The 72,089-nt window shown below is 46.3% G+C and overlaps 2 protein-coding genes across 3 annotated transcripts; both read right to left on the bottom strand.

Annotated features, from left to right (window-relative positions):
- Window positions 1-36,201: 36,201 nt before the first annotated feature.
- LOC131935528 (testis-specific gene A8 protein-like) lies at window positions 36,202-37,723 on the bottom strand. The gene is made up of 2 exons (XM_059291958.1): window positions 37,648-37,723; window positions 36,202-36,563 (listed from the first exon to the last, which is right to left on the bottom strand). Exons 1-2 carry the CDS (start codon window positions 37,721-37,723, stop codon window positions 36,202-36,204), a joined length of 438 nt encoding a protein of 145 aa, XP_059147941.1.
- A 283-nt stretch (window positions 37,724-38,006) lies between these two features.
- On the bottom strand, window positions 38,007-67,521 carry LOC131935569 (leucine-rich repeat-containing protein 74B). Of its 2 annotated transcripts, none has more exons than XM_059292044.1 (11): window positions 67,374-67,521; window positions 60,515-60,665; window positions 53,886-54,067; window positions 53,377-53,484; window positions 52,732-52,825; window positions 51,112-51,161; window positions 50,774-50,855; window positions 49,912-49,997; window positions 41,874-42,080; window positions 40,474-40,569; window positions 38,007-39,136 (listed from the first exon to the last, which is right to left on the bottom strand). In XM_059292044.1, the coding sequence occupies exons 1-11, from the start codon at window positions 67,395-67,397 to the stop codon at window positions 38,372-38,374; spliced, it is 1,845 nt and encodes a 614-aa protein (XP_059148027.1). In that variant the 5' UTR covers window positions 67,398-67,521; the 3' UTR covers window positions 38,007-38,371. The 2 variants fall into 2 exon arrangements, with proteins under 2 accessions (XP_059148027.1, XP_059148028.1); XM_059292045.1 differs by having other exon boundaries at window positions 53,886-54,064.
- Window positions 67,522-72,089: the final 4,568 nt, after the last annotated feature.

The raw sequence follows: 72,089 nt of genomic DNA, 5'->3' as shown, positions 1-72,089 counted from the left end.
GGCGTAGGGGTGATAAACATTCACTGTAGGGGTGGTGTAGGGGTGGTGTAGGGGTGGTGTAGGGTTGGTGTAGGGGTGGTGTAGAGGTGGTGTAGGGGTGGTGTAGGGGTGGTGTAGGGGTGGGGTAGGGGTGGTGTAGGGGTTGTGTAGGGGTGGTGTAGAGGTGGTGTAGGGGTGGTGTAGGGGTGGTGTAGGGGTGGGGTAGGGGTGGTGTATGGGTGGTGTAGGGGTTGGTCTAGGGGTGGTGTAGGGGTGATAAACACTCACTGTAGGGGCGGAATTCTTTCACTTGAATCTTTCATTTATTGATTTCTGCAACTTGTTATTTCTGTTGCTGTCCACGTACGTAAGATCGAATTAAACAATCTGTAGGATTGTACTTAACAATCTGTAAGACTGTATTAAACAATCTGTAAGATTGTATGAAACAATCTGTAACTTCCCTGTAATTGACTTAGTGCCGCGGGCTGGATGAAACAACCAACTCTGATTGAAATGAATGCAGCCATCAATCACCTCCCCCCTCCCAGAAATCAAATATCCCCAGCCATCTTTCACAGCCGCCAAGTCCGCTAACGTCTCAAGTTCTAATGGACCAGGGCGGAGGGAGGGGGATGGGGGCGGAGGGACACGAAGATGACAAATGTCCATAAACTAACGGCAATAATGAAGCAAAAATCAAGGGAAATCCCCTTCAATGAGTTTCGAATCCTTACCGCACAATGCAGCTCTTTTATCCGGTGTCGCGTGTCGCTGGCATTGCCAGGAGTTTTCCTGCAGTTGACGGAATTTCAGAAGACTTCTCAGTGTGTGTGTGGGGGGGGGGGGGGCTCAGATATCTTGTGCATTGGGGGTGTGTCTCACAGAAAATCTGGCAATAAAGGTGTGGCCAGACAACTTTGTCATAGTATTTGTGGCCCGTATAATTTGACAGTGGCCTTTTGATTTACATTAGACAGTGGCCTTTTGATTTACATTTGCCTTGTAGTACCGCCATGGACCACGATAGGTTGCATTTGAATCTAACTTTCCAAGTCGCCACATGAAGTAAGGCTCAAATAAAATGGGAAAATGTTGATCTTTGATTTGTCAACAGCTTTAAACACTGACTTAAAAATCTTGACTTTGTTGGACTGTTTGTAGGGCAGATACAGATAATGCACAGATGTTTCAGAGTTCAAAGATCCTAATGATGTAGATCTTGACGATGAATTATTCAATGAAATACACATACATTTTTTTTTAATATCATCAGTCTTGCCATTTAAAGGCGGTATCAGCTATTAAATAGAAACATCAATAGTGTGACTAATTAGAGCCACCAGTGATTAATTAGGTCACTTGTGATTAATTACGTCAACCTTTATTAATGTGCGATATTTCGGTGGTTGATTTGGTTAACGTGACGATCGTTCACGTGATGGAATATTATTCAAATATCGATACTTTTAAATATCGATACTTTTCAAATATCGATAATTTTGTGTTTATTTTCTTCGAGATTCGGTAACGATAAAAAATAAACCGGGAGTGATCTCCCCAAAACTTTCTCGAATATTCTTATATAACACTACGGGGGATAGCAACTCGGGATCTAGACATGATTTTTAATCCATTTTTACTTTCTTGTATACGAAGTAAACAGAAAGTATTGTAATCGTGCAAAAAAATAAATAGAGAAAAATCGAACTACAAATTTGATATAATACTTATATATGAAATTTCATCAACCTAGCTCTAACGGTACTCAAGTTATCGTGTTCACAGACACACATACAGACACACAAACACACATACTGACAAGATTGCAAAACTGTTTTTCCTACTCAGGGAGGTGTAAAACGTCGAGATTTGCAAAAATCTCGATTTTTTTTTTTACTTTCTCGTATATACGAAGTATAGAGAAAGTATTGTTATCGTGCAAAAAAAATCGAGATTTTTACAAATCTCGACGTTTTACACCTCACTGATACGGAAAAACATAATTTTGCAATCTTGTCCGTATGTCTGTGTGTGTGTCTGTCTGCCTGTCTGTCTGTCCGTGTGTAAACACGATTACTTGAGTACCGTTACAGCTAGGTTGATGAAATTTCATATATAAGTATTTAATCAAAATCGTAGATCCGTATCAACTTTTGAGCGATTTCCGATAACCGGAAGTGGTACTTTTCCTACTTTGAAATTTTCAAAAGCCTATAACTTGAGTACTATTTCAGATAGATAAATGAAATTTCACATGTAAGTAAAAGATCTAATTCTCTACCTTCTGTTAAATTTTGATTAATTTCCGTTGACCGGAAATAGTAATTTACGCTACTTCCGATTTCTCAAAAAACTAACGTAAATTTTTAAAGTACTTATAATATTGCGCACTATTATGTACTTTTTTATTTGGCGTTCACTTGGTGTGCAATTCTTTTGTCTACGAGATTTTATTCTATTTTTAAAACTTTAAGTATTTAAAATGGATTAAAAATCATGTCTATAGCCCGAGTTCCCATCCCCTGTTATTTTATATAAGAATATTCGAGAAAGTTTTGGGGAGATCACTCCCGGTTTATTTTTTGCACGATTACAATATTTTCTCTATATTTAGTAGACGAGAAAGTAAAAACACAGATTTGTCTTAGCTCTTATCAAACATTATTTAGTGGCCTAAAATAAAATATCGCCACTATAGCACTAACCACGCCTAATCTGGACAAAGCGTTGCAAAGCACAGAATCGAATTTCTATAATTACAAGTGTTTTAATAAGACAACAAAACTTTTTTCAAAAACCGCTCGCTGGGATTTCAAGACTTTTGTCATAGCCCTTCACGCAGTGTTGGTAGAGTCGTTGATATTGAAATCAACTTTTTGATGGTAATTGTGATGGTGATGTTGGTTTTTCTCTCGACATGAAACCCACGCGCTGCAGTGAGTGATTAAAGCCTAAGCGATTACTCATTAGGTGACTTTCGTGAGAAAAGGACATCGCAGGCCGTGAGTGTGGGGGTGTGGGGGGTGTGTGTGCCGGCTGAGTGGCCGTGTCGCCGCCATTACCGGCTTCTAAACGCCGGCTTTTATTAGCACTCTACACTGGTACGGCTCTTAAACAGCTGCCGGCTAGATTTCCTGGCTATTCAGAGCCGGCTAGAAAACTACACCGACGTAAAACTACATCCGGTTGCCTTGACGAAGTGGTATTGATGTGGGTGGGGGTGTGGCGTGGCGTGAGTACCCCACTATAGCAGGCTCCTTCAGTCAAATAGCGGAAATTGGAAAATAAGATGGCGATATTTGGCCTTGAAATTTCGGGCTGTTTAGTGGCGTCATTGTTTTCTGGAGTCTTTGTAATTGTTTTCTGAAGTCATTGTGAGTAGATATTTGAGGTGAAATTTTCTGCTTGCTGGTGTTCTGCGAGTCTTTATTGAGTTGAGTCGGTGTTATGGGTTAGGTGGGGGTGGTATTATGGATTAGTGGAGTCAGTGTTTTATTTTAGTGGAGTCAGTGTTATGGTTTAGAGGAGTCAGTGTTATGCTTAAAAGGAGTCAGTGTTAGGGTTTAGAGGAGTCAGTGTTAGGGTTTAGAGGAGTCAGTGTTAGGGTTTAGAGGAGTCAGTGTTAGGGTTTAGATGAGTCAGTGTTAGGGTTTAGATGAGTCAGTGTTAGGGTTTAGAGGAGTCAGTGTTATGCTTAAAAGGAGTCAGTGTTAGGGTTTAGATGAGTCAGTGTTATGGTTTAAAGGAGTCAGTTTTATGGTTTAGAGGAGTAAGTGTTATGGTTTAGAGGAGTCAGTGTTATGGTTTAGAGGAGTCAGTGTTAGGGTTTAGAGGAGTCAGTGTTATGCTTAAAAGGAGTCAGTGTTATGGTTTAGATGAGTCAGTGTTAGGGTTTAGAGGAGTCAGTGTTAGGGTTTAGAGGAGTCAGTGTTAGGGTTTAGAGGAGTCAGTGTTAGGGTTAAAAGGAGTCAGTGTTAGGGTTTAGAGGAGTCAGTGTTACAAAGGAATGTGTCACCACAGGACACAGAGGAATGTGTCACCACAGGACACAGAGGAATGTGTCACCACAGGAACACAGAGGAATGTGTCACCACAGGAACACAGAGGAATGTGTCACCACAGAACACAGAGGAATGTGTCACCACAGGAACACAGAGGAATGTGTCACCACAGGAACACAGAGGAATGTGTCACCACAGAACACAGAGGAATGTGTCACCACAAAGAGGAATGTGTCACCACACAGAGGAATGTGTCACCACAGGAACACAGAGGAATGTGTCACCACAGGACACAGAGGAATGTGTCACCACACAGAGGAATGTGTCACCACAAAGAGGAATGTGTCACCACAAAGAGGAATGTGTCACCACAAAGAGGAATGTGTCACCACACAGAGGAATGTGTCACCACACAGAGGAATGTGTCACCACAGGAACACAGAGGAATGTGTCACCACAGAACACAGAGGAATGTGTCACCACACAGAGGAATGTGTCACCACAGGAACACAGAGGAATGTGTCACCACAGGAACACAGAGGAATGTGTCACCACAGAACACAGAGGAATGTGTCACCACAGGACACAGAGGAATGTGTCACCACTGGAACACAGAGGAATGTGTCACCACAGGAACACAGAGGAATGTGTCACCACAGAACACAGAGGAATGTGTCACCACAGAACACAGAGGAATGTGTCACCACAAAGAGGAATGTGTCACCACATAACACAGAGGAATGTGTCACCACAGGACACATAGGAATGTGTCACCACAGAACACAGAGGAATGTGTCACCACAGGAACACAGAGGAATGTGTCACCACAGAACACAGAGGAATGTGTCACCACAAAGAGGAATGTGTCACCACAGAACACAGAGGAATGTGTCACCACAGAACACATAGGAATGTGTCACCACAGAACAAAGAGGAATGTGTCACCACAAAGAGGAATGTGTCACCACAAAGAGGAATGTGTCACCACAGAACACAGAGGAATGTGTCACCACAGAACACAGAGGAATGTGTCACCACAGAACACAGAGGAATGTGTCACCACAGAACACAGAGGAATGTGTCACCACAGGAAACAGAGGAATGTGTCACCACAGGACACAGAGGAATGTGTCACCACAAAGAGGAATGTGTCACCACAAAGAGGAATGTGTCACCACACAGAGGAATGTGTCACCACAAAGAGGAATGTGTCACCACACAGAGGAATGTGTCACCACAGGAACACAGAGGAATGTGTCACCACAGAACACAGAGGAATGTGTCACCACAAAGAGGAATGTGTCACCACAAAGAGGAATGTGTCACCACAAAGAGGAATGTGTCACCACAAAGAGGAATGTGTCACCACAAAGAGGAATGTGTCACCACACAGAGGAATGTGTCACCACAGGAACACAGAGGAATGTGTCACCACAGAACACAGAGGAATGTGTCACCACAAAGAGGAATGTGTCACCACAAAGAGGAGCCGGTCTTATCGGGGAAGCACCGGAAGTGATGCCGCAGCTGAAGTTCTGCAAATAGAAAGATGGCACCGAGTGGGAAAAGACGTCATGTGAAGCCGGACGATCAATCAACCACGGCAGATAACATCTCGGCTCTGATGCCGGCATATCCGATTCTGTGATTCGCCTTCAACAATGCCGGCCCGGGGAGCGAGAAGCTCTGGCCGACACGTGCGGCGCCCGGGGTGCGGCACCGGGAGATAACTGTGGAACAAAGACAAGTGCCAGCCGGGCTGGAACCCGACTTATGAATTAGGACCGGGGACAGCCGGCTGGACGAGACTGGGGTGCTTAAATAACAGGGAGCCCGGGATCGCGCTGGTCGCCATGGCAACGGCTCGACCCTACCACGCCGGCATCTGTCGCCTGCTTTGTCTTACAGGCGTTCTTTTATCGCGGCCAGAACCATTTTTTTGTTTTCATTTTTCACGTGCTCACAAAACTCGGTCTAAAATTACTCTATCAATTAGGCCGTTTGATGAATCATTGTTTGGCTGGCTTTAGACATTTGAGTGGTCCAGCCGTGGGCGACATGATGAATGCTGCACCCGGCTGTCTGGACTGGTCCACTTCGGTGTCAGCTACTGTCATATGTCAGCTACTGTCATGTGTCAGCTACTGTCATGTGTCAGCTACTGTCATGTGTCATGTGTCAGATACTGTCATGTGTCAGCTTCTGTCATGTGTCAGATACTGTCATATGTCAGATACTGTCATGTGTCAGCTACTCTCATGTGTCAGTTACTGCCATGTTCTATCATGTATCAGCTACTGTCATGTGTCAGCTACTGTCATGTGTCAGATACTGTCATGTTCTGCCAGTGTCATCTTCTGTCATGTGTCTGCTACTGTCATGTGTCAGCTTGTCATGTGTCAGCTTGTTATGTGTCAGCTTGTTATGTGTCAGCTTCTGTCATGTTCTGTCATGTGTCAGCTACTGTCATGTGTCAGCTACTGTCATGTGTCAGCTTCTGTCATGTGTCAGCTTCTATCATGTGTCAGCTACTTTCATGTGTCAGCTACTTTCATGTGTCAGCTACTTTCATGAGTCAGATTTTGTCTAACATAGGTGCTGCTTAACTGACATACCTGAGATGTACCTGTTTACCTACCACTTACCTGACATCTTTATGCCACTAACCTGTATAATTACTTAACAGGTACCTGACATTAACCTACCATTTACCTGTCCCCCTACCTGTGACCTACCTGTCCCCTACCTGTGACCTACCTGTCCCCTACCTGTCCCCTACCTGTGACCTACCTGTGACCTACCTGTGACCTACCTGTCCCCTACCTGTCCCCTACCTGTGACCTACCTGTCCCCTACCTGTCCCCTACCTGTGACCTACCTGTCCCCTACCTGTGACCTACCTGTGACCTACCTGCCCTCTACTATAATGCCATGTTTTAGTGCGATGTCGAAAATGAGACTCCAAATACGCGCCACCAGATGTCGCAGCTGTCAGGTTACCGCCAGAGCTGTGATTTCTATATTTGGCTCTGGCTAATGGAAGTGGGGGGGGGGGGGGGGGTGGCAATCCTGATAGAATAGCGACCCCTAGTCACCCCCCACCCCACCACAGCTCCTATACTCTAAGATAATTAACACAACAATCTCAACTTGTTTCGTATTTAGTTAAATACACGGTAGAAAAGTTAATTATAAAAGAAATTTAGGCGAATTTAGGCTATTCTCTGGTCGGCCTCTCCTCAGTAGGCATTGTCCGAACATATTTTGTGTTGTTGACGTTATGCGTAAATGACAGCCTTTGAACCGTGTCGGCTTTCTGTTTTGATCCTAAGTTTTGTTATGTAATAAGCGTGATAAATGTGGGCAGTAAAGGTGGTTGAACTAAACATAATTATTGTTGCCATGAGTTGAGGGCAGCAAGTCAGATGAACTTACCATTTCACGGTAATTTAATTTGTTGGTATTTAGAAAAAACACGATGAAAACAGTGGACTTTGGAGCGTTCTATTAAATGCTACTAATCCTAAGTTTAACATAATTACAATCTACATACTTTATACTAAATATTTTTAGATTAATTATAAAAATTACCATTCGTATACAGCCTACACACATTACATTACATTTAATTAATCCTAAGTTAATTTGCACTCTCTAAATATCTAATACATAAAATTATTAACAAATATCATGCAAATATATATTTGTGACTTTTTTTCCTGTGACTTTTTTCCTGTGACTTTTTTTCTGTGTTTTTTTTTTTCCTGTGCTTTTTTTTCCCTGTGTTTTTTTTCCTGTGACTTGTTTTCCTACAATCCCCTACACTACCCCACAAAACCCTACCCATCCACACACTATCCCACACACTTTTGTCACCTGTGACGCCCACACTATCCCACACACTCTGTCACCTGTGACGCCCACACTTTCCCACACACTTTTGTCACCTGTGACGCCCACACTTTCCCACACACTTTTGTCACCTGTGACGCCCACACTTTCCCACACACTTTTGTCACCTGTGACGCCCACACTTTCCCACACACTTTTGTCACCTGTGACGCCCACACTATCCCACACACTTTTGTCACCTGTGACGCCCACACTTTCCCACACACTTTTGTCACCTGTGACGCCCACACTTTCCCACACACTTTTGTCACCTGTGACGCCCACACTATCCCACACACTTTTGTCACCTGTGACGCCCACACTTTCCCACACACTTTTGTCACCTGTGACGCCCACACTTTCCCACACACTTTTGTCACCTGTGACGCCCACACTTTCCCACACACTTTTGTCACCTGTGACGCCCACACTATCCCACACACTTTTGTCACCTGTGACGCCCACACTTTCCCACACACTTTTGTCACCTGTGACGCCCACACTTTCCCACACACTTTTGTCACCTGTGACGCCCACACTTTCCCACACACTCTGTCACCTGTGACGCCCACACTATCCCACACACTTTTGTCACCTGTGACGCCCCAAAGTCACGTGGCAAGTACTTCGACAAATTTTCAGGTAACACGTTGACCTCGAGATAAGATCTCCCCCCCTCCCTCCCCTACCGTGGCTCCTCGTGTGACTCACGCCAATGTGTATGTGTTCATACGTTTCTGCAACTGGACGGCCGTAATCTTTTGTTCTGGCACCAATAAAACGGGTGATAACCACTGGTGTTGACATTCCTGCATTGGTGACAGGCACCCAAGTCATTAAACTGCCGGGGCGGGAGGGGAGGGACAGGGGAGGAGGAGGATTAATTGAACCGCCCTCCAAGCCAATTAATCACGTGATCAAACGATGAATTAATCCCCGGAAGAACTTGGGTCCTGGGAATCAGCACATTGGGAATTCCCACACAGGGTCCTATTGCAAACATGTCCACACACATCAAATATCTGGCTCTGTGGCCCCATAAAGCCATGACCTCTATGGAGCCATGTCCTCTATGTTGACCTATGGCTCCATGACCTCTATGTGGTCCCATGGAGCCTTTCCTCTATGTGGCTCTATGAACCATGACCTCTATGTGGCTCCATGGCCCCATGACCTCTAAGTGGCCCCATGGCCCCATGACCTCTAAGTGGTCCCATGGCCCCATGACCTCTAAGTGGTCCCATGGCCCCATGACCTCTATGTGGTCCCATGGCCCTATGACCTCTATGTGGTCCCATGGAGCCTTTGCTCCGTGTGGCTCTGTGGAGCCATGTCCTCTATGTTGACCCATGGCCCTATGACCTCTAAGTGGTCCCATGGAGCCTTTGCTCCGTGTGGCTCTATGGAGCCATGTCCTCTATATGGCTCTATGAGCCATGACCTCTATGTGGTCCCATGGCCCCATGTCCTCTATGTTGACCCATGGCCCTATGACCTCTATGTGGTCCCATGGAGCCTTTGCTCCGTGTGGCTCTATGGAGCCATGTCCTCTATATGGCTCTATGAGCCATGACTTCTATGTGGTCCCATGGCCCCATGTTCTCTAAGTGGCCCCATAGCCCTATGTCCTCTATGTGGTCCCATGGAGCCTTTGCTCCGTGTGGCTCTATGGAGCCATGACCTCTATGTGGTCCCCATGAAGCCTTTGCTCCGTGTGGCTCTGTGCCCCAAATTTTTTTATCTTGAAACAAAACGGTCTATGTGAGCTGTAGGCTTGATTTGAATTCACTTTAGACTTGCACTAAAGGGACGTAACTTTAGTTTTCTATGTATTAAAGGGACATAACTTTGGTTTCTATGTATTAAAGGGACATAACTTTGGTTTTCTATGTATTAAAGGGACATAACTTTGGTTTTCTATGTACTAAAGGGACGCAACTTTAGTTTTCTATGCATAAAGAGGACACAACTTTGGTTTTCTATGTATAAAACGGACACAACTTTTACGATTTTTTTATAACTTTTAACTTTAGCGCCACCGACATCCTTATGTCAGTGACATCCTTGCTGTCAGTGACATCCTTGCTGTCAGTGAAATCCTTGCTGTCAGTAACATCCTTGCTGTCAGTGACATCCTTGCTGTCAGTGACATCCTTGCTGTCATCGATTTACCGCACTGTTCGCTATAAAGAAGCGGAAGTGACGCGACAGATTGCACGAGTTAATGACGTCACCGCCAGCTGCAGCCATCATTCTTCCACACAATCTACACGTTAATAGCTGCAACATATGGCCACGTGATAACCGTATACCCCACGACCACAAGTTAGTTGGTGGGAGGCAGACAAAAAACGTTCAGTTGATAATAAAATCAGTTTTTGGATCTTTGGAAGAATAATATCTGGTGAATGTGTATGTTCATGTGTTGAAGTGGTGATGTGGTGATGTGATGATGTGGTGTGATGATGTGGTGTGATGATGTGGTGTTGTAGTGATGTGGTTTTGTAGTGATGTGGTGATGTTTTGAAGTGTTTATGTGGTGATGTGTTAATGTTTTGATGTAGTGATGTGGTGACGTTTTGATGTAGTGATGTGGTGATGTTTTGATGTGTTTATGTGGTGATGTGTTAATGTTTTGATGTAGTGATGTGGTGATGTTTTGATGTAGTGATGTGGTGATGTTTTGATGTGTTGATGTGGCGATGTGGTGATGTTTTGATGTAGTGATGTGGTGATGTTTTGATGTGTTGATGTGGCGATGTGGTGATGTTTTGATGTAGTAATGTGGTGATGTTTTGATGTGTTGATGTGGCGATGTGGTGATGTTTTGATGTGGAATGTGAACATAAACAACTCTCATTGCTAGAGACCCTGCAATGACGCAGTGCCTAAAACACCGGACGTTCAAAAACCGGACGTTCAAAAACCGGAAGTTGAAAGAAATATTTCTAGGGTGTCTCGGAGCGTAAAGCCATAAAACCCAGAGAGTTGACATCTAAATGACATAAACCCAGAGAGTTGACATCTAAATGACAATGTCCTGTCACGGCTGCGCCATTGCCGCCATAAACTTGTACGGATTTTTTTACCCGAACACAGCAGCCATATTGTATGGAGCAACATCCGGTACGGTTTGTTTATGGTCTAGATGGTAGTTCTCATGGTCTAGATGGTCTAGATCGTATTGCCATTTGATAAAATAGCTTGTAAAACTCAATGGAAAGTAGTTGGTGCGTGTTTATCAAGATCATCATTTCGTTTAGCTGTTGGCCAAATCATTTTTAGATGCCAAACTTTTAAATGAGTTTCTCAAGCTAAACACATTTCATGCTAATTATGATCAGCCTCAAATGTAACCAATTTCATGGGAAGTGGGCTGGGAAGAAAACTAAACTCCCCCAACTCATTTCTCCAACCATTTCATCCAATCAAATTTGAACCTCGGCACTCGCCGCGTGCCTCAATAAACTCAGTGATCCGTGAAGACAATTTGCATATTAATTAAAATAAAATTTAATGTTTGCAAATGAAGAGATGAAATAGAAATGTATTTGAAGGCATTAGATTTGTGGAACAATCCGAGTTGTCTCCCTGCTGAACAAAGAAATGGGCAGGGGACGCTACTGGGAATCAGATCGGGTGAGGGGCCGAAACAAATAACTCGATCGATTAGCCCATGTGAGAATCATAGCGCCATTTCAAGTTACTGCTGGATTCGGTTGTTGAGTGCTTCACTTGCTCGTGATAATGGAGCGTTAATCTAATCTGTTGGCCGCTTACTGCAGAACCTAGTCATAGTGTGGTTATACCACATCATGACTACAGGCATGATGGGGTGGTGTGGTTATACCACATCCTGACTACAGGCATGGGGGGTAGTGTGGTTATACCACATCCTGACAACAGGCATGGGGGGGGGGGGGGTAGTGTGGTTATACCACATCCTGACAACAGGCATGGGGGGGGGGGTAGTGTGGTTATACCACATCCTGACTACAGGCGTGATGGGGTAGTGTGGTTATACCACATCCTGACTACAGGCGTGATGGGGTAGTGTGGTTATACCACACCCTGACTACAGGCATGGGGGGGGGGGTAGTGTGGTTATACCACATCCTGACTACAGGCATGATGGGGTAGTGTGGTTATACCACATCCTGTCTACAGGCATGGGGGGGTAGTGTGGTTATACCACATCCTGACTACAGGCATGGGGGGGGGGGGTAGTGTGGTTATACCACATCCTGACTACAGGCATGGGGGGTGTGGTTATACCACATCCTGACTACAGGCATGGGGGGTGTGGTTATACCACATCCTGACTACAGGCAAGGCGGGGGGGGGGGGTAGTGTGGTTATACCACATCCTGACTACAGGCATGGGGGGGGGGGGTAGTGTGGTTGTACCACATCCTGACTACAGGCATGATGGGGTAGTGTGGTTATACCACATCCTGACTACAGGCATGGGGGGGTAGTGTGGTTATACCACATCCTGTCTACAGGCATGATGGGGTAGTAACACTTAGTGATCTTTTAGCCCCAATAGGAACCACCCCGTCTCTGTGTCTAGACCCTATAGGAATCACACTTTTCCACAATTTTCCTGTCGAAAATGTAGGAATCACACCGTTCCTATACAGCCCATGAAGGAATCCGCCCCATATGTTGATATACCCTGTAAGAATTACACCGTCCCTGTGTATAACCGCTTTAGAAATCAACCCCGTGCTTTCATAAACCCCGTGTAGGAATTCTCCCCCCCCCCCTCGTGCCTGCACATACCCCCCTATAGCCGCCTTCGATCTGATGGCGTTGAGAGCTTGTAAAACCCGGTTGTTACATTTAGCCGGAACACAATTTCCGGTCTTTGCCTTGGTAAATTCTTCAGTCCGGCATTGAGACCCTGACAAACCACCAGTGACGGCAGCTCTAGTGCCGGTCCTGACGGCGGCGGCTTGATTAGTCCTGTAAGTCCCTGCCGGCTGCCGGCTACTTGGGAAACCAGGCCAATGAATGCCGGTGTGCAAACATTTGGCCGGTTTCGTCAGCCGGTTCAAACATGTAGCCGGTGTCGTCAGCCGGCACGGCCCCGGGCTAATAAAAAGCCGGCTTTGAAGTGTCGTGGAACCGCTCCACACCGCTAGTATCAGGTGGCGGCTCGACTTTTTACACGACTGCTTTTATCGACCAAATCTATTCACTGCGCAAATGAGCTTCCGATAGCACGTGATTCTATTTATAGAGTTTTAATTTTCTCGTTTTCTGTTACGCTTTATACGACGAGACTTGTTGGGATAATTCTGTGACGCCCTTCAAATGGCTGCACATCTCTGACTCGATGACGCCATCTTTACATCACTAGGTGACGCAACGAGCTGTTTTCTTGGTGAACGGAAAAAAAGTCACGGAAAAAAAAAGTCACCGTTTTTGCTAGGAAAAAAGTCACAGAAAAAAAGTCACAGTGGAAAAAGTTACAGAAATAAAGTCACAGAAAAAAAGTCACAAAAATGTTTCTAGAAATATTTTGATTTATTTGTTAAGAATTGTCAAATTGTTTATGTTTATTGTTGTGGGTTGTATTTTTTTATAGCATAAATTATTTATAAACGTTAACAGCATTATGATTTATAACAATTGTAAGTAAAAAATACTCTAAGATAATTAACACAACAATCTCAACTTTTGTTACGTATTTAGTTAAATACGCGGTAGAAAAGTTAATTAAAAAGGAAAATTTAGGCACATTTTGCCGTAGGCTATTCTCTGGTCGGCCTCTCCTCAGTAGGCATTGTCCGAACATATTTTGTGTTGTTGACGTTATGCGTCAATGACAGCCTTTGAACCTTGTCGGCTTTCTATTTTAATCCTAAGTTTTGTTATGTAATGAGCGTGATAAATGTGGGCAGTAAAGGTGGTTGAACTAAATATAACTATTGTTGCCATGAGTTGAGGGCAGCAAGTCAGATGAACTTACCATCTCACGGTAATTTAATATCGGTATAAAAAAAAACACGATGAAAAACGTGGACTTTGGAGCATTATATTAAATGCTACTAATCCTAAGTTTAAAATAATTACAATCTACACACTTCATAATAAATATTTTTAGATGAATTATAAAAATTCCTACGCGTATACATCCTACACACATTACATTACATTTAATTAATCCTAAGTTAATTTGCACTCTCTAAATATTTAATACATAAAAGTATTAACAAGTATCATGCAAATATATATGACTTTTTTCCTGTGACTTTTTTTCTTTTTTTTTTTTATTTACTTGTGTTTTTTTTTCCTGTGACTTTTTTTCCTACAATCGTTTTCTTGAGTCGTACCCTAGACATACTGTCATCAGCTAGAGATCAATAGAATCAGATGCTGGAAATAACGGCAGGCAGACAAACGTGGGGGTAAGGGGGAGCTGTGAGGTAGGAGCTGTGAGGTGGGAGGTGGGAGCTGTGAGGTGTGAGCTGTGAGGTGGGAGCTGTGAGGTGGGAGCTGTGAGGTGGGAGCTGTGAGGTGGGAGCTGTGAGGTGGGAGCTGTGAGGTGGGAGCTGTGAGGTGGGAGCTGTGAGGTGGGAGCTGTGAGGTGGGAGGTGGGAGCTGTGAGGTGGGAGCTGTGAGGTGGGAGGTGGAAGCTGTGAGGTGGGAGCTGTGAGGTGGGAGCTGTGAGGTGGGAGCTGTGAGGTGGGAGCTGTGAGGTGGGAGCTGTGAGGTGGGAGCTGTGAGGTGGGAGCTGTGAGGTGGGAGGTGTGAGGTGGGAGCTGTGAGGTGGGATTTGTGAGGTGGGAGCTGTGAGGTGGGAGCTGGGAGGTGGGAGCTGGGAGGTGTGAGGTGGGAGCTGTGAGGTGGGAGCTGTGAGGTGGGAGCTGTGAGGTGGGAGCTGGGAGCTGGGAGGTGGGAGCTGGGAGGTGGGAGCTGGGAGCTGGGAGGTGGGAGCTGGGAACTGGGAGGTGGGAGCTGTGAGGTGGGAGCTGGGAGGTGGGAGCTGTGAGGTGGGAGCTGGGAGGTGGGAGCTGTGAGGTGGGAGCTGTGAGGTGGGAGCTGGGAGATGGGAGCTGTGAGGTGGGAGCTGTGAGGTGGGAGCTGGGAGGTGGGAGCTGTGAGGTGGGAGCTGTGAGGTGGGAGCTGTGAGGTGGGAGCTGTGAGGTGGGAGCTGTGAGGTGGGAGCTGGGAGGTGGGAGCTGTGAGGCGCTGGTGGGAGCTGTGAGGTGGGAGCTGTGAGTTGGGAGCTGTGAGGTGGGAGCTGGGAGGTGGGAGCTGTGAGGCGCTGGTGGGAGCTGTGAGGCGCTGGTGGGAGCTGTGAGGTGGGAGCTGTGAGGTGGGAGCTGTGAGGTGGGAGCTGTGAGGTGGGAGCTGTGAGGTGGGAGCTGGGAGGTGGGAGCTGTGAGGTGGGAGCTGTGAGGTGGGAGCTGTGAGGTGGGAGCTGTGAGGTGGGAGCTGGGAGGTGGGAGCTGTGAGGTGGGAGCTGGGAGGTGGGAGCTGGGAGCTGGGAGGTGGGAGCTGGGAACTGGGAGGTGGGAGCTGGGAACTGGGAGGTGGGAGCTGTGAGGTGGGAGCTGTGAGGTGGGAACTGTGAGGTGGGAACTGTGAGGTGGAAGCTGTGAGGTGGGAGCTGTGAGGTGGGAGCTGTGAGGTGGGAACTGTGAGGTGGGAGCTGTGAGGTGAGAGCTGTGAGGTGGGAGCTGGGAGCTGGGAGGTGGGAGCTGGGAGGTGGGAGCTGGGAGGTGGGAGCTGTGAGGTGGGAGCTGTGAGGTGGGAGCTGTGGGGTGGGAGCTGTGAGGTGGGAGCTGTGAGGTGAGTGGTGGGAGGTGGGAGCTGTGAAGTGGGAGCTGTGAGGTGGGAGCTGTGAGGTGGGAGCTGGGAGCTGTGAGGTGGGAGCTGTGAGGTGGGAGCTGTGAGGTGGGAGCTGTGGGGTGGGAGCTGTGAGGTGGGAGCTGTGAGGTGGGAGCTGGGAGCTGTGAGGTGGGAGCTGTGAGGTGGGAGCTGTGAGGTGGGAGCTGTGGGGTGGGAGCTGTGAGGTGGGAGCTGGGAGCTGTGAGGTGGGAGCTGTGAGGTGGGAGCTGTGAGGTGGGAGCTGTGAGGTGGGAGCTGTGAGGTGGGAGCTGGTAGGTGGGAGCTGTGAGGTGGGGGCTGTGAGGTGGGAGCCGTGAGGTGTGAGCTGTGAGGTGGAAGCCGTGAGGTGGGAGCCGTGAGGTGGGAGCTGCGAGGTGGGAGCTGTGAGTAGGAGCTGTAAGGTAGGAGCTGTGAGGTGGGAGCTTTGAGGTGGGAGCTGTGAGGCGCTGGTGGGAGCTGTGAGGCGCTGGTGGGAGCTGTTTAGGCGGGAGCTGTGAGGTGGGAGCTGGGAGCTGTGAGGTGGGAGCTGTGAGGTGGGAGCTGTGAGGTGGGAGCTGTGAGGTGGGAGCTGTGAGGTGGGAGCTGTGAGGTGGGAGCTGTGAGGTGGGAGCTGTGAGGTGGGAGCTGGTAGGTGGGAGCTGTGAGGTGGGGGCTGTGAGGTGTGAGCTGTGAGGTGGGAGCCGTGAGGTGGGAGCCGTGAGGTGTGAGCTGTGAGGTGGGAGCCGTGAGGTGGGAGCCGTGAGGTGGGAGCTGCGAGCTGGGAGCTGTGAGTAGGAGCTGTAAGGTAGGAGCTGTGAGGTGGGAGCTTTGAGGTGGGAGCTGTGAGGCGCTGGTGGGAGCTGTGAGGCGCTGGTGGGAGCTGTTTAGGCGGGAGCTGTGAGGTGGGAGCTGTGAGGTTAGTGGTGGGAGCTGTGAGGTGGGAGCTGTGAGGTGGAAGCTGGGAGCTGTGAGGTGGGAGCTTGAGGTGGGAGCTGTGAGGTGGGAGCTGTGAGGTGGGAGCTGTGAGGTGGGAGCTGGTAGGTGGGAGCTGTGAGGTGGGGGCTGTGAGGTGTGAGCTGTGAGGTGGGAGCCGTGAGGTGGGAGCCGTGAGGTGTGAGCTGTGAGGTGGGAGCCGTGAGGTGGGAGCCGTGAGGTGGGAGCTGTGAGTAGGAGCTGTAAGGTAGGAGCTGTGAGGTGGGAGCTTTGAGGTGGGAGCTGTGAGGCGCTGGTGGGAGCTGTTTAGGCGGGAGCTGTGAGGTGGGAGCTGTGAGGTTAGTGGTGGGAGCTGTGAGGTGGGAGCTGTGAGGTGGGAGCTGGGAGCTGTGAGGTGGGAGCTTGAGGTGGGAGCTGTGAGGTGGGAGCTGTGAGGTGGGAGCTGTGAGGTGGGAGCTGGTAGGTGGGAGCTGTGAGGTGGGGGCTGTGAGGTGTGAGCTGTGAGGTGGGAGCCGTGAGGTGGGAGCCGTGAGGTGTGAGCTGTGAGGTGGGAGCCGTGAGGTGGGAGCCGTGAGGTGGGAGCTGCGAGGTGGGAGCTGTGAGTAGGAGCTGTAAGGTAGGAGCTGTGAGGTGGGAGCTTTGAGGTTAGTGGTGGGAGCTGTGAGGTGGGAGCTGTGAGGTGGGAGCTGGGAGCTGTGAGGTGGGAGCTGTGAGGTGGGAGCTGTGAGGTGGGAGCTGTGAGGTGGGAGCTGTGAGGTGGGAGCTGGTAGGTGGGAGCTGTGAGGTGGGGACTGTGAGGTGTGAGCTGTGAGCTTTGAGGTTAGTGGTGGGAGCTGTGAGGTGGGAGCTGTGAGGTGGGAGCTGGGAGCTGTGAGGTGGGAGCTGTGAGGTGGGAGCTGTGAGGTGGGAGCTGTGAGGTGGGAGCTGTGAGGTGGGAGCTGTGAGGTGGGAGCTGTGAGGTGGGAGCTGGTAGGTGGGAGCTGTGAGGTGGGGGCTGTGAGGTGTGAGCTGTGAGGTGGGAGCCGTGATGTGGGAGCCGTGAGGTGGGAGCTGCGAGCCGGGAGCTGTGAGTAGGAGCTGTAAGGTAGGAGCTGTGAGGTGGGAGCTTTGAGGTGGGAGCTGTGAGGCGCTGGTGGGAGCTGTTTAGGCGGGAGCTGTGAGGTGGGAGCTGTGAGGTTAGTGGTGGGAGCTGTGAGGTGGGAGCTGTGAGGTGGGAGCTGGGAGCTGTGAGGTGGGAGCTTGAGGTGGGAGCTGTGAGGTGGGAGCTGTGAGGTGGGAGCTGTGAGGTGGGAGCTGGTAGGTGGGAGCTGTGAGGTGGGGGCTGTGAGGTGTGAGCTGTGAGGTGGGAGCTGTGAGGTGGGAGCCGTGAGGTGTGAGCTGTGAGGTGGGAGCCGTGAGGTGGGAGCCGTGAGGTGGGAGCTGCGAGGTGCGAGCTGTGAGTAGGAGCTGTAAGGTAGGAGCTGTGAGGTGGGAGCTTTGAGGTTAGTGGTGGGAGCTGTGAGGTGGGAGCTGTGAGGTGGGAGCTGGGAGCTGTGAGGTGGGAGCTGTGAGGTGGGAGCTGTGAGGTGGGAGCTGTGAGGTGGGAGCTGTGAGGTGGGAGCTGGTAGGTGGGAGCTGTGAGGTGGGGACTGTGAGGTGTGAGCTGTGAGGTGGGAGCCATGAGGTGGGAGCCGTGAGGTGTGAGCCGTGAGGTGGGAGCCGTGAGGTGGGAGCCGTGAGGTGGGAGCCGTGAGGTGGGAGCTGTGAGGCGCTGGTGGGAGCTGTGAGGCGCTGGTGGGAGCTGTTTAGGCGGGAGCTGTGAGGTGGGAGCTGGGAGCTGTGAGGTGGGAGCTGTGAGGTGGGAGCTGTGAGGTGGGAGCTGTGAGGTGGGAGCTGTGAGGTGGGAGCTGTGAGGTGGGAGCTGTGAGGTGGGAGCTGGTAGGTGGGAGCTGTGAGGTGGGGGCTGTGAGGTGTGAGCTGTGAGGTGGGAGCCGTGAGGTGGGAGCCGTGAGGTGTGAGCTGTGAGGTGGGAGCCGTGAGGTGGGAGCCGTGAGGTGGGAGCTGCGAGCTGGGAGCTGTGAGTAGGAGCTGTAAGGTAGGAGCTGTGAGGTGGGAGCTTTGAGGTGGGAGCTGTGAGGCGCTGGTGGGAGCTGTGAGGCGCTGGTGGGAGCTGTTTAGGCGGGAGCTGTGAGGTGGGAGCTGTGAGGTTAGTGGTGGGAGCTGTGAGGTGGGAGCTGTGAGGTGGGAGCTGGGAGCTGTGAGGTGGGAGCTTGAGGTGGGAGCTGTGAGGTGGGAGCTGTGAGGTGGGAGCTGTGAGGTGGGAGCTGGTAGGTGGGAGCTGTGAGGTGGGGGCTGTGAGGTGTGAGCTGTGAGGTGGGAGCCGTGAGGTGGGAGCCGTGAGGTGTGAGCTGTGAGGTGGGAGCCGTGAGGTGGGAGCCGTGAGGTGGGAGCTGTGAGTAGGAGCTGTAAGGTAGGAGCTGTGAGGTGGGAGCTTTGAGGTGGGAGCTGTGAGGCGCTGGTGGGAGCTGTTTAGGCGGGAGCTGTGAGGTGGGAGCTGTGAGGTTAGTGGTGGGAGCTGTGAGGTGGGAGCTGTGAGGTGGGAGCTGGGAGCTGTGAGGTGGGAGCTTGAGGTGGGAGCTGTGAGGTGGGAGCTGTGAGGTGGGAGCTGTGAGGTGGGAGCTGGTAGGTGGGAGCTGTGAGGTGGGGGCTGTGAGGTGTGAGCTGTGAGGTGGGAGCCGTGAGGTGGGAGCCGTGAGGTGTGAGCTGTGAGGTGGGAGCCGTGAGGTGGGAGCCGTGAGGTGGGAGCTGCGAGGTGGGAGCTGTGAGGTGGGAGCTGTAAGGTAGGAGCTGTGAGGTGGGAGCTTTGAGGTTAGTGGTGGGAGCTGTGAGGTGGGAGCTGTGAGGTGGGAGCTGGGAGCTGTGAGGTGGGAGCTGTGAGGTGGGAGCTGGTAGGTGGGAGCTGTGAGGTGGGGACTGTGAGGTGTGAGCTGTGAGGTGGGAGCTTTGAGGTTAGTGGTGGGAGCTGTGAGGTGGGAGCTGTGAGGTGGGAGCTGGGAGCTGTGAGGTGGGAGCTGTGAGGTGGGAGCTGTGAGGTGGGAGCTGTGAGGTGGGAGCTGTGAGGTGGGAGCTGTGAGGTGGGAGCTGGTAGGTGGGAGCTGTGAGGTGGGGGCTGTGAGGTGTGAGCTGTGAGGTGGGAGCCGTGAGGTGGGAGCCGTGAGGTGGGAGCTGCGAGCTGGGAGCTGTGAGTAGGAGCTGTAAGGTAGGAGCTGTGAGGTGGGAGCTTTGAGGTGGGAGCTGTGAGGCGCTGGTGGGACCTGTTTAGGCGGGAGCTGTGAGGTGGGAGCTGTGAGGTTAGTGGTGGGAGCTGTGAGGTGGGAGCTGTGAGGTGGGAGCTGGGAGCTGTGAGGTGGGAGCTTGAGGTGGGAGCTGTGAGGTGGGAGCTGTGAGGTGGGAGCTGTGAGGTGGGAGCTGGTAGGTGGGAGCTGTGAGGTGGGGGCTGTGAGGTGTGAGCTGTGAGGTGGGAGCCGTGAGGTGGGAGCCGTGAGGTGTGAGCTGTGAGGTGGGAGCCGTGAGGTGGGAGCCGTGAGGTGGGAGCTGCGAGGTGCGAGCTGTGAGTAGGAGCTGTAAGGTAGGAGCTGTGAGGTGGGAGCTTTGAGGTTAGTGGTGGGAGCTGTGAGGTGGGAGCTGTGAGGTGGGAGCTGGGAGCTGTGAGGTGGGAGCTGTGAGGTGGGAGCTGTGAGGTGGGAGCTGTGAGGTGGGAGCTGTGAGGTGGGAGCTGGTAGGTGGGAGCTGTGAGGTGGGGACTGTGAGGTGTGAGCTGTGAGGTGGGAGCCATGAGGTGGGAGCCGTGAGGTGTGAGCCGTGAGGTGGGAGCCGTGAGGTGGGAGCCGTGAGGTGGGAGCCGTGAGGTGGGAGCCGTGAGGTGGGAGCCGTGAGGTGGGAGCCGTGAGGTGGGAGCTGTGAGGCGCTGGTAGGAGCTGTTTAGGCGGGAGCTGTGAGGTGGGAGCTGTGAGGTTAGTGGTGGGAGCTGTGAGGTTAGTGGTGGGAGCCGTGAGGTGGGAGCTGTGAGGTGGGAGCTTTGAGGTTAGTGGTGGGAGCCGTGAGGTGGGAGCTGTGAGGTGGGAGCTGTGAGGTGGGAGCTGTGAGGCGCTGGTGGGAGCTGTTTAGGCGGGAGCTGTGAGGTGGGAGCTGTGAGGTTAGTGGTGGGAGCTGTGAGGTGGGAGCTGTGAGGTGGGAGCTGTGAGGTGGGAGCTGGTAGGTGGGAGCTGTGAGGTGGGGGCTGTGAGGTGTGAGCTGTGAGGTGGCAGCCGTGAGGTGGGAGCCGTGAGGTGTGAGCTGTGAGGTGGGAGCCGTGAGGTGGGAGCCGTGAGGTGGGAGCCGTGAGGTGGGAGCCGTGAGGTGGGAGCCGTGAGGTGGGAGCTGTGAGGTGGGAGCTTTGAGGTGGGAGCTGTGAGGCGCTGGTGGGAGCTGTTTAGGCGGGAGCTGTGAGGTGGGAGCTGTGAGGTTAGTGGTGGGAGCTGTGAGGTTAGTGGTGGGAGCCGTGAGGTGGGAGCTGTGAGGTGGGAGCTTTGAGGTTAGTGGTGGGAGCCGTGAGGTGGGAGCTGTGAGGTGGGAGCTTTGAGGTGGGAGCTGTGAGGCGCTGGTGGGAGCTGTTTAGGCGGGAGCTGTGAGGTGGGAGCTTTGAGGTGGGAGCTGTGAGGTGGGAGGTGGGAGCTGTGAGGTGGGAGCCGTGAGGTGGGAGCTGTGAGGTGGGAGCTTGAGGTGGGAGCTGTGAGGTTGGAGCTGTGAGGTGGGAGCTGTGAGGCGCTGGTGGGAGCTGTTTAGGCGGGAGCTGTGAGGTGGGAGCTGTGAGGTGGGAGCTGGGAGCTGTGAGGTGGGAGCTGTGAGGTGGGAGCCGTGAGGTGGGAGCCGTGAGGTGGGAGCCGTGAGGTGGGAGCTGTGAGGTGGGAGCTTTGAGGTGGGAGCTGTGAGGCGCTGGTGGGAGCTGTTTAGGCGGGAGCTGTGAGGTGGGAGCTGTGAGGTTAGTGGTGGGAGCTGTGAGGTTAGTGGTGGGAGCCGTGAGGTGGGAGCTGTGAGGTGGGAGCTTTGAGGTTAGTGGTGGGAGCCGTGAGGTGGGAGCTGTGAGGTGGGAGCTTTGAGGTGGGAGCTGTGAGGCGCTGGTGGGAGCTGTTTAGGTGGGAGCTGTGAGGTGGGAGCTGTGAGGTGGGAGCTGTGAGGTGGGAGGCGGGAGCTGTGAGGTGGGAGCTGTGAGGTTAGTGGTGGGAGCTGTGAGGTGGGAGCTGTGAGGTGGGAGCTGTGAGGTGGGAGCTGTGAGGTGGGAGCTGTGAGGTGGGAGCTGTGAGGTGGGAGCTGTGAGGTGGGAGCTGTGAGCTGGGAGCCGTGAGGTGGGAGCCGTGAGGTGGGAGCTGTGAGGTGGGAGCTGTGAGCTGGGAGCCGTGAGGTGGGAGCTGTGAGCTGGGAGCTGTGAGGTGGAAGCTGTGAAGCGCTGGTGGGAGCTGTGAGGTGGGAGCTGTGAGGTGGGAGCTGTGAGGTGGGAGCTGTGAGGTGGGAGCTGTGAGCTGGGAGCCGTGAGGTGGGAGCCTTGAGGTGGGAGCTGTGAGGTGGGAGCTGTGAGCTGGGAGCCGTGAGGTGGGAGCTGTGAGGTGGGAGCTGTGAGGTGGGAGCTGTGAGGCGCTGGTGGGAGCTGTGAGGTGGGAGCTGTGAGGTGGGAGCTGTGAGGTGGGAGCTGTGAGGTGGGAGCTGTGAGGTGGGAGCTGTGAGGTGGGAGCTGTGAGGTGGGAGCTGTGAGCTGGGAGCCGTGAGGTGGGAGCCGTGAGGTGGGAGCTGTGAGGTGGGAGCTGTGAGCTGGGAGCCGTGAGGTGGGAGCTGTGAGCTGGGAGCTGTGAGGTGGGAGCTGTGAGGCGCTGGTGGGAGCTGTGAGGTGGGAGCTGTGAGGTGGGAGCTGTGAGGTGGGAGCTGTGAGGTGGGAGCTGTGAGCTGGGAGCCGTGAGGTGGGAGCCGTGAGGTGGGAGCTGTGAGGTGGGAGCTGTGAGCTGGGAGCCGTGAGGTGGGAGCTGTGAGATGGGAGCTGTGAGGTGGGAGCTGTGAGGCGCTGGTGGGAGCTGTGAGGTGGGAGCTGTGAGGTGGGAGCTGTGAGGTGGGAGCTGTGAGCTGGGAGCCGTGAGGTGGGAGCCGTGAGGTGGGAGCTGTGAGGTGGGAGCTGTGAGCTGGGAGCCGTGAGGTGGGAGCTGTGAGGTGGGAGCTGTGAGGTGGGAGCTGTGAGGTGGGAGCTGTAAGGTGGGAGCTGTGAGGTGGGAGCTGTGAGGCGCTGTTGGGAGCTGTTTAGGCGGGAGCTGTGTGGTAAGTCTGCAAATATATATTTGTGACTTTTTTTTCCCCAGTGACTTTTTTGTTCCTAGTTTTTTTTCCTGTGACTTTTTTTCTACAATCACCGGCCCATGCGGGTTGGCTCATATCGGGCCATGCCGGCTAGCTCATGGGCCATGCTGGCTGGCTCATACCGGGCCTGCCGGCTGGATTATAGGCCATGCCAGCTAGCTCCTACCGTGTGAGTACATTGTGGCTTCATGTGCAGAATCTTGGTGTGCTATACCAGACTACTGAGAGAAGGGGTGGGGAGGTGGCTAGTCTTTGTTGATGTCTCCAGCTGTCCACACGGTGCTGGGGTTGGGGGGGGGGGGTTGACGCCATGTATAGCGCGGGGTGGGGGGTGACGCCCTGTATAGAGCGGGGTGGGGGGAGTGGAGTGAAACACAAGCTCAAGCTGAGGTTGTAGCCACCTCTTGTTTTAAGCGCTTTATTCCAGCGCAGGTGGGTGGGTGGGGTGGGGCTGTATGGGTGGGGCTGGGTGTAAATTAGCTATCGATCCAGAAATGTCAACCAGGACCAAATTTTGGATGAGATATGAGCGGCCCGGTTACACACAGGAGCGGCCCGGTTACACACAGGAGCGGCCCGGCTACACACAAGAGCGGCCCGGTTACACACAGGAGCGGCCCGGTTACACACAGGAGCGGCCCGGCTACACACAGGAGCGGCCCGGTTACACACAGGAGCGGCCCGGTTACACACAGGGGCGGCCCGGCTACACACAGGAGCGGCCCGGTTACACACAGGAGCGGCCCGGTTACACACAGGAGCGGCCCGGTTACACACAGGAGCGGCCCGGTTACACACAGACCGTGCTGCGGTTGTGTGGACTTGAAGGACGTCACACTCAATGTTGTGGACGTCAGATTGAATTTATTGACGTCATAGTTCTAAACGTCACAGTGGATGTTTAAGACATGACGTTGAATATCGTGGAGGTTACTTTAGCGTCGTGGGACAACACGGGATAGGAATACACGCGCACACACAAACAAGATGGCTGCTCGTTTTAAACCAATCAACGCGAGTCAAACATTTAATAAAAAGGGGAAATAAGTAGCCGTCCTGTCTCATCAACATGTTGGTGAACGCCCATCTGATCCAAGTGTCGACTAATTCCCTCGAGATTAGAGTTAATCTCCTCTAAGTCTCGAGGCTGGTCTGTGGCGGTCCAAGGGCGATTATCTTCACCAGACTCGGCAGTGGTCCCCTCAGGAGGGCCGCGGGGACACGCCTCAACTTCCCGACCCCCACCCTCGGCTTGCCTCGTCTGGACATCGGTGCTAGTCAAGCTTGTGAGGGCTGCTGGGCTAGAGGAGCTGGTGGCGTAAGGCGTGCTGCTGGTGTATGGTGTGCTGCTGGTTGTGCTGTTGGTGTATGGTGTGCTGCTGGTGGTGCTGTTGGTGTATGGTGTGCTGCTGGTGGTGCTGTTGGTGTATGGTGTGCTGCTGGTGGTGTATGGCATGCTGGTGGTGCTGGTGGCGTAAGGCGTGCTGGGGCTGTACGTGCCGCCCTCAGAGGGATGTCCTTGGCCACGGCTTGTCCCCGGCTGCTCGGGTCTCGTTCTCCAACCCTGGGCCTGGCGTGGGCGTGGCGTGCTGGCCTCGAGCGGCGAGCTGATGGCCGCGTGCGACAGGTCCAGTGACTTCCTCTGGCCACCCGGTGTGGCCGTCCATGACGTAATGGGGGAGAGAACCGCGCGCTTCTGGTAAGACCGGAAGTGGTTTCGTGCTGCGGGTCTGTAGCTGGCGGAGGCAGCTGAGTCCTGTCTGGCACATTCGTCATTCACCTGCCAGGTGAAGGTGGTCTCACCTGTGTCAGTGACACCTGTGTCAGTGACACCTCTGACGCTGGCGGCTTTCAGCGTGCTGGCAGACGAGTGACTGCTGGAGCTGGACTCGGCGTCTGGACGGGATCTGGGTGGCGAGCCTTGTCTCAGGTCAGGTCTGCCGTCTGCCGGGACCGGCCTGCCGTCTGCCGGCGACAGGCTAGCTCTTGTTGCCTGGACGACCAAACACCTGGTGACGTCAGTCTTTACACACGTTGTGACGTCAGTCTCGAGATATGTGATGACGTCAGCCTCCAGCTCACTGCTGAAAACACGCGATGTTGACAAGTCATATCCGGTAGGCGTGGACTCTATGAAGGTGGGCGTGCTCTGGTCGTAGGTGGGCGTGGTCTGGTCGTAGGTAGGCGTGGACTCGGTGAATGTGGGCGTGGTCTGGTCGTAGGTGGGCGTGGTGTGGTCGAGGGCCGAGTTGGGTAAAATACTTGAACTACTGCGTGTGTCTGCTAGTTCAGACGAGCGGAAGTCAGTCCCGAGACCTTGACCTCTGTCTCTCACGCCTGGCTGATTGTCTTGACCTTGACCTTCGCTGTGGTAAAGTGGCTGAGTGTCTGGTATCCCCCCGGACAGTCCCGACAGCTCGGAGCTTGGGCTGTGATTGGCTGACCACGCAACACGTGACTGGAATGACGTCCTCCTCAACGTCTGGGAGCTGATCTGGACTGTGCCGGTCTGCCGGCTAAATCTCACAGGTTTACCGGTGCTGCCGGTCAACGTTTGCCTTTGTTCTGTAGCCGTGGATGTACGACGGCTGTAGCTGGGCTCGTCATTCCTGCGGCTGTCCGGGCCATCGTGTTGGTCGACCTGAGGCGGACCGTCGCTCAACTCTACTGCACAGGATTGGTCGATGGGGCTGAGACGTTCGCCCTGCCACTCTTCACCAGACCTTGCTGTCTGCATCTCGTGGTTGCTTCCCTTGTTGCGATTAGCGTTGCTGCCCCTGTAGGCTGCGGGTGGGGGCGTGGTGGAGCTCTCCTCGCTGCTGCCAGCAGAACTGTCACTGTCACCCTGGTCGGGCCCGCCCCCGTCACTCCCCCTGGGCAGCCTGGAGTAGCGGTAGCTGCTGTAGGAACTCCTGTCGCCCTCCCCCTGCCCGGGGTGGTAGCGCCGTCTGCTGATGTGCTCTCGGATTTTCTCTAAGATAGTGGGGCGTGACGCTGGGGTGTCAATATGTGAGGGTGGGGTGTCCATCTGGGGCGCGGGGGTGTCCATCTGGCTGGCTGGGGTGTCAATATGGAAGCGTGGGGTGTCCATCTGAGGAGCTGGAATGCCAGACTGTAAAATGGAAGATTGACTGACGTGTTCCTCGTGTCTGGCACCAACGTCTAATACTCTGTAGTCCGCTCGGTTCCAGTTGGTCCCGAGAAGGGATGGGCGGTAGGGCTCGCGTGGGGGGCCGGGCTGGTAGGGCTCGTGTGGGGGCCCGGGCTGGTAGGGCTCGTGTGGGGGCCCGGGCTGGTAGGGCTCGTGTGGGGGCCCGGGCTGGTAACTGTGAAGCTCGGGTCGGAAACTGGACTTGGTGGAGATGTGGAGCTGTTGCCTGTAGGTGGAGTTGTTGGTGGCGCTATGGAGATCGGGTTGGTATGTGGAGTTTTTGGTGGCGCTATGGAGATCGGGTTGGTAGGTGGAGTTGGTGGAGCTGTGGAGCTGTGGTCTGTAGGTGGAGCTGTGTTGGAGTCGGTAGGTGGAGTTGTTGGTGGAGGTGTGTTGTTTCTGGTAGGTGTGGTTGGCGGAGCTGTCCTCGCCATAGTCCCGGTACTTGTACGGCCGGTTCTCGTTGTCGTCCTGCGACCCGTCTGAGCCGTCGTCTGCCGTGGTCAGGTCGCTCAGGCCAGTCTCCGTGTCCATGGACTCGTCCAGCGCTGTAAACAACAGATGGCCTGGTCATCCCACTAGAACTCAATGGTCATTCATAATCTTCCTTCCCACACCTCTCGCACATTACCCTTTAAAGGAAAATAACCCTTAAAAAGGGTTACCAATTTTTCTTTTTTAAAGTATACTAAACAACCCACAATGCTTTAGTCAATATCCCGCTACGCTCATCCCACTCGAATTAAATCTTTCAACTCTAACCACTCCCTCATCTCGTCCCCTGCCCATTCCCTCATTCTGCGTCTTCCATATATATATATATATATATATATATATATATATATATATATATATATATATATATATATATATATATAAGCCTATATAATTCAATAGAATGCCAAATTGAAAAACAAAAAATAATTCAATTTCGCACGGGCGACGTCCCGGTAGGGTGCGATTTGGCGCCCCTTGTTGTCCCGTGTGCGCTATGGCACCTACGTTAGTTTTAAATATTGTGATAGAATAAGGATAATAAGTTATAGTCGTTCACTAAACTAAATTAGGCGCGTATGACCGTGCCCCGTCAGGGTAGATTTGCCCCCGGGACAGGAACGCTAATTTAATAAAAACCCTAGATGTTCATTGGTGTTTTTACTTTCACGTATACAAAATATAGAGAAAGTACTTAAATCGTGCGAAAAAATAAACTTTCTTGAATATTTTTATATAACACTACAGGGGATGACAACTCGGGATATAGATACCATTTTTATCATTTTTTTATTACTTCGATTTTTATAAATAGAATAGAATCTCGCAGAAAAAGAAAAGCGCACTAATTGAACGCCAAACAATCTTCGTATAAGAGTGCGGAAAATTATTAGTGCTGTATAAATTCACATGCATTTTTTTGAGAAATCGGAAATAGCGTAAATTACTACTTCCGGTCAACGGAAATTACTCAAAATTTGGAAGAAGGCATAAAAGTAGATCTTCAATTTATGTATGATATTTCCTTCATCTATCTGAAACATTACGCAAGTTATAGTCTTTTGAAAAATTGAAAGTAGAATAACTTCCACTTCCGGTTATCGGAAATCGCTGAAAAGTTGATACAGAATTATAAATTCGATATAATACTTATATATGAAACTTCATCAATCTAGCTGTAACGGTACTCAAGTTATCGAAACATACACACATACAGACATACGGACAAAATTGCAAAACTATGTTTTTCCGACTCAGGAAGTAAAACGTCGAGATTTTTTTTTTGCACGATTACAATACTTTCTCTATACTTCGTATACCAGATAGTAAAAATTATACGTACTTGTTAAAAAAAGTTTTCCCTAAAGAAGTACACTTTTGAAAATTTCCATAGAAAGCACAGATTTTGTTATATTTTTATGGCGTTACCAACAAATAAATAAATAAATGTTCAATCTTGTAAACATTTGTCAATTTAAATATATCAAGATTATTCTAGTTTCTTATATTAAGGTTAATGTAAAAAAAATTTGGTTTTGAAAGAATTTTTTTATATTTCTAGTTGTCTAGGTCTGTTTAAAGGGATTACTTTTATGGAACAAATTAGGAAGAAGAATAAGTTATTTTTTCCAATGTTTAAAGAACGCCTGTCGTTCGACCGACTGTTTTGCATGTTTTAATTTGAAGGGCGTAGACTCCGGTAAAAAAAAAATACTCGTTAGGAAACAATTATTTTTCTATAGCTTTTTAAAGGCACATCCCCTTACATGTTTCCATTTTTAAAAATTGGTAGGTTTATTATTCAAGATGACCGCTGTTGTCATAGTTACCAAGATTTTTCCACAATTTTTAAAATGAAAAAACACATATGTGGATGTACCTTAAAAAAGCTATAGAGAAATAATTGTTTCCTAACGAGTAGTAAAAAAGTGTTTTTTTCTTGACCTGAGCCTACCCCCTTAAAGTGTGTGAGTGTGAGTGAAGGGAAACTTGCTAGAATTGATTTGAACAATTTGTGTTATTTGATTTAAACAATTTGTGTTATTTGTTTTGAACAATTTGTGTTATTTGACTTACTGAAAGTGGTATGTCTAAATGTTGTGGTCGGGTGTTTGCGTGAAGGGTGGGGGGGGGGGTGGGGGAGGAATCAATTTTTCCCAAAGACACTGTCCTTCGTGGGCACTTTAAACTTTCTTGAGGGGGGGGGGTAAATTTTCCTGGCAATATTTTGTATGTAAATTCTATTTCGTGGATGGGGTGGGGTGAGGATCCTAGGTAGAAATGCCAAAAGAAACTCTAGATGGGATAGAGTGCTGGGGGTAGAGATGGTGAGAATGGTAGGATAGTGCAGCTCATGTAAGAAACATTTCACACATTAGCTTGTTCCATAGATCGACGGGGTTTTAGGGTTTCATCGTGGGCTTTTAGCAATTAGGACGAAATTGTAGTTAATTTTGTCATCCCGTGCTGTGTCTATGGAATATTATCCCCAAGAACTGACCTAGAAGGCACTGTCCTTCGTGGGCACTTTAAACTTTCTTGAGGGGGGGGGGGTAAATTTTCCTGGCAATATTTTGTATGTAAATTCTATTTCGTGGATGGGGTGGGGTGAGGATCCTAGGTAGAAATGCCAAAAGAAACTCTAGATGGGATAGAGTGCTGGGGGTAGAGATGGTGAGAATGGTAGGATAGTGCAGCTCATGTAAGAAACATTTCACACATTAGCTTGTTCCATAGATCGACGGGGTTTTAGGGTTTCATCGTGGGCTTTTAGCAATTAGGACGAAATTGTAGTTAATTTTGTCATCCCGTGCTGTGTCTATGGAATATTATCCCCAAGAACTGACCTAGACAACTGACCAATCGAAGAAAAAAAATATTTAGAAAGATGTAATAACGTCAGGGCTAATTAAAACTGGACTAGATAGCCCATCAACGGATGTAGCCAGTTGTAGCCACTAGATTGCTACCTGCAGGTAGGGTGTAGATGTAGCCGTGTGTGGTAGCCTCCCAGTCGTTGCGGTCGTCTGCTCGGGCTAGACTCGTCTGAACCAACCGGAACAACAGCAGTACGCATGTCTGGAGAAGTAGGTCAAATGAAAGCGAGGCAGACAGATGGTTTTACGGTCCAACAGATTAGGTCTAATACAGACTTCAGGTTTACGAATTATACGGAAAACCAACAACACAATTTGAATTAGGGTTTAAACAATAATTGTTATCTAAGGGAGGTAATTCATCAAATTCATACGCATGCTTCGGAGAAGGCTACTTCCCTTGCATAAACTATAAACAAAAAATGCATTAAAAACGTTCCAATAACAAGCTGTAATGTAATAATGCACTAAAAAGAAGAAAAGAATATTTGTTTTCAATATGTAATAATACACGACTAATTAAAAAACTATAAAGAATAGCGTGGGTCACTAATATTTAGGAAGATACTTAACCACAAGCTATCATGGTGGCGTGGGGTGGGGGCCCACAAGACTTTAACACAAACTATGAAGGTGGGGGCCCACAAGACTTTAACACAAGCTATGAAGGTGGGGGCCCACAAGACTTACTTTAACACAAGCTACGAAGGTGGGGGGCCCACAAGACTTACTTTAACACAAACTATGAAGGTGGGGGCCCACAAGACTTACTTTAACATAAGCTATGAAGGTGGGGGCCCACAAGACTTACTTTAACACAAGCTATAAAGGTGGGGGCCCACAAGACTTACTTTAACACAAGCTATGAAGGTGGGGGCCCACAAGACTTACTTTAACACAAGCTATGAAGGTGGGGGGGGGGGGGGGCCACAAGACTTACTTTAACACAAGCTATGAAGGTGGGGGCCCACAAGACTTACTTTAACACAAGCTACGAAGGTGGCGGCCCACAAGACTTACTTTAACACAAGCTATGAAGGTGGGGGGGCCCACAAGACTTACTTTAACACAAACTATGAAGGTGGGGGCCCCACAAGACTTACTTTAACACAAACTATGAAGGTGGGGGCCCACAAGACTTTAACACAAGCTATGAAGGTGGGGCCCACAAGACTTTAACACAAGCTATGAAGGTGGGGCCCACAAGACTTTAACACAAGCTATGAAGGTGGGGGCCCACAAGACTTACTTTAACACAAGCTATGAAGGTGGGGGGGGGGGCCACAAGACTTACTTTAACACAAACTATGAAGGTGGGGGCCCACAAGACTTACTTTAACACAAGCTATGAAGGTGGGGGCCCACAAGACTTTAACACAAGCTATGAAGGTGGGGCCCACAAGACTTTAACACAAGCTATGAAGGTGGGGGCCCACAAGACTTTAACACAAGCTATGAAGGTGGGGCCCACAAGACTTTAACACAAGCTATGAAGGTGGGGCCCACAAGACTTTAACACAAGCTATGAAGGTGGGGGCCCATGAGACTTACTTTAACACAAGCTATGAAGGTGGGGGCCCACAAGACTTTAACACAAACTATGAAGGTGGGGGCCCACAAGACTTTAACACAAACTATGAAGGTGGGGGCCCACAAGACTTTAACACAAGCTATGAAGGTGGGGGCCCACAAGACTTACTTTAACACAAGCTATGAAGGTGGGGGCCCACAAGACTTTAACACAAGCTATGATGGTGGGGGCCCACAAGACTTTAACACAAGCTATGAAGGTGGGGGCCCATGAGACTTTAACACAAGCTGTGAAGGTGGGGGCCCATGAGACTTACTTTAACACAAGCTATGAAGGTGGGGGCCCACAAGACTTACTTTAACACAAGCTGTGAAGGTGGGGGCCCATGAGACTTACTTTAACATAAGCTATGAAGGTGGGGGCCCATGAGACTTACTTTAACACAAGCTGTGAAGGTGGGGGCCCATGAGACTTACTTTAACACAAGCTATGAAGGTGGGGGCCCACAAGACTTTAACACAAGCTATGAAGGTGGGGGCCCATGAGACTTTAACACAAGCTGTGAAGGTGGGGGCCCATGAGACTTACTTTAACACAAGCTATGAAGGTGGGGGCCCATGAGACTTACTTTAACACAAGCTATGATGAGGGCTATGAGTCCTACAGTGAGCAGCACCTTGCCATATACGGACATAAGGGCGGCCCTACAGCCGCTGACGTAGAGCGTGGTCTCGATGTTGAAGTTGTAGCTGTGGTGGCGCTTGTTGTCGTGGATGTGGTGGTGGACGCAGGGGCGGGGCGCCTTGACGTCACAGCAGCTGAACGGCGTGTCGTCACTGTAGTATTTGCCGTCAGTGTGGAGGTACCTGGGGGTAATTCATAGATTAAATGAGTTTCTCAATCAGGTCTGTGTATGACGTAGAAGTGGGCGGGGCTTCAAAAATAACGTCCAACGTAAAAACATGTCGCTTTGTCGGCCCTTAAAGCCACAATTGTTCCATAAAATGGTGTCACACAAAACATTTTCACCCTAGTCACGTGATAAGTAACACGAACCAGATCCCACCTGAAACTTCTACGGGGTTCATCTCGTTTACCGTGGAGATGGGATACACTACTGTTTGACCTTCCTTAAGGGGATATAACCAAGCGAGGATGAATTTGTCTTAATTTATTTATTGAGTAGATTCCCCTTGTAAGATTTTCTAACATCTCTCAAGTTTCAAGTTGGTCTCAGCAACATGACCTACAGACATATGACCTACAGACATTAGATCTACAGACACATGACTGACCTACACACATACGACTGACCTCAATAGGCATTCAACCTTGACCTACTTTTTAATGCTGACCCCGACTGTCCTCAGAGTGTCCGACTCCATCCAGGCGTAACGGAACCAGTCGACGTAACTTTTGTCCCCGCAACATTTGTACTGGATTTGTACAGAATCCATCTCTCGCTTCATCTCCTTGCCCTCGATGTACCTGTAGCAATAGGGCTAGTAAGTGGGTCACCAACCAGTTCTACGGCTCAATAAAACCTGCATGAACCATAGAACCAGTTGGCCATACAAATGTTCTGGTACATTGGGGCCATACAAATGTTCTGGTACATTGGGGTCATACAAATGTTCTGGTACATTGGGGTCATACAAATGTTCTGGTACATTGGGGCCATACAAATGTTCTGGTACATTGGGGTCATACAAATGTTCTAGAACATTGGGGCCATACAAATGTTCTGGTACATTGGGGCCATACAAATGTTCTGGAACATTGGGACTATAGGGTTCATACAAATGCTCTGGTACATTGGGGCCTTACAAATGTTCTAGAACATTGGGGCCATACAAATGTTCTGGTACATTGGGGCCATACAAATGTTCTGGAACATTGGGACTATAGGGTTCATACAAATGCTCTGGTACATTGGGGCCATACAAATGTTCTGGTACATTGGGGCCATACAAATGTTCTGGAACATTGGGACTATAGGGTTCATACAAATGCTCTGGTACATTGGGGCCATACAAATGTTCTGGTACATTGGGGTCATACAAATGTTCTGGAACATTGGGGCCATACAAATGTTCTGGTACATTGGGGTCATACAAATGTTCTGGTACATTGGGGCCATACAAATGTTCTGGTACATTGGGGGCCATACAAATGTTCTGGAACATTGGGACTATAGGGTTCATACAAATGCTCTGGTACATTGGGGCCATACAAATGTTTCTGGTACATTGGGGCCATACAAATGATCTGGTACATTGGGGTCATACAAATGTTCTGGTACATTGGGGTCATACAAATGTTCTGGTACATTGGGGCCTTACAAATGTTCTAGAACATTGGGGTCATACAAATGTTCTGGTACATTGGGGCCATACATATGTTCTGGTACATTGGGGCCATACAAATGTTCTGGTACATTGGGGTCATACAAATGTTCTGGTACATTGGGGCCATACAAATGTTCTGGTACATTGGGGCCATACAAATGTTCTGGTACATTGGGGCCATACAAATGTTCTGGTACATTGGGGCCATACAAATGTTCTGGTACATTGGGGCCATACAAATGTTCTGGTACATTGGGGCCATACAAATGTTCTGGTACATTGGGGCCATACAAATGTTCTGGTACATTGGGGCCATACAAATGTTCTGGTACATTGGGGTCATACAAATGTTCTGGTACATTGGGGCCATACAAATGTTCTGGTACATTGGGGCCATACAATTGTTCTGGTACATTGGGGCCTTACAAATGTTCTAGAACATTGGGGTCATACAAATGTTCTGGCACCAGAGGCGTAGCGAGGGGGGGGGGCGGGGGGTGGCGGACCGGACCTGGTGACACCATTTAGGGGGGGGGGGTGACACCAAGGCAAAAATAGTAGAATATATAGAGAAAAATTTTAGGGGGGAGGGTGGAAATCGAAAATTTGAAAGTTTGTCCCTTGGAAGAGTCGCTACACCTCTGAGGGGGTGACACCATTAAGTGCCGCACCGGGTGACACCCGAACTCGCTACGCCACTGTCTGGTACATTGGGGTCATACAAATGTTCTTGAACATTGGGGCTATACAAATGTTCTGGAACATTGGGGCTATACAAATGTTTTGTTAAACTGTTATACAGGTCTTTACAAAATGAAATTTTAAAAATTGTTTGACCTTTATCAACTAATGACCTAATTTCTCATGTCTTCAAATACTGACACACAACCTACATAATCCCTTCAAAAATCTGGTGACAGCTTAAAATAAAAGTAAAGTTTCAACTCCTTTGGTCCATGGTGCAGGTGAAGTAGAGCACACCTGTTTAAGTGCCTAACGTGCGTCGGGTACTCATCAGAGCTGGGTAAACTCAGTGACGTACTACGACTCTTGCCAGGATCCGAACTCGGGACCTTCTAGTTGGCAATCGAACGCTCTAGCGTTGGACTACACCGTTCCCTACTCATGTACTCATCATCTTTTTCCGTTCGTGCCCATATGAGGCAGATGAAGTAGAGTCTATCTGTTTCAGAGACCTTGGTATATGAAGAGTTGCCAGCACCATGCCCGGCCGTCTTTGTTTTCCCTAACGTGTGTTAGGTACCCATTAGAACTGAGTGGACTCAGGGAACTTTCTACTGACTTAAACCAACATTCGAACTCGAGACTTGAGAAATCTATACCGCTAGGCCAGGCCATCCCACGTAATCGTGTACTTAATGACCTACAAAAGACCTACAAAAGACCTACAAAAGACCTACAAAAGACCTACTGACTCATGGCCTTATGAAGACCTTCACCAAACTCCGCGTTGAGGATGCTGATGTGAATGAAGGAGGCGATGCTCGAACAAAACTCAAACACCACCAGCAAAATCCCGCCAATCAAAATAAAGATCAGTGACGTCATCAACACTTCCCTGGGGAGGCGAGTCTCATCAGACGATAGGACATTGAGGACTTCAGACAATAGGACATTAAAACATCAGTCTGTAGGGTATTTAGGAGATCAGACAATACGACATTTAAAACATCAGTCAGTAGGACATTTATGACATTAAAGAATGGGACATTTAAATTATCAGACAATGGGACATTATGGACATCACACAATATGCAGCAGACAAGTGGCGCATACCATATCATCTGTCAGTGACAGTATGTGTTATAGGGCCTGTTGTCCACTGTTTGAAGCTGACCATGGGCCCCACTCACCTTTTGTCCACTGAAGCTGACCATGGGCCCCACTCACCTTTTGTCCACAGTTTGAAGCTGACCATGGGCCCCACTCACCTTTTGTCCACTGAAGCTGACCATGGGCCCCACTCACCTGTTGTCCACTGAAGCTGACCATGGGCCCCACTCACCTTTTGTCCACTGAAGCTGACCATGGGCCCCACTCACCTTTTGTCCACTGAAGCTGACCATGGCCTAACTCACCTGTTGTCCACAGTTTGAAGCTGACCATGGCCTAACTCACCTTTTGTCCACAGTTTGAAGCTGACCATGGGCCCCACTCACCTGTTGTCCACAGTTTGAAGCTGACCATGGCCTAACTCACCTTTTGTCCACAGTTTGAAGCTGACCATGGGCCCCACTCACCTGTTGTCCACTGAAGCTGACCATGGCCTAACTCACCTTTTGTCCACAGTTTGAAGCTGACCATGGGCCCCACTCACCTGTTGTCCACAGTTTGAAGCTGACCATGGGCCCCACTCACCTGTTGTCCACAGTTTGAAGCTGACCATGGGCCCCACTCACCTGTTGTCCACTGAAGCTGACCATGGGCCCCACTTACCTGTTGTCCACTGAAGCTGACCATGGGCCCCACTCACCTTTTGTCCACTGAAGCTGACCATGGGCCCCACTTACCTGTTGTCCACTGAAGCTGACCAATAGCCCCACTCACCTGTTGTCTACGTTCATCAGTTTGAAGCTGACGAAGACGAGCGCACCGTTCTGCAGCAGGTTTAGGATACCCACGAAGATGAAGATGGCGGGCAGGACGTCACTGTTGTAGGTCTCGATAAGGCGCATCTGGGAGTCGATGGTCAGCTTGATGTAGGCGGCCGAGATGAAGAGGAGGAAGGAGGAGAAGAAACAGACCAGGGCCATGATAGTGATGGCCATCAGGAGGGTCTGTCTGTTGGCCTCGGTCAGCAGCATGTTGGCCACTCAGGCGTCTGGCCACTCACTGCTGACTCAGGCGTCACTGCTGACTCAGGCGTCTGGCCACTCACTGCTGACTCAGGCGTCTGACTATTCACTGCTGACTCAGGCGTCACTGCTGACTCAGGCGTCACTGCTGACTCAGGCGTCTCACTATTCACTGCTGACTCAGGCGTCACTGCTGACTCAGGCGTCTCACTATTCACTGCTGACTCAGGCGTCACTGCTGACTCAGGCGTCACTGCTGACTCAGGCGTCTCACTATTCACTGCTGACTCAGGCGTCTCACTATTCACTGCTGACTCAGGCGTCTCACTATTCACTGCTGACTCAGGCGTCTCACTATTCACTGCTGAGTGACATGTATCACAACATATCATGCAAAAAATATAAAATAATGTTTGCTTACCTAATATAGTTTTCATAATCACATGCTTACCTAATATAGTTTTCCTAATTACATGTTTAGAACAAAGCTAAAATAATGAGAATATGATACAACTTGAATTTTTTTTTAGAGATTTACAATATCTAACTTAATTTTTTAAAATATTAAATAGTACGACAAATTTCATAGTTCTTAAAAATTAAAACATTTATATTTGAAAACTGAATTCTTTTTCTAATTAAGAAACTCTCTCTATTTTCTTTCTTTGGTACTAAGGTAGGTAACTTAAAAAAAACAACTTTAAAATTACCTCTCTTTATTCATATCTTTACCTGCATTAATTTTTTAACAAATTGTTTGCTTTATTCGGGACTATACTACCAACCTATTTATAGTGTAACACTTGGCCATTCTAGCTACACATTTGTAGCGAACCACTTGGCCATACTAGCTACACATTTGTAGCGAACCACTTGGCCATACTAGCTACACATTTGTAGCGAACCACTTGGCCATACTAGCTACACATTTGTAGCGAACCACTTGGCCATACTAGCTACACATTTGTAGCGAACCACTTGGCCATACTAGCTACACATTTGTAGCGAACCATTTGGCCATACTAGCTACACATTTGTAGCGAACCACTTGGCCATACTAGCTACACATTTGTAGCGAACCACTTGGCCATACTAGCTACACATTTGTAGCGAACCACTTGGCCATACTAGCTACACATTTGTAGCGAACCACTTGGCCATACTAGCTACACATTTGTAGCGAACCACTTGGCCATACTAGCTACACATTTGTAGCGAACCAGTTGGCCATACTAGCTACACATTTGTAGCGAACTACTTGGCCATACTAGCTACACATTTGTAGCGAACCACTTGGCCATACTAGCTACACATTTGTAGCGAACCACTTGGCCATACTACCGGCCCATTTGTAGCGACCAACAATGGGCCAATTGGCCATAAAACAAGGCCATCTTCAGACACACCGTTAATACCAGGCCACCTCTAGAAAATTCAATGTTTACCTTCCTCAAAGTTAGCCAACTTAAAAGTGTACCGTTTGGCTGTTTCCTTCAAGCTATCCCTAGACAACCAAAACATTGGTCACGGAGTTCATTGTTTGTTTACTTATCCAAGAGGTCAAGGTTCAACCCTCCCAGCGACCGTGCTGTTTGGTGCATTATTTTAATATGGTGCGCAGTCTTATATGGTGCACTGTTTTCATACGGTGCACAGTCTGATATGGGGCATTGTTTAATATGGTGCGCAGTCTGTTTCGGTTGATTTCAGAGACTCAACATAATTTATCCAAACATGTTTTGATATATTTAACATAATTTATTCATACAAGATTTGTGATCTTAAAAATAATTTATTTAAACAAGTTTTTATTCGACACAAAATATTTACAATATAACATGTGTAAAAACAATGGTCCCTTTACCCACGAACACACACACACACACACACAAATAGCAAGCTCTGAGGGTGGAAGTGGGTGTATGTGAGTGTGGTGTGGTGGCGGATGTTGTTGTGGTTGTGGTTGTGTAATAGTTGTTGTGTTGATGTTGTTCTGGTTGTGGTTGTGTAATAGTTGTTGTGTGGATGTTGTTCTGGTTGTGGTTGTGTAATAGTTGTTGTGTGGATGTTGTTGTATGGATGTTGTTTTTGTTCTGATGATCGTAAACTTGCATGTCGCGATGTACAAATCATCTGGAGATCTTATTAATCAAGTTTAGTGTCATCTTGCTAGTGATTCTGTTGGTCAGTCTGTTGGTCAGTCTGTTGGTCAGTCTGTTGGTCCGTCTGTTGGTCAGTCTGTTGGTCAGTCTGTTGGTCAGCCTGAGTGTCACTCTGAAGGTCAGTCTGGTCAGTCTGAAGGTCGGTCTGAAGGTCAGTCTGGTCAGTCTGAAGGTCACTTGTCGCACCATTGTCGCCACTGTCTGACACGTGAGCCTCAGTGCCTGCGACCCCCGTCGATTCCCCGTCTGCAGACCCCTGTGGGTCAGACTTTTGATCAACTGGCCCTGGCCCAGAGACTTCAGGGTCAGAGTTCATGGTCGGCTCAGGGTCAGAGTTCATGGCCGGTTCAGAGTTTATCTCGGGGTCAAGGTCAGAGCTAAGAGTCAGGTCAGGAGCAGAAATCTCTTGATATAAACCCTCGCTGCCACCCTGACCCCCCTCTGTGACCCCTGACTCATTCATGTCGGCAGGAGTTGAGTCACGAGGTGTGGCGTCACCAGGTGCTGTTACTGTATCACCACCCTCCGTCACGCCCAGCGCCCTGACGCCCGCACTCTCGCCCCGGACGACCTCCACCCTTCTGGCACCGTCCTCTGCTCGTGTTTCGGCTCTGGAACTCGGCTCGGCATCCTCGTTAGGCGCGGCCTCCGGTCTTTTAGCTTCCGGGTCAAAGTCTGTTTCTCGCTGGTGCACACTGCCGTACACGACCTTGACCCCACGAGCTTCCAATGCTGTGATGTCTTCAAGGCTTGGTTTCGGCACGGGTAAATCCTGAAGAGAAATGAGATCAAACGTTAGCCGATGACGTCACGTATGGTTAGCCGATGACGTCACGTAAGGTTAGCCGAGGACGTCACCTACGGCTACCAGAAACGTTTGGACGTCTTGCACCAGTTTCTACCACAACGTTTGTGTCACGTGACCAACCGCCGTGCACCAAATGACCAGCAAATGATTTGGGATAGTTGGGATCATCTGGGATGAGAACAGAGTTCAAATCGAAGAGAGATAACAAATAGAAGAGAGATAACAAATAGAAGAGAGATAACAAATAGAAGAGAGATAACAAATCGAAGAGAGATAACAAATAGAAGAGAGATAACAAATAGAAGAGAGATAACAAATAGAAGAGAGATAACAAATAGAAGAGAGATAACAAATAGAAGAGAGATAACAAATAGAAGAGAGATAACAAATAGAAGAGAGATAACAAATAGAAGAGAGATAACAAATAGAAGAGAGATAACAAATAGAAGGGAGATAACAAATCGAAGAGAGATAACAAATAGAAGAGAGATAACAAATAGAAGAGAGATAACAAATAGAAGAGAGATAACAAATAGAAGAGAGATAACAAATAGAAGAGAGATAACAAATAGAAGAGAGATAACAAATAGAAGAGAGATAACAAATAGAAGAGAGATAACAAATAGAAGGGAGATAACAAATCGAAGAGAGATAACAAATAGAAGAGAGATAACAAATAGAAGAGAGATAACAAATAGAAGAGAGATAACAAATAGAAGAGAGATAACAAATAGAAGGGAGATAACAAATAGAAGGGAGATAACAAATAGAAGGGAGATAACAAATAGAAGAGAGATAACAAATAGAAGAGAGATAACAAATAGAAGAGAGATAACAAATAGAAGGGAGATAACAAATAGAAGGGAGATAACAAATAGAAGGGAGATAACAAATAGAAGGGAGATAACATAATTATAACCTCGAAACAGAACATGGAAAAGAATGGCTAACACCTGTGTGTGAACAAGACACATAACCACGTCAATGACCTACCCCTAAATGTATGAACAAGACACATAACCACGTCAACGGCCTACCCCTAAATGTATGAACAAGACACACAACCACGTCAGTGACCTACCCCTAAATGTATGAACAAGACACATAACCACGTCAATGACCTACCCCTAAATGTATGAACAAGACACATAACCACGTCAATGACCTACCCCTAAATGTATGAACAAGACACACAACCACGTCAGTGACCTACCCCTAAATGTATGAACAAGACACATAACCACGTCAGTGACCTACCCCTAAATGTATGAACAAGACACATAACCACGTCAATAACCCACCCCTAAATCCAGGAGTTTAATCCCGCTGTTCTCAGCCAATAAAATGGCAGATATCAGAGCTGCTGCGGCCTTGGCAGTGGCCAGATTTTCACCGACCTGTGGATGACGTCACCAATGAACATTTCTAGCATTGAACTATGTGTGGAGAACGTCTAACGTGACTTATGCACTAGCCTTATACACCTGCCACACACCTGCCATACATCTGCCACACACCTGCCATACATCTGCCATACACCTGCCACACACTTGTCATACACCTGCCTCACACCTGCTATAAATGTACCACAACTGTCAATGACCTACACACCTGCCAATGACCCACACTCCTGCCACACACCTGCCACACACCTGCCACACACCTGCCACATACGTGCCACACACTTGCCATAACCTGCCACGCCTGCCAATGACCCACATACATGCCATACACTTGCCATACACCTACCACACACCTGCCATACACCTGCCTCACACCTGCCTCATACCTGCTATAAACAAACCACAACTGTCAATGACCTACACACCTGCCACACACCTGCCATACACCTGCCACACCTGCCAATGACCCGCACACCTGCCATACACCTGCCACACTCCTGCCATACACCTGCCATACACCTGCCATACACCTGCCACACACCTGTCATACACCTGCCACACACCTGCCACAAACCTGCAACACACCTACCAAACGCCTGCCACACACGTGCCACACACGTGCAACACACCTGCCACACACCTGCCACACACGTGCCACACACCTGCCACACACGTGCCACACACCTGCCACACACCTGCCACACACCTGCCACACACGTGCCACACACCTGCCACACACGTGCCACACACCTGCCACACACCTGCCACACACCTGCCACACACCTGCCACACACGTGCCACACACCTGCTACACACGTGCCACACACCTGCCACACACCTGCCACACACCTGCCACACACCTGCCACACACCTGCCACACACCTGCCATACACCTGCCACACACCTGCCACATACCTGTCACACACCTGCCACACACTTGCCACACACCTGCCACACACCTGCCACACACCCGCCACACACCTGCCACACACGTGCCACACATCTGCCTCACACCTGCCACACACCTGCCACACACCTGCCACACACCTGCCATACACCTGCCACACACCTGCCACAAACCTGTCACACACCTGCCACACACCTGCCACACACCTGCCACACACCTGCCACACACCTGCCACACACCTGCCATACACCTGCCACACACCTGCCACATACCTGTCACACACCTGCCACACACCTGCCACACACTTGCCACACACCTGCCACACACCTGCCACACACCTGCCATACACCTGCCACACACCTGCCATACACCTGCCACACACCTGCCGTACCTTGAGTGTCTGGAGACTCTCGTTGTCCTTGATGGCCCTGGCCAGCACGAGAAAGTCCAGGTCTGTGAGCCTGTTGCTGGACACGTTCAGGTGGGTCAGACACCTGTTGGCAGAGATGGCCTGGCTCAGAGCGTCAAACGGTTTCTCGCACACACCTCGGCTGAACGAGTTGAAGGCCAAGTTCAAGGTCTTTAGACTGACATTTTCCTAGAAACAGACGTAAAGATGATTGACACGTGACAGACACGTATATCAATAAATAACTAACGTGGTTGTCATGACAACGAGATCCCATGGTTGTCAAGGCAACGAGATCCAATGGTGCTGACTGCCGACCTTAGATCCCAACCTTACGACCCCTTATAACACACGGAACCATTACAACATTTAGGTACCTGAACATGTTTATTTCACCCTAGTTCACACGGAACCATTACAACATTTAGGTACTTGAACATGTTTTATTTCACCCTAGTTCACACGGAACCATTACAACATTTAGTATTTGAACATGTTTTATTTCACCCTAGTTCACACGGAACCATTACAACATTTAGGTACCTGAACATGTTTTATTTCACCCTAGTTCACACGGAACCATTACAACATTTAGGTACCTGAACATGTTTTATTTCACCCTAGTTCACATGGAACCATTACAACATTTAGGTACCTGAACATGTTTATTTCACCCTAGTTCACACGGAACCATTACAACATTTAGGTACCTGAACATGTTTTATTTCACCCTAGTTCACACGGAACCATTACAACATTTAGGTACTTGAACATGTTTTATTTCACCCTAGTTCACACGGAACCATTACAACATTTAGGTACCTGAACATGTTTATTTCACCCTAGTTCACACGGAACCATTACAACATTTAGGTACTTGAACATGTTTTATTTCACCCTAGTTCACACGGAACCATTACAACATTTAGTATTTGAACATGTTTTATTTCACCCTAGTTCACACGGAACCATTACAACATTTAGGTACCTGAACATGTTTTATTTCACCCTAGTTCACACGGAACCATTACAACATTTAGGTACCTGAACATGTTTTATTTCACCCTAGTTCACACGGAACCATTACAACATTTAGGTACCTGAACATGTTTATTTCACCCTAGTTCACACGGAACCATTACAACATTTAGGTACCTGAACATGTTTTATTTCACCCTAGTTCACACGGAACCATTACAACATTTAGGTACCTGAACATGTTTATTTCACCCTAGTTCACACGGAACCATTACAACATTTAGGTACCTGAACATGTTTATTTCACCCTAGTTCACACGGAACCATTACAACATTTAGGTACCTGAACATGTTTATTTCACCCTAGTTCACACGGAACCATTACAACATTTAGGTACCTGAACATGTTTTATTTCACCCTAGTTCACACGGAACCATTACAACATTTAGGTACCTGAACATGTTTATTTCACCCTAGTTCACACGGAACCATTACAACATTTAGGTACCTGAACATGTTTATTTCACCCTAGTTCACACGGAACCATTACAACATTTAGGTACCTGAACATGTTTTATCTCACCCTAGTTCACACGGAACCATTACAACATTTAGGTACTTGAACATGTTTTATTTCACCCTAGTTCACACGGAACCATTACAACATTTAGGTACCTGAACATGTTTTATTTCACCCTAGTTCACACGGAACCATTACAACATTTAGGTACCTGAACATGTTTTATTTCACCCTAGTTCACACGGAACCATTACAACATTTAGGTACTTGAACATGTTTTATTTCACCCTAGTTCACACGGAACCATTACAACATTTAGGTACTTGAACATGTTTTATTTCACCCTAGTTCACACGGAACCATTACAACATTTAGGTACTTGAACATGTTTTATTTCACCCTAGTTCACACGGAACCATTACAACATTTAGGTACTTGAACATGTTTTATTTCACCCTAGTTCACACGGAACCATTACAACATTTAGGTACCTGAACATGTTTTATTTCACCCTAGTTCACACGGAACCATTACAACATTTAGGTACCTGAACATGTTTTATTTCACCCTAGTTCACACGGAACCATTACAACATTTAGGTACCTGAACATGTTTTATCTCACCCCAGTTCTACTCAAGCTTCACATAAAATTACAATAACTTTAACCAGAACTTGGCCTCTTCTTAGCTTTTCAATAACCCTGCTTTTACCACTTTAACTTTAACTCAGTGGTGGAATATGGTTGGGGCTGTCAGGGTAGCAAACCAGGGCCTTCAATTTTTAAGGGCCATAAATTGTCTTTTGCAAATATTAGTAAATTTAATTTGTATATCAACTTTAGTGTTTAAAGCACAAAATTATTTTTAAAATGACCAAACAATTATGACCTAAATAAGAGTGTCTCCTCATGAAACGTTTACACCAGTGAACTCAACTTATTTGCGGCCCGAAATTTTCGTGAAAGCTTCTTTAAATTTCAAACACAAAACTGCGATTTTCCCCATCGACAAAACAGCGGTTGTCAAACTCTATTAGCAGCAGCTACTCTCGCTTCATATCAAACATCGTTAATTTTTGTTTCTTAACTTAAATACTCTAGCTTGGGATCAGAGGCGCATCCAGGTTTTCGTAGTAGGGGGAGCGAAAAGAGCAAAAAAAGGCGCCGAATTTTTAACACGTTCTATATATTATATATATATATATATATATATATATATATATATATATATATATATATATATATATATATATATATATATATATATATATAATTACTAGCTGTATGTCATTACTTCGCTATGATGAAAAGTAAATTGAAAGTAGCACTCTGAAGAAATAAGAAAAAACACACAATGTAGGCCGACAAAACAAAAATTGTATCTAAACAAAAAAAAACAAAATATACACACACTACAACCAAAAACGATGAACGTAACACAATCTGTTTTGTAATTCTTGTAAAAAAAAATTCTTACATTATAATTCCTGGAAAATTATTTAAGACAAGTGAAATAGGGGAAATAATCACTCTCTTAATATAAATATGTATATATCTACACATTTAATTATAAATGTCAAAATAAATAAATAATTACTTAAGAATATAATGAAATTGTTTAACGCTATCCGCGTTAACAAAATATTTTTGTCTATAATCAGAATTAAATATATCTTCATCATAAATGCTAAAGTATTACAGCATAATGAGAGATTTTGAAATCAGAGTTGGTATAAAATCACGCTTTTCGAAACAATAGTATACCTTCGGTATAACAGCCTACATTGAACTATATTTCGCTCTTTTATTTCAGATCATATTTTTTTTTCAATTAAGTACTGCTTCTTGTGTTCTTTAAAGATCATTTTTTAACATAGTGATAGGTATGGGTTAGATCACTGTATTGCTCACAATTATCGAACTCTTTGTATACCTAGGTGTGACATTAAGGTCGCTCTACACAATTGTGGTGGTGAGGTGTGTGTGTGGGGGGGGGGGAGATAACCAACTCAGAGTGAACATAGCGTCAGTTTTTAGATGACTTTTCTGAACGGTGAACGGAAAAAAAGTCACAGGAAAAAAAAACAGAAAAAAAGTCACAGTTTTTGCTAGGAAAAAAAAGTCACAGAAAAAAAGTCACAATGGGAAAAAAATTTCGGAAAAAAAGTCACAGAAATAAAGTCACAGAAAAAAAGTCACAAAAAATGTGCAGAAATATTTAGATTTATTTGTTGAAAATTGTAAAATTGTGTATGTTTATTGTTATGGGTTCTATTTTTTGATAGGATATATTAATTATAGACATTAAAAGCATTATGTTTTTTAACTATTGTAAGAAAAAAAAACACTCTCAGATAATTTACACAACAATTTCAACTTTTGTTACGTATTTTGTTAAATACACGGTAGAAAAGTTAATTATAAAAGAAATTTAGGCGCATTATTGTGTTTTTCATGTTTTGCCGCAGGCTATTCTCTGGTCGGCCTCTCCTTAGTCGGCCTTGTCCGAACATATTGTGTGATGTTGACGTTGTGTGTCAATCTCAGCCTTTAAAAATTGTCGGCTTTCTGTTTTGATCCTATGCTTTGTTATGTAATGAGCGTGATAAATGTGGGCAGTAAAGGTGGTTGATCTATTGCTGCTATCAGTTGAGGGCAGCAAGTCAGATAAACTTACCATTTCGCGGTAATTTAATGTTAGTATTTAAAAAAACACAATAAAAACCAAGGACGTTGGAAAATTCTATTAAACGTTATTAATCTTATATTTAACATAATTACAATCTACATACTTCATACTAAATATTTTTAGATAAATTATAAAAAATACCATTCGTATACAACCTACATACATTACATTACATTTAATTAATCCTAAGCTAATTTGAAATCTCTGAATATATAATTCATAAAGGTATTAACAAATTCCATGCAAATATATATTTGTGACTTTTTTTCCTGTGTTTCCTGTGACTTTTTTTCCTGTGACTTTTATTCTGTGTTTTATTTTTCCTGTGTTTTTTTTTCCTGTGACTTTTTTTCCTACAATCTTCTGAACATACATATATATATATATATATATATATATATATATATATATATATATATATATATATATATATATATATATATTACACATGTATACTGATTCAGAAATAGATTTAAATAAGTAGCAGTGGTATTATGACAATATTTTTTTTATTTTTTATAGAGGGGTCCATAGGGGAGAGGGGTTGTAACTGTTTCATATAATTTGTAATCATATCACTATAGCCCAAACTGTAAGAATACTTTTTAGAATGGCAAACTGATGCGGCTGTTGATACGTGTTGTAAACGTAGACACTACTATACTAGTACAATAATGCTTAATAGCTGCATGAAAAGGAATCTTGTGATTTACATAGATGTGCCGACCAAAAATATTTTTTTAACAAATATCTTTGTTTAAAACTTTGAGTTTAAAAAGTTTCCAAAAAGGCGCCATTTTGCTGAAAATGGTCACAGGGGGAGCGGCCGCTCCCCCTGCTCCCCCCCTGCGTACGCTACTGCTTGGGATAGTAGAAAGTGATGCTGCATTTAAATAGGTTCAACCATAATCTAGCTATAAAAACACTAAAATTAAAATCTTCAACCCTATTTAAAACAAGTAATTAAAAAAAGTCTAGTGACAATTTTAGCGCAATTTCCTTATGTTATCTAAAAATAGCTCTGTCGTAGCGTAAATCAAGAGCAGGGTTAGTAAAACCATTGGTTAGTTATTAAAACGTTTTTTATTTTTATTTTTTTCAGTATTTTACATGTTTTATTTACAATAGAGTAACATGACTAAAAACCATTGCGCGCCTAGCTACCGAACGTGATGGCACAGCTATTGAACGTGATGACGCGTGTGGTGTGGTTGCATAAAATGCCTACTAATTCGGTCCAAATTTTAATTAATTAAAAAAAATTTTTGTGACCAAACGAAAGGATATTTTTGAAAACTTTCTTCGGCAGTATTGTTCTAAATTATGGCAGGAATCGATTGGTACATGTTTCAAGTCGCTAAGTGGTCTGGTTGCCGAGATATGGGCCAAAAACTGCATTTTTTCCAGGTTTTTTGGATTTTCCGGGAAATACATGAAAGAAACCCGGAATTTTTATGGCCTATGCTCATTCTCGTAACTTGCTTAACATAATTGTTTTTGTAACTAGTCATCGATATTGCTTCGTTGAGGAGGAGATACGACTTAAAGCCCGGACACACATTCATCCATACATTCATCCATCCATCCATCCATCCAGAAATGACGAGTTAATAAACGCAATTCTCCAGAATGGAAATTGCGCTAAAAAAACCAAGGACGTTGGAAAATTCTATTAAACGTTATTAATCTTATATTTAACATAATTACAATCTACATACTTCATACTAAATATTTTTAGATAAATTATAAAAAATACCATTCGTATACAACCTACATACATTACATTACATTTAATTAATCCTAAGCTAATTTGAAATCTCTGAATATATAATTCATAAAGGTATTAACAAATTCCATGCAAATATATATTTGTGACTTTTTTTCCTGTGTTTCCTGTGACTTTTTTTCCTGTGACTTTTTTTCTGTGTTTTATTTTTCCTGTGTTTTTTTTCCTGTGACTTTTTTTCCTACAATCTTCTGAACATACATACATATATATATATATATATATATATATATATATATATATATATATATATATATATATATATATATATATATATATATATATATATATATATATATTACACATGTATACTGATTCAGAAATAGATTTAAATAAGTAGCAGTGGTATTATGACAATATTTTTTTTACAGAGGGGTCCATAGGGGAGAGGGGTTGTAACTGTTTCATATAATTTGTAATCGTATCACTATAGCCCAAACTGTAAGAATACTTTTTAGAATGGCAAACTGATGCGGCTGTTGATACGTGTTGTAAACGTAGACACTACTATACTAGTACAATAATGCTTAATTGCTGCATGAAAAGGAATCTTGTGATTTACATAGATGTGCCGACCAAAAATATTTTTTTAACAAATATCTTTGTTTAAAACTTTGAGTTTAAAAAGTTTCCAAAAAGGCGCCATTTTGCTGAAAATGGTCACAGGGGGAGCGGCCGCTCCCCCTGCTCCCCCCCTGCGTACGCTACTGCTTGGGATAGTAGAAAGTGATGCTGCATTTAAATAGGTTCAACCATAATCTAGCTATAAAAACACTAAAATTAAAATCTTCAACCCTATTTAAAACAAGTAATTAAAAAAAGTCTAGTGACAATTTTAGCGCAATTTCCTTATGTTATCTAAAAATAGCTCTGTCGTAGCGTAAATCAAGAGCAGGGTTAGTAAAACCATTGGTTAGTTATTAAAACGTTTTTTATTTTTATTTTTTTCAGTATTTTACATGTTTTATTTACAATAGAGTAACATGACTAAAAACCATTGCGCGCCTAGCTACCGAACGTGATGGCACAGCTATTGAACGTGATGACGCGTGTGGTGTGGTTGCATAAAATGCCTACTAATTCGGTCCAAATTTTAATTAATTAAAAAAAAATTTTGTGACCAAACGAAAGGATATTTTTGAAAACTTTCTTCGGCAGTATTGTTCTAAATTATGGCAGGAATCGATTGGTACATGTTTCAAGTCGCTAAGTGGTCTGGTTGCCGAGATATGGGCCAAAAACTGCATTTTTTCCAGGTTTTTTGGATTTTCCGGGAAATACATGAAAGAAACCCGGAATTTTTATGGCCTATGCTCATTCTCGTAACTTGCTTAACATAATTGTTTTTGTAACTAGTCATCGATATTGCTTCGTTGAGGAGGAGATACGACTTAAAGCCCGGACACACATTCATCCATACATTCATCCATCCATCCATCCATCCAGAAATGACGAGTTAATAAACGCAATTCTCCAGAATGGAAATTGCGCTAAAAAAAATTGTATTAACTCCTTCTATAATATATATATATATATATATATATATATATATATATATATATATATATATATATATATATATATATATATATATATATATATATATATATATATATATAAAATAGAGGTTGGATGGCACTTCCCGCAAGAATAGGTGTATAGAAATATAAAACGATGTGGGAGGGGGGGGGGGGGGGGGTCGCTCGTTTTTTTTAGAAAAAAAAAAAACAAAGGCGAAAAATGCTCAGAATAATGAATGAGATTTATGAGAATTCGATTGAAACGAATTATTCTAAAAGTTTTTTTTTTTCAAACCAGACATTGAATAAAGAACGTCTTCCGGTTACTGGAAATCGCTCAAACGGTGAAAGAAATCTACGTACAAAAGTTAACACTTATACATAAAATTGTATCCACATAACTTGAACGGTACTCAAGTTCTCGTGTTCACAAAGAAGTAGAAGAAAGCACAAGTTCCGTATACCGGAAATTACTCAAAAGTTAGCAGTACCTCACCTGAACCACCATAACCTCACCTTGACCTCACCTTAACCCCGTCCATCAGGTTGGCGGCCCCACCCTCCCTGAACTGGTTCCAACTGAGGTCCAGAGACTCCAGAGTGTCGTTCTGACCTGCAGAAGTAGGTCAGATATTTTTAGTAACAGTAGTAACCTCTACGTGTGAGGGGGGGGGGTTGAGGGAGGGTATTAGGTGAATAAGGTCAACCTGAATTTAGTCAGTAACCTCTACGAGGGGGTGGGGGGTAGTTGGGTGAATACGGTCAACCTGAGTTTAGTCAGTCGCAGTAAGACACACGTGACACTGCAACGTGACAGAATCGTAAGACGTGACGGAATGAACGTGACGCAGTTTCACGTCGAGGTCAAGTCTCCGCCCGACTCTGGAACCTTCCAGCAAGCCCCACTCAGGAGCCGTGAGTCGGGATATGAGTCGGTGTTGTCGAGAAGCTTCCAATGGCTTCACTTCCTGCATGACCGGGTCAGCTGACCCCTGACCCCACTCTGTCAGATCCTCTATCTCGTCCGCTCGGTGGATGATTGGCACATTTTTCACGTCATCATCACACGGCGGTCCTCAAACTAGTGTGGTCGATGGCTGTCTGATGTGGTTGGTGGTGGTGGTGGTGGGGGGGGGGGCTGTCTGGTGTGGTGGAAGGGTGGCTGAATATGTGATATGTGTGAGCTTTCTGGTATTGTGTGCCCTAATGTTTGCCAACATTTCAAACACACTTGAGAGGGGTCAAGTTATAAACACAGGTGAGAGGGGTCAAGTTATAAACACAGGTGAGAGGGGTCAAGTTTGTAACACAGGTGAGAGGGGTCAAGTTTGTAACACAGGTGAGAGGGGAACAAGTTTGTGGCACAGGTGAGAAGGGCTCATGTTTTACCTAAAGCCTCGCCCAGGTGTCGGCCGGCCAGGTGACCAAGTTCATTGTCCGAGAGGTCAAGTGTCTTGAGGTGGTTGTTTACCTGGGGATGAACGTGAGTGTGTTGGCACGTGCTTCAACTCACACACCGACACCTACACACGTACACACACGCTTAGACTCGCGTACACATACGTACAGACTCGCGAACACACACACACACGTAGAGACTCGCGTACACACACACGTACACACACGCTTAGACTCGCGTACACACGCTTAGACTCGCGTACACACGTAGAGACTCGCGTACACACACGCACAGACTCGCGTACACAACGTGTACCGACATGACCAACCTTGAGGAGATCAGCGAAGACGACGCCATCTTTGTCCACAAACTCGTTGGCTGCAACAAAAAAATGCGAGCGTCATATTGCCGTCAGGCTGGCCTTTTGCTCAACTTTTTAAAGACCTCATTAATCTAATTAAGAGAATTATGGTATAATGTGCGCTTGCAGTGAAGGTATTGCGAGGTGGGTGAATTAGAGGCGATGTTTTTATCTGTGTGATCTACAACAGGTAGTGATTGTGTCAGGTAGTGATTGTGTCAGGTAGTGATTGTGTCAGGTAGTGATTGTGTCAGGTAGTGATTGTGTCAGGTAGTGATTGTGTCAGGTAGTGATTGTGTCAGGTAGTGATTGTGTCAGGTAGTGGTTGTGTCAGGTAGTGATTGTGTCAGGTAGTGATTGTGTCAGGTAGTGATTGTGTCAGGTAGTGATTGTGTCAGGTAGTGATTGTGTCAGGTAGTTATTGTGTCAGGTAGTGATTGTGTCAGGTAGAGGTTGTGTCAGGTAGTGATTGTGTCAGGTAGTGGTTGTGTCAGGTAGTGATTGTGTCAGGTAGTGATTGTGTCAGGTAGTGATTGTGTCAGGTAGTGGTTGCGTCAGGTAGTGATTGTGTCAGGTAGTGATTGTGTCAGGTAGTGATTGTGTCATGTAGTGATTGTGTCATGTAGTGATTGTGTCAGGTAGTGATTGTGTCAGGTAGTGATTGTGTCAGGTAGTGATTGTGTCAGGTAGTGATTGTGTCAGGTAGTGATTGTGTCAGGTAGTGATTGTGTCAGGTAGTGATTGTGTCAGGCAGTGCATCTGATTGTGCCAAGTACACGACTGTATAGAGCAGTCCTGTATTTCAATGAATTCTCTAGGTGCACGCATTAAAAATGAATGACAAATACTCTCAGAGTTGATTCTGTTTGTTTTGTTGTTGCGAGGATATTTTTTTTTCATTCAGTTCTTGAAATATCCAATTGCTTGCAAGCTGAGTTGGAGGCTATTTTTCTAACCATTTTGTTCAGGTTGCTCACGTGTTTTTTTACAAACTATGGGATGGGTTTGAGACCACTCTATGTTCGACTCAAATTGGAAGGCAACTTTTATAGGTGGACAGTATTTTAAAACTAGCAAATAGTCAAATTTAACCTACACACGTCTCCAACAAGCCCCCCCCCCCCACACACACACACTTAAAAGGACGAGCTGTCCCCCGGGCTGGGAACCGAGTCAAATGATTGGACGATAAGTCGTGTCGGTCTTTTGGTGGCTATTTATAGTTTGATTGATTGGCTGCTCAGTCAGGCGTGAACAGTTTATCGCTGCTGGGGCGAGAAATGTGTTCTTCCTTCAAGGGGTGGGGGGAGCGGGCGGTTATAGGAATATATATATATATATATATATATATATATATATATATATATATATATATATATATATATATATATATATATATATATATATATATATATATGTGTATATATATATATATATATATATATATATGTGTGTGTGTATGTATATATGTGTATATATATATATATATATATATATATATATATATATATATATATATATATATATATATATATATATGTATATATATATATATATATCAGTATGTATGTATGTATGTATGTCTACCTGCGATGTTGAGGCTGACGATGAGTTTGTTGACTTGAAGGATCTGGGCCAAGATGGCGGCACCACGACTTTGTAGTTTGTTCCTTTTTAGGTTCTGTGGAAGTCATCAAGTCAAGTTATCAGAAGTCATGAAGTCAGGTTAGTTTAAGTCATGAAGTCAAGTTACTGTAAGCTCAACTAAACCACAGCCTACAAATATCATTGAATGTCCTAGCGAGCGAGCCCGCCTATGTTGAAGGCCTCAACCAATCGTGGTGAACTATTGGAAGAGCGAACACTTAATTTGTTTTAGTACGTCTAGAAATCTCAGGTTCAATTAAGGACTGGTTTTTTTTTTTCAAAAGTAAAAATAAAAGTGCCCCGTTTTTTTTTTTAAAACAGTAACTATATATCACAGACATACAGGACGACAGACAGACAGACATAAAGACAGATACCGAGAGGCAGAGTTGCATAGTCATAGATAGACACACAGACAAACAGACAAACACAGACACACAGACATACAGAAACACCGACAGACACTCTTACATGCAGATAAACAGACACACTGTAACACAAACAGACAGACAGACAGACAGGCAGGCAGGCAAACAGACAGACACTCAGACAGACGCACGCATACAGACAGACAGACCGACTCACCAGATGCGTTAGGCTGCAGTGTTCCATCAACATCTCCATCATGTTAGCCAGACCTTCAGGGCCAAGGCCGTTTCCTTCAAGGTCAAGGTGAGTCATTGTAGAGTCCAGCTAGAAATGAGGTCACGGTAAAGTCAAGGTAAATTATGCTACTACAGTGGTCACAAATCTTCTTTTAACTGAACATTATTTTCTACTTTCTATCAACTTGGCACTGTCTACTTTCTATCAACTGGGCACTGTCTACTTTCTATCAACTGGGCACTGTCTACTATCTATCAACTGGGCACTGTCTACTTTCTATCAACTGGGCACTGTCTACTTTCTATCAACTGGGCACTGTCTACTTTCTATCAACTGGGCAGTGACCACTATCTATCATCTGGGCACAGTCTACTATCTATCAACTGGGCACTGTCCACTTTCTATCAACTGGGCACTGTCCACTTTCTATCAACTGGGCACTGTCCACTATCTATCATCTGGGCACTGTCCACTATCTATCAACTGACCATGAGCGGCACAGAGAGAGCCCGGGCTCCAGTGGGCCCTAGACTGTAGTGACGTATGGAGAGCTCCGTGCGGGTGGGCTCCCTCAAAAAGGCGCCTATGGGCGTGATGCCCAGCTTGGTGCACTCCCGCTGGTAGAGGCGCTTCTTGATCTCGTCCACATCCGGTTTCACTTTCTTGTCTGCTGGGAAAAATAGGTCACGTGACATTTTTGTTTGAACAGCGTGTACAGCCTGTCGCAGGTTGTACAGCCTGTCGCATGTTGTACAGCCTGTCGCATGTTCTACAGCCTGTCGCAGGTTGTACAGCCTGTCACATGTTGTACAGCCTGTCGCATGTTCTACAGCCTGTCGCAGGTTGTACAGCCTGTCACATGTTGTACAGCCTGTCGCATGTTGTACAGCCTGTCGCAGGTTGTACAGCCTGTCGCAGGTTGTACAGCCTGTCGCAGGTTGTACAGCCTGTCGCAGGTTGTACAGCCTGTCGCAGGTTGTACAGCCTGTCACAAGTTGTACAGCCTGTCGCAAGTTGTACAGCCTATCGCAGGCTGTACAGCCTGTCGCAGGTCCTGTCAAGTAGATGCTCCCCTCTATGACCTGTACATGTAGTTCTATAAATAGCTCACGTGTAATTATTTTGACAATGTCGCCTTTCAGAGTTTAATTGATTTTTGTAGACACTTATTACATAACTGTCAGAATGACGTGGGCACATTAAGTCACTCAAGTGACTCGTCAGGTGACTGCTGGCAGTTAAACACATTCGTTTGAACACATTAAACACACAACCAAATAGACCAAACACAACACAGCCTGTACTTTAATGCCAATATTCAAGGTCCACAAGCCTCCCCTTCCACCCCCCCCTCACTCTGTAGCTCATTATCTCCCTCACCCTACCCCTCTATAACGCCCCCACCACCACTAAAGCACGCCCCACCCCCTACAACATCACACCCTTAACACCCGTAACACGTCCCCGCCCACACTTCTACAACGCTCCCACCCCACCCTTACCACGCTCCGTTCCCTACCACGCTCCCAGCCTAGCACCTACCACGCTTCCACCCCCACCCTTACCATGCCCCACCCCTACCATGATCCCACCCATACCACACCCCATACCTACCACGTCCCACCCCAACCCTACCACGCTCCCACCCCTACCACCCCCACCCCTACCACACCTCACCCTTACCACGCCCCACCCTTTCCACGCTCCCACCCTACCATGCTCCCACCCCCACCCCTACCACGCCCCAACCCTACCACGCCCCACCCCTACCACGCTCCACACCTACCACGTTCCCACCCCCACCCTTACCACGCCCCACCCCTACCACGCTCCACCCCTACCACGTTCCCACCCCCACCCCTACCACGCCCCACCCCTACCACGCTCCCACCCCTACCACCCCCACCCTTACCACGCCCCACCCCTACCACGCTCTACCCCTACCACGCTCCCATCCCCGCCCCTACCACGCTTCCACTCTATCACGCCCCACCCCTACCACGCCCCACCCCTACCACGCTCCACCCCTACCACGTTCCCACCCCCACCCCTACCACGCCCCACCCCTACCACGCTCCCACCCCTACCACCCCCACCCTTACCACGCCCCACCCCTACCACGCTCCACACCTACCACGCTCCCATCCCCGACCCTACCACGCTTCCACCCTAACACGCCCCACCCCCACCCCTACCACGCTCCCACCCCCACCCTACCACGCTCCACACCTACCACGTTCCCACCCCCACCCCTACCACGCCCCACCCCTAACACGCTCCACCCCTAACACGCTCCCATCCCCGCCCCTACCACGCTTCCACCCTACCACGCCCCACCCCTACCACGCCCCACCCCTACCACGCCCAACCCCTACCACGTTCCACACCTACCACGTTCAAACCCCCACCCCTACCACGCCCCACCCCTACCACGCCCCACCCCTACCACGCCCCACCCCTACCACGCCCCACCCCTACCACGCTCCACACCTACCACGTTCAAACCCCCACCCCTACCACGCCCCACCCCTACCACGCCCAACCCCTACCACGCTCCACACCTACCACGCTCCCACCCCTACCACGCCCCACCCCTACCACGCTCCCATCCCCGCCCCTACCACGCTCCCACCCCTACCACGCCCCACCCCTACCACGCCCCACCCCTACCACGCCCCACCCCTACCACGCCCCACCCCTACCACGCCCCACCCCTACCACGCCCCACCCCTACCACGCCCCACACCTACCACGCCCCACACCTACCACGCCCCACCCCTACCACGCCCCACCCCTACCACGCTCCACACCTACCACGCTCCACACCTACCACGCCCCACCCCTACCACGCTCCCACCCCTACCACGCCCCACCCCTACCACGCCCCACCCCTACCACGCCCCACCCCTACCACGCTCCACACCTACCACGCTCCCACCCCACCTCTACCACGCTCCACACCTACCACGCTCCACACCTACCACGCCCCACCCCTACCACGCTCCCACCCCTACCACGCTCCACCCCTACCACGCCCCACCCCTACCACGCCCCACCCCTACCACGCTCCACACCTACCACGCTCCACACCTACCACGCTCCCATCCCCGCCCCTACCACGCTCCACACCTACCACGCTCCCATCCCCGCCCCTACCACGCTCCCACCCCTACCACGCTCAACACCTACCACGCTCCCACCCCAATGCTACCACGCTCCCACCCCTACCACGCCCCACCCCTAACACACTCCCACTTACCACGCTCCACCCCTACCACGCTCCCACCCCACTCCTACCACGCTCCCAATACTAACACGCCCCCGCCCTTCCACGCTCCCACCCCTACCACGCCCCACCCCTAACACACTCCCACTTACCACGCTCCACCCCTACCACGCTCCCACCCCACTCCTACCACGCTCCCACCACTAACACGCCCCCGCCCTTCCACGCTCCCACCCCTACCACGCCCCACCCTTAACACACTCCCACTTACCACGCCCCCGCTCTACCACGCTCCCACCCCCACCCCTACCACGCTCCCACCCCTACCACGCTCCCACCCATACCACGCCCCACCCCTAACACACTCCCACTTACCACGCTCCCGCCCCTACCACGCCCCACCCCTACCACGCTCCCACCCCTACCACGCCCCACCCCTACCACGCTCCCACCCCTACCACGCCCCACCCCCTCTGTTTCTTCACCCTTGTGTTAGCAGCAAGCAAATTACGGTCTGTTTGTGTCCCTCAGGACATTGTCCTCTCATCTAAACAGGCTCAACAGAATCACATGTCCTAATTGAATGGGTCGCCACTGCCCGGGGGGGGGAGGAGTTAGGGGGGCACACGGCGATATCTTGTACGCAGCAACAAGACAAAAAATGTCAATGGACAATTTGTTCCACTGCACAATCTAGGCGGTAATCTAGGCTGACGTTATTAGATTTCTGTCGGCGGTGACGTCATGGCGTGGGGGTGTTGTCATATGAGACGACAGGGCGCGGGGGTGTCAGATAAGACTACAGGGCGCGGGGGTGTATCAGAGGTGAGGTCATGGCGTGGGGGTGTTGTCATGGCGTGGGGGTGTTGTCATGGCGTGGGGGTGTTGTCATGGCGTGGGGGTGTTGTCATGGCGTGGGGGTGTTGTCAGATGAGACGAGGGGGCGTGGGGTGCTCGGACTGTGCTACACATTGAGACGACTAGATTGGCCATTAAGCAGAAAGCAATATTTTCATTCAGAGCTTAAAAATGTCGAGAAATAAAAATGTATCTGTCCATTGTTAATTTTCCCCCGGGGATCAGCTTGACCCAGGGGCAAATCACAACATTAGCGCTCCACGGGTACCATAGAGTTCAAGAATTGAATTTTGTAAAGTACTAAAGTGGAAGCAGCGTCCCAATACAGAGTTGAATGCTTGGTAAGTGCCTGGCAATCAAGTGTGGAATCTGACATCAAGTAGGTACTCGAGCAGTAAGATTTGAGATCTGGGGCAGTAAGATTTGAGATCTGGGGCAGTAAGATTTGAGATCTGGGGCAGTAAGATTTGAGATCTGGGGCAGTAAGATTTGAGATCTGGGTACTAGGGCAGTAAGATTTGAGATCTGGGTACTAGGGCAGTAAGATTTGAGATCTGGGGCAGTAAGATTTGAGATCTGGGTACTAGGGAAGTAAGATTTGAGATCTGGGGCAGTAAGATTTGAGATCTGAGGCAGTAAGATTTGAGATCTGGGTACTAGGGCAGTAAGATTTGAGATCTGGGGCAGTAAGATATAAGATCTGGGGCAGTAAGATTTGAGATCTGGGTACTAGGGCAGTAAGATTTGAGATCTGGGGCAGTAAGATTTGAGATCTGGGGCAGTAAGATTTGAGATCTGCCTTTCAATAACTTGCTGACAACTGATACTTTCTCTTGACGTCATTTCGTGTCTTTGTTTACCAGGGAGGTAATTCCAAGGAGGTCAACAAAGTTTGTTAACTTTGTTTTGCCAAGAGGAAACTGTCCCAGCAGGCTTGATTAGTATACAACTGTACCAGACGACAACTGTACCAGTATACAACTGTACCAGACGACAACTGTACCAGTAGACAACTGTACCAGTAGACAACTGTACCAGTAGATAACTGTACCAGTATACAACTGTACCAGTAGACAACTGTACCAGTATACAAATGTACCAGTATATAACTGTACCAGTAGACAACTGTACCAGTATACAACTGTACCAGTAGATAACTGTACCAGTATACAACTGTACCAGTAGATAACTGTACCAGTATACAACTGTACCAGTATACAACTGTACCAGACGACAACTGTACCAGACGACAACTGTACCAGTATACAACTGTACCAGTAGACAACTGTACCAGTAGACAACTGTACCAGTAGATAACTGTACCAGTATAGAACTGTACCAGTAGACAACTGTACCAGTATACAACTGTACCAGTAGATAACTGTACCAGTATACAACTGTACCAGTAGATAACTGTACCAGTATACAACTGTACCAGTATACAACTGTACCAGTATACAACTGTACCAGACGACAACTGTACCAGACGACAACTGTACCAGTATACAACTGTACCAGTAGACAACTGTACCAGTAGACAACTGTACCAGTAGACAACTCTAACAGACGGCAACTGTACCAGTAGATAACTGTACCAGTATACAACTGTACCAGTAGATAACTGTACCAGTATACAACTGTACCAGTATACAACTGTACCAGTATACAACTGTACCAGACGACAACTGTACCAGACGACAACTGTACCAGTATACAACTGTACCAGTAGACAACTGTACCAGTAGACAACTCTAACAGACGGCAACTGTACCAGTAGATAACTGTACCAGTATACAACTGTACCAGTAGATAACTGTACCAGTATACAACTGTACCAGTATACAACTGTACCAGACGACAACTGTACCAGACGACAACTGTACCAGTATACAACTGTACCAGTAGACAACTGTACCAGTAGACAACTGTACCAGTAGATAACTGTACCAGTATAGAACTGTACCAGTAGACAACTGTACCAGTATACAACTGTACCAGTAGATAACTGTACCAGTATACAACTGTACCAGTAGATAACTGTACCAGTATACAACTGTACCAGTATACAACTGTACCAGTATACAACTGTACCAGACGACAACTGTACCAGACGACAACTGTACCAGTATACAACTGTACCAGTAGACAACTGTACCAGTAGACAACTGTACCAGTAGACAACTGTACCAATAGAAAACTGTACCAGTATACAACTGTACCAGTATACAACTGTACCAGTAGACAACTCTAACAGACGGCAACTGTACCAGTAGACCAATACAATACGGTTTTTACCCATATAGTTCAAAGCCTAACCATTCTAGATAACTATCTGGTTGACCAACCATCTGTTGACCAACCATCTGTTGACCAACCATCTGTTGACCAACCATCTGTTGACCAACCATCTGTTGACCAACCATCTGTTGACCAACCATCTGTTGACCAACCATCTGTTGACCAACCATCTGTTTACCAACCATCTGTTGACCAACCATCTGTTGACCAACCATCTTTTGACCAACCATCTGTTGACCAACCATCTGTTGACCAACCATCTGTTGACCAACCATCTGTTTACCAACCATCTGTTGACCAACCATCTGTTGACCAACCATCTGTTGACCAACCACCTGGTTGACCACCGACGTCAGGCCGACAAAATGTTTACTAGGACCTGATTTGGACGTCTGTGACGTCACCTTTCCCGTTTGTCCAATCAAAAGAAGACTTGCAAGTTTTTGTCCCCGGAAATAAAGTCATAACGAAAACCGGTGTCTGGTACATTGCTACGGAGCAATCGAATACCGCCATAGTCGGAGGATTTATGTCACAGACACACAGACAGACAGACGGACATATAGACACACAGACAGACAAACGGACACGGACACAGAAACACAGGCTGACACACAGACAGACACACAGACAGACGTGTTCTGCGTTGTCTATAAGACTGTTAACGACAGATGGAGGGGAACTGTTACACCGATACCAGATCGATGTGATCGATGTGATTGATAACTGGTCTACCTTCCATATCCAGGTCATCTTCGGGAGGTGGTGACGGTGACGTCACTCGGAGAAGCGAGCCCTCACGTGACCTGTCTGGCACCGTGATGAAGACCTGCTCCTGGGTTGTCTGCCGCTTGAACATCTCCTGCTGGCTGGACCTTCTGGCCGTCTGTGGACAGGGTTGGTCAGGGTTTATTGCGGGTTGGTCAGGGTTTATGGCGGGTTGGTCAGGGTTTATGGCGGGTTGGTCAGGGTTTATAGGCGGGTTGGTCAGGGTTTATAGGCGGGTTTATAGGCGGGTTGGTCAGGTTTATGGCGGGTTGGTCAGGGTTTATCGCGGGTTGGTCAGGGTTTATCGCGGGTTGGTCAGGGTTTATGGCGGGTTGGTCAGGGTTTATCGCGGGTTGGCCAGGGTTTTTCGCGGGTTGGTCAGGGTTTATAGGCGGGTTGGTCAGGGTTTATAGGCGGGTTGGTCAGGGTTTATAGGTGGGTTGGTCAGGGTTTATGGCGGGTTGGTCAGGGTTTATCGCGGGTTAGTCAGGGTTTATCGCGGGTTGGTCAGGGTTTATCGCGGGTTGGTCAGGGTTTATAGGTGGGTTGGTCAGGGTTTACAGGCGGGTTGTCAGGGTTTATGGCGGGTTTATAGGCAGGTTGGTCAGGGTTTATCGCGGGTTGGTCAGGGTTTATAGGCGGGTTGGTCAGGGTTTACAGGCGGGTTGGTCAGGGGTTATAAGCGGGTTGGTCAGGGTTTATCGCGGGTTGGTCAGGGTTTATAGGCGGGTTGGTCAGGGTTTAAAGCGGGTTGGTCAGGGTTAATGGCGGGTTGGTCAGGGTTTATAGGCGAGTTGGTCAGGGTTTACAGGCGGGTTTTTCAGGGTTTATGGCGGGTTGGTCAGGGCTTATCGCGGGTTGGTCAGGGTTTATAGGCGGGTTGGTCAGGGTTTATCGCGGGTTGGTCAGGGTTTATAGGTGGGTTGGTCAGGGTTTATGGCGGGTTGGTCAGGGTTTATAGGTGGGTTGGTCAGGGTTTATAGGCGGGTTGGTCAGGGTTTATAGGTGGGTTGGTCAGTGTTTATAGGCGGGTTGGTCAGGGTTTACAGGCGGGTTGTCAGGGTTTATGGCGGGTTTATAGGCGGGTTGGTCAGGGTTTATCGCAGGTTGGTCAGGGTTTATAGGCGGGTTGGTCAGGGTTTACAGGCGGGTTGGTCAGGAGTTATAAGCGGGTTGGTCAGGGTTTATCGCGGGTTGGTCAGGGTTTATGGCGGGTTGGTCAGGGTTAATGGCGGGTTGGTCAGGGTTTATAGGCGGGTTGGTCAGGGTTTATAGGCGGGTTGGTCAGGGTTTATAGGTGGGTTGGTCAGGGTTTATAGGCGGGTTGGTCAGGGTTTAAAGCGGGTTGGTCAGGGTTAATGGCGGGTTGGTCAGGGTTTATAGGCGAGTTGGTCAGGGTTTACAGGCGGGTTTTTCAGGGTTTATGGCGGGTTGGTCAGGGCTTATCGCGGGTTGGTCAGGGTTTATAGGCGGGTTGGTCAGGGTTTATCGCGGGTTGGTCAGGGTTTATCGCGGGTTGGTCAGGGTTTATCGCGGGTTGGTCAGGGTTTATAGGTGGGTTGGTCAGGGTTTATGGCGGGTTGGTCAGGGTTTATAGGTGGGTTGGTCAGGGTTTATAGGCGGGTTGGTCAGGGTTTATAGGTGGGTTGGTCAGTGTTTATAGGCGGGTTGGTCAGGGTTTACAGGCGGGTTGTCAGGGTTTATGGCGGGTTTATAGGCGGGTTGGTCAGGGTTTATCGCAGGTTGGTCAGGGTTTATAGGCGGGTTGGTCAGGGTTTACAGGCGGGTTGGTCAGGAGTTATAAGCGGGTTGGTCAGGGTTTATCGCGGGTTGGTCAGGGTTTATGGCGGGTTGGTCAGGGTTAATGGCGGGTTGGTCAGGGTTTATAGGCGGGTTGGTCAGGGTTTATAGGCGGGTTGGTCAGGGTTTATAGGCGGGTTGGTCAGGGTTTATAGGTGGTTTGGTCAGGGTTTATAGGCGGGTTGGTCAGGGTTTACAGGCGGGTTGGTCAGGGTTTATAGGTGGGTTGGTCAGGGTTTATGGCGGGTTGGTCAGGGTTTATAGGCGGGTTGGTCAGGGTTTTTAGGCGGGTTGGTCAGGGTTTATGGCGGGTTGGTCAGGGTTTATAGGCGGGTTGGTCAGGGTTAATAGCGGGTTGGTCAGTGTTTACTGGTGGGTTGGTCAGGGTTTACATGTGGGGTGGTCAGGGTTTATAGACGGGTTGGTCAGGGTTTATTGCGGGTTGGTCAGGGTTAATGGCGGGTTGGTCAGGGTTTACAGGCGGGTTGGTCAGGGTTTATTGAAAGATTTTTTTTTCTGAAATATCTTGCGCTTATTGCTGTGGTAGATTTAATGAATGTTTGTTACATCTGGTGGATTGAATGAATGTTTGTTACATCTGGTGGATTGAATGAATGTTTGTAACATCTGGTGGATTGAATGAATGTTTGTTACATCTGGTGGATTGAATGAATGTTTGTTACATCTGGTGGATTGAATGAATGTTTGTTACATCTGGTGGATTGAATTGATGTTAGTAACATCTGGTGGATTGAATGAATGTTTGTTACATCTGGTGGATTGAATGAATGTTTGTAACATCTGGTGGATTGAATTGATGTTAGTAACATCTGGTGGATTGAATGAATGTTTGTTACATCTGGTGGATTGAATGAATGTTTGTTACATCTGGTGGATTGAATTATTGTTTGTAGATTTAGTCCTGGACACTTGTGCTATAGATGTTTTAATGACGGGAATTTTCCAATCTTTATGTATAGATCAATGAAATCCATTGGATTCATATAAATATCTTGATTTTAAATTTAAACGCTGGCGTGTGTATCTGCGTGCGTGCGTCTGTGTTTGTGCAGTGCGTTTCTGTGTCTACGTGTCTGTGTGTTTATGCGTCTGTGCGTCCGTCGTCTGAGCGTCTATGTGTCTTTCTCTGTTGCTATTCAAGTTTAACCTTCTTGTATCGCAACAGTTTTGCTCAAACTTACCCGATACATTCGCCTCCGATGAAAATACAAACATTTATAATTTAGATGACTAGATTCAATAACAAAAGGGGAGCTAACAAGATGAAGTACAAACATTTATAATTTAGATGACTAGATTCAATAACAAAAGGGGAGCTAACAAGATGAAGTACAAACATTTATAATTTAGATGACTAGATTCAATAACAAAAGGGGAGCTAACAAGATGAAGTACAAACATTTATAATTTAGATGACTAGATTCAATAACAAAAGGGGAGCTAACAAGATGAAGTACAAACATTTATAATTTAGATGACTAGATTCAATAACAAAAGGGGAGCTAACAAGATGAAGTACAAACATTTATAATTTAGATGACTAGATTCAATAACAAAAGGAGAGATAACAAGATGAAGTACAAACATTTATAATTTAGATGACTAGATTCAATAACAAAAGGGGAGCTAACAAGATGAAGTACAAACATTTATAATTTAGATGACTAGATTCAATAACAAAAGGGGAGCTAACAAGATGAAGTACAAACATTTATAATTTAGATGACTAGATTCAATAACAAAAGGGGAGCTAACAAGATGAAGTACAAACATTTATAATTTTGATGACTAGATTCAATAACAAAAGGGAGCTAACAAGATGAAGTACAAACATTTATAATTTAGATGACTAGATTCAATAACAAAAGGGGAGCTAACAAGATGAAGTACAAACATTTATAATTTAGATGACTAGATTCAATAACAAAAGGGGAGCTAACAAGATGAAGTACAAACATTTATAATTTAGATGACTAGATTCAATAACAAAAGGGGAGCTAACAAGATGAAGTACAAACATTTATAATTTTGATGACTAGATTCAATAACAAAAGGGGAGCTAACAAGATGAAGTACAAACATTTATAATTTAGATGACTAGATTCAATAACAAAAGGGGAGCTAACAAGATGAAGTACAAACATTTATAATTTAGATGACTAGATTCAATAACAAAAGGGGAGCTAACAAGATGAAGTACAAACATTTATAATTTAGATGACTAGATTCAATAACAAAAGGGGAGCTAACAAGATGAAGTACAAACATTTATAATTTTGATGACTAGATTCAATAACAAAAGGGGAGCTAACAAGATGAAGTACAAACATTTATAATTTAGATGACTAGATTCAATAACAAAAGGGGAGCTAACAAGATGAAGTACAAACATTTATAATTTAGATGACTAGATTCAATAACAAAAGGGGAGCTAACAAGATGAAGTACAAACATTTATAATTTAGATGACTAGATTCAATAACAAAAGGGGAGCTAACAAGATGAAGTACAAACATTTATAATTTAGATGACTAGATTCAATAACCAAAGGGGAGCTAACAAGATGAAGTACTAGCCGACGGCGGTGAGCTGGTTGTCACGGCTGGTTGTCACGGCTGGTTGTCACGGCTGGTTGTCACGGCTGGTTGTCACAGCTGGTTGTCACGGCTGGTTGTCACGGCTGCTTGTCACGGCTGGTTGTCACGGCTGGTTGTCACGGCTGGTTAGTTTCTTGCCACAGAGCCAACCACGGGCTAAGAAGGGGCAGGTAATTTGTTTAGAGATCGAAAGCTACTGAGGGGGTTTTTAAAGCAATTAATATTGTTCGTCGTATGTGCTTTCGACATTATTAAGGAAGAATTGCGAAAAAATAAATATAAAATTAAACAAAAACCTCGTTGATAAATAACTTTTTAAATGTACTGAAAATTAGAAAATAAAGCAAATACTCTTTCCGTTTTAAAAGCATTGGGATTTTATTAGCGATGAAATCTTTATTTAAGAAAATTTCCTCTATTTACTTATTCTTCGTTCTAACCCATTTTGGCGACAATGATTTTATAAAAAATTCATAAAAAACGTTTTAATAACAAGCTTTTATGTAATGATGCACTAAAAAGTAGAAAATAAATTATAGACTACTATTTAAATAACTATAAAGAAAAGCGTGGGTCACTTTAGTATCTATTGGATACCTTTACTAATGTTAAGGAAGACACCCACGCTTTTCTTTATAGTTATTTAAATAGTAGTCTATAATTTATTTTCTACTTTTTAGTGCATCATTACATAAAAGCTTGTTATTAAAACGTTTTTTATGAATTTTTTTTCAGTACTTTACATGTTTTATCTACAATAGAGTTACATGACTAAAAACCATTGCGCGCCTACTGAACATCACGTTCAGTAGGCGCGCAATGGTTTTTGAACGCAGCCATTACGTGGTCGTGATGGCGCAGCTATTGATGACGCGTGTGGTGTGGTTGGCTAGACATGCCTACTAATTCGGTCCAAATTTTAATTAATTCATAAAAAATCAATTAGGCATCCAATTAAGTCAAATTTAGTTTCAGATTGCATTGTCTTCATGTCTTGACCCACGTGCCAACTGTGAATCGTGTCGGTCAAGTAGAACTGTCCGAATTTTCACTCCTGCGTTTCCGTCAAGACAGACTTACGACAGACAGAGGAAGTGAGTTAAATAAAAGCTTGTAAAAAGGAAGCAAAATTAGTTTCATTTTCTTATTTTGATTGTATTTAAAAGCTTGCTATTACAGCGGTTCTAAATTTGTTTTAATGAGTTCTCTAAAACATCTATAACGGCACTGGTCCGTCTTTGTCGTAGTGTTGTCTAGATGTAAAACTATGACTGAACCGTCTCTGGCTTTTATTTCAATCTGTTCGTCAGCTAAACTTGTCGCAGCAACTTTACTGTTCGTCAGCTAAACTTGTCGCAGCAACTTTACTGTTCGTCATGTAAGCTTGTCGCAGCAACTTTACTGTTGGTCATGTAAACTTGTCGCATTAACTTTACTGTTCGTCAGGTAAACTTGTCGCAGCAACTTTACTGTTCGTCAGGTAAATTTGTCGCAGCAACTTTACTGTTCGTCAGGTAAACTTGTCGCAGCAACTTTACTGTTCGTCAGCTAAACTTGTCGCAGCAACTTTACTGTTCGTCAACTAAACTTGTCGCAGCAACTTTACTGTTCGTCAACTAAACTTGTCGCAGCAACTTTACTGTTCGTCAACTAAACTTGTCGCAGCAACTTTACTGTTCGTCAACTAAACTTGTCGCAGCAACTTTACTGTTCGTCAGCTAAATTTGTCGCAGCAACTTTACTGTTGGTCATGTAAACTTGTCGCATTAACTTTACTGTTCGTCAGGTAAACTTGTCGCAGCAACTTTACTGTTCGTCAGGTAAACTTGTCGCAGCAACTTTACTGTTCGTCAGGTAAATTTGTCGCAGCAACTTTACTGTTCGTCATGTAAACTTGTCGCATTAACTTTACTGTTCGACAGGTAAACTTGTCGCAGCAGCTTTACTGTTCGTCAAGTAAACTTGTCGCAGCAACTTTACTGTTCGTCAGGTAAATTTGTCGCAGCAACTTTACTGTTCGTCAGGTAAATTTGTCGCAGCAACTTTACTGTTCGTCAGGTAAATTTGTCGCAGCAACTTTACTGTTCGTCAGGTAAATTTGTCGCAGCAACTTTACTGTTCGTCAAGTAAATTTGTCGCAGCAACTTTACTGTTCTGGGTACGTTATACATCAGCTGTAGCACACCAAGTTTTTAGGTTCTGCTGTATCAACGTGCTGTAGGGCTCGGATAGTTTGCTAGTCAGGCGTACAGTCTTTTGTGTACAAGTCAGCTGCTATACACGTCACTTCTACAAGTCACTTGTACAAGTCACTTGTATAAGTCACTTTTACAAGTCAGCTGATCTAGTTAGCTATCCGACTGAATCAACCAAAGCACTTGAGCTGTTAGCTCACTAGATTGACTTACCGTTAAGCTGACTTTATCCGCCATTAGGCTGGTGAACACGTTTGAATCGGCTGTAAGAGGTCGGATCTCTGACGTGCCTGTGATCAAGCCATTAGAAGCCAGCCCGGCCGGTGCATGACGGGCCTACATAACACTTATCTTGTTTCGATTAGTTATTGATTGACGTCTAAAGACGGCGCTCCCCTGACCTGCCCAACCACCTGACCGAAATTGGGCCGTTAGATTCCAATCAAAGATCGATCTATGCCTCGAGTGTGTCGACTCAATCATTCGGAACTTAGCCGGCCCGGATCACAGCGGATCAGTCTGTGAATAAAGGATAATCTGGGGACCAAAGCAGATGAATTTTAATGTCAAAATGACAGAGTAATATGTAGGCAGTGTGTGACAGACAGTAATATGTAGGCAGTGTGTGACAGACAGTAATATGTAGGCAGTGTGTGACAGACAATGTAGTTTGTATGTGACATAAGGATCTGGCCAGTCTAAGCTTAAGCCGTTCTTGTGTCTATTGCCAGGCTGGAGATTTGATCAACATGGGTCGGGAGGGGTGGGGGGGGGGGCAGATAAAGGGGGTGGGGAATGGTGGTTGGTAAATGAAGGGGTTGGTCCAGATGGTTGGTTAATGTAGGGGTGGGTCAATATGGTTGGTTAATGTAGGGGTGGGTCAATATGGTTGGTTAATGTAGGGGTGGGTCAATATGGTTGGTAGATGTAGGGGTGGGTCAATATGGTTGGTTAATGTAGGGGTGGGTCAAGATGGTTGGTTAATGTAGGGGTGGGTCAATATGGTTGGTTAATGTAGGGGTGGGTCAGGTTGGTTGGTTAATGTAGGGGTGGGTCAAGATGGTTGGTTAATGTAGGGGTTGGTCATCTAAAAAATCATCTAAATTTTTTATTTCGTGTAGGTCTGCCTTTTATAATTGATTGAAGGGCTGCCATGTATTAGCCATTTATAATTGATTGAATAAAAATGGACGCATTGTAATTGTTTTAATTAACATTATAGAAGCTGTTTTCTGTCTAACGGTGTGACTGCGGTGGTCATTATTGTTAACATTCTAAAAACTTGGTGTTCGTTATTTTTAACATTTTAAAAACTTGGTGTTCGTTATTGTTAACATTCTAAAAACTTGGTGTTCGTTATTGTTAACATTCTAAAACGTGGTGTTCGTTATTGCTAACATTCTAAAAACGTGGTGTTCGTTATTGTTAACATTCTAAAAACTTGGTGTTCGTTATTGTTAAAATTCTAAAAACGTGATGTTCGTTATAGTTTACATTCTAAAAACGTGGTGTTCGTTAGTGTTAACATTCTAACAAAATTGTGTATTGACTTGCCAGATCAGGCTCAAAGGAACTTGTTGTTTCGGACGTAGCTTTACTCAACCTTTTTTTTTAAAAATGTAATTTAATTAGTTTTTACACACAAACATGTTTGAGACCCCATAAAATGTAGAAGATGACGATATATGGAGGAAGCTACACCACACCGACCGGTACATACAGCGACCCATGCTTTTCTTTAACGTTATTTAATAGTGCTTAATTGTTATATATATTTATATATATATATATATATATATATATATATATATATATATATATATATATATATATATATATATATATATATATGAGGTTAAGCTCAAGGTTTCAGATGACAACCTTATGTCGCACCCCCCCCCCCCATCCCCATCTCTCCTGAACTAACAGAACTAACAACTTTCTGTTAACAGAAAAGTTACTCATGGCCAGAGAAAGTGAAATCATTGAAAGCCAAACTGGCACATGCACGTGACTCGTGTAGATCCCAATGGCCAGAGAAAGTTAAATCATGTGACGTCATTAATTTGCTGACAATTTTCAATCGAGTGCCCCGGCAACTGCTGGTCAAATTTGAACGAACTGAGCTGATTACGAGCTCGCTAGTGCGAAACGTCGCCTGCTAGTGGTAGCAGACCAAGTTGAACTGATGACGTCATGTCCAACCCACTCCCGTCCAATCAACAATTCCATTCGTCAAATGTTTTTTTAATCCTCTAAACCAGGCTGTACACATGTGTGATGTTTGCATTAATGGTCTGTCCATTTTACTCTAATGGTAAATTAATTCTACCCTGATGTAATTTAAAAGTTATCGTATTTGTGTGAGAATCAAATATTGACGATGGTAAATAGAAAGTAACATTGGTAGTATATACAATGGTAACTGTATTTTGCTATTATCTACAACGAATAATTTCGAGTACAGATTTTAATAATGCACATGATGTCGGTATAATCTAATCCTTAGTGTTATGGTACTCATCAATAAATATTGCCTTTATGTTATTCCATAATATATAAACAAATGTGATCCATAATACAGACAAATGTATTCCCTAATACAGACAAATATATTCCATAATACAGACAAATATATTCCATAATACAGACAAATGTATTCCATAATACAGACAAATGTATTCCCTAATACAGACAAATATATTCCATAATACAGACAAATGTATTCCATAATACAGACAAACGTAACTATGACATTAGTATGACATGTAGCAGATATCTAACCACATGAATTATCTGTCAACTAGCCGTCCCGCCCAGACCTTGCTCTGGGCTCAGTATCTGTAAAGGGCCGTTACTTGTGTTTTTATTAAGTAACTTATACCCAGCATTGCCCGGGTTTAAGAAATATATTACTTCCCCAATTGAATATGTATATGCAAATATAGACGCACAATCGTAAACCTAATTCTAACTGTAAACTTAACCCTAACCACAAACAACCATACAATAAAACTAAAACTAAAACACAAATGTAAACACAAACACAAAAGCAAACGCAAACATAAACGTAACGCAAACTTGAACACAAACGTAAACATTAACACTAACGCAAACATAAAAACAAACACAAACGCAAACGCAAACGTAAACACAAACTCAAACACAAAAGAAAAAGAAAACGCGAACGCGAACGCAAACACAAACGCAAACAAACACACAGACGCAAAGATAAACCTAACGCTAACATAAACGCAAACATAAACATTAACATTAACACAAACGCAAATACAAAAACAAACTAAAACGTAAACACAAACGCTAACATCAAAACAAACATTTTTTAAAGTTTTTTTTAAATTAATTTTTTTATTACTTTACTTTATTGTAAATCACATGTGTATTTGGTACAAATGCACGTAATTTGTATACTTTTTTCTAAAAAAATTGAAATTTTTGGAAAGGGTAGTTCTTTATTTTAGTTCTGTCTTTCATATTAGGTCAATCAAAATGTTAAGTTCAGAAATGAAAATGTAGTTTAAAATGTATCAATATTGAGTTTTTAAAGTATCAATTTTGATTTTATTTAAAAAAAATAAACACTTTATGAAATGAACATTCCACTGTGATGATAAAGTCTTTTTTTTTTTGTTATATGCATGTCTGCCAAGGGTCTGTCCGCCACAGAGACCGATTCAACTTTATATATTAGATAAGACATGTAGCAGATACCTAACCACATGAACTATCTGTTGGTGGTAAGACACATAGCAGATATCTAACCACATGAATTATCTGTCAATATTACATGTAGCAGATATCTAACCACATGAACTATCTGTAGGTGGGTAAGACATGTAGCAGATATCTAACCACATGAATTATCTGTAGGTGGGTAAGACATGTAGCAGATATCTAACCACATGAATTATCTGTCAATATTACATGTAGCAGATATCTAACCACATGAATTATCTGTTGGTGGTAAGACATGTAGCAGATATCTAACCACATGAACTATCTGTTGGTGGTAAGACATGTAGCAGACGATACTAAACAAAAACCTTTCGTCACGTGGCAGACGCCGGTAGCACCAGAGGCTGACAGACGAGAGGCTGGGGGGTATAAAGTTCTGGCCGCCACGCCACGTCTGATCGCCCCACAGCCCCAGTGTCCCACGTACCGGTGTGACGCCGAGTGAGCAAGTTGCCAGAGACAAGCTGCCTGCAGAGTTCAAAGGTCGGGGAGTTGAAACCAGCGCTGTCAAAACACGGTCAAATCAAGAAATTTTTAGAAACTACCAGACGCAGTTTTTAATTTAGGTTTAAACCAGTTGACAAGTAAATTTAATTTTAGTCCTGCGCCTTGTGTGATTACTCTCTTAGGTTTACCTCACTTTTACGGTAAGTTGTTTCTTTCGTGAGCTTGAAAGTTCATTGTAATTAGTGGCTTCATCAGAGAATTGTTAACTTGACCAGAGAATTGTTAACTTGATCAGAGAATTGTTAACTTGACCAGAGAATTGTTAACTTGACCAGCGAATTGTTAATTTGACCAGAGAATTGTTAACTTGACCAGAGAATTGTTAACTTGATCAGAGAATTGTTAACTTGACCAGAGAATAGTTAACTTGACCAGAGAATTGTTAACTTGATCAGAGAATTGTTAACTTGACCAGTTAACTTGACCAGAGAATAGTTAACTTGACCAGAGAATTGTTAACTTGACCAGTTAACTTGACCAGAGAATTGTTAACTTGACCAGTTAACTTGACCAGAGAATTGTTAACTTGATCAGATAACTAACAAAAACTGCAACAAAAACTTCAAACAACTTTTGCCATTTGTCTCTATTATATTTGCATTTGAAAAATTAGGACCAAATGTATGTGAACTCGTTTAGTCTTCCACTAGTCAGTGGTACACGTTA

The sequence above is a fragment of the Physella acuta genome, unplaced genomic scaffold, assembly GCF_028476545.2.
Source record: "Physella acuta isolate Inbredline_101_S28 unplaced genomic scaffold, ASM2847654v3 ptg000148l, whole genome shotgun sequence".
Lineage (NCBI taxonomy): Eukaryota > Metazoa > Mollusca > Gastropoda > Physidae > Physella > Physella acuta.
The sequence above is the reverse complement of the archived record's forward strand: the minus strand, read 5'-3'. Positions and strand labels throughout refer to the sequence as shown.

What these genes read in the sequence shown, in the direction of transcription:
- LOC131935569 (XM_059292044.1), bottom strand. Translation starts at nt 67,397, where the DNA reads ATGGCGGATAAAGTCAGCTTAACG. An exon ending in TCTTCGCTGATCTCCTCAAG is followed by an intron (nt 50,856 to 51,111) that starts GTTGGTCATGTC and finishes GTTCATCCCCAG; the next exon opens with GTAAACAACCACCTCAAGAC. An exon ending in ACCTGATGGACGGGGTTAAG is followed by an intron (nt 42,081 to 49,911) that starts GTGAGGTCAAGG and finishes GTCTGTTTCTAG; the next exon opens with GAAAATGTCAGTCTAAAGAC.
- LOC131935528 (XM_059291958.1), bottom strand. Translation starts at nt 37,723, where the DNA reads ATGTTTTGGTTGTCTAGGGATAGCTTGAAGGAAACAGCCAAACGGTAC. An exon ending in GTTGGCTAACTTTGAGGAAG is followed by an intron (nt 36,564 to 37,647) that starts GTAAACATTGAA and finishes GTCACTCAGCAG; the next exon opens with TGAATAGTGAGACGCCTGAG.